At 42.9% G+C, this 72,089-nt stretch overlaps 1 protein-coding gene across 1 annotated transcript; it reads right to left on the minus strand.

The window, feature by feature from the left end:
* Positions 1-42,488: 42,488 nt before the first annotated feature.
* Positions 42,489-55,570, minus strand: LOC120848931. Its single transcript, XM_040221030.1, has 2 exons — positions 54,521-55,570; positions 42,489-43,055 (listed from the first exon to the last, which is right to left on the minus strand). Exons 1-2 carry the CDS (start codon positions 55,568-55,570, stop codon positions 42,489-42,491), a joined length of 1,617 nt encoding a protein of 538 aa, XP_040076964.1.
* Positions 55,571-72,089: the final 16,519 nt, after the last annotated feature.

The raw sequence follows: 72,089 nt of genomic DNA on the forward strand, positions 1-72,089 counted from the left end.
ACCGCAAAAATAAGCTACGCATTGCCGAACCCGCATTCTCCGCCCAAATGTAGCGGTAGTGGTTTGAACCACATACCAAAGTTTCAGAAGAACTAAAAATCTTATTAAAAACTTAAAAGTAACTTTCTAAAATTTGATTGGGAAAATGGCGGCCGACAGAAAATCACACGATTTTTCTAATGAGATAAGAGTTCGTTTTGAAACTTTGACATGTTCGGACTGGTAGTGTTGGGCGGAGAATGAGGGTTAGGTGATGCGTAGTTTATATTTGCGGTGAAAAAAAAACACATTATTTTTGTTTCTATATAGGTAAATCTCGAGAAGTTACGTGATTTTTTGAGACTCATGATGCCACTCCCGATAAGAACACCATTGGTTGTCGTATATGGTCACCTGATTGCACGTCATTAGGCCGCGGGATTACACTTGAGGTCATGCTTGTAACGTCACTTCCATGTCGCTTTTATACATCGGTCGTGTCTTTCGGCCTTTTTCTTACATGGCCAACCTTTTAACGTATTTAAAGTCCAAAACAATAAATACGGTATGTTTAGCCGCATGCGTAACTGCGTTCCACATATGAACCGTGATGAACCGTACCCGAAACTGAGATTTGGCAGCAGCGGCGATGGCAAACGCATCATCTAAACGACTTGTAAATTTTCTGCAGATCACGGGAGCATCGCCAGTGCGGGAGCAGTTTTCGCTGCATCGTCACATTCTCAAGCCTGCACGCCTTGCCCTATCATCCGCGGCCTGATCACCCACAGCGTCACTCCAGACAACGACAGTCCGGCTGATTTGTCCACCAGCGTCGACACCACCAGCGAGAGCCTACAAAAGCACGGGATCTTCTCTTCGGCGTTTTCACTTGGCAGCAGCGGCGGTGGCAAACGGCATCATCTAAACGACTTGTAAATTTTCTGCAGGTTAGTAACTGTACTTCTTTTTTTGTCTTGTAATTACTGTTGGTGCTGCTGCTGCTGCTGCTGCTGCTGCTGCTGCTGCTGCTGCCTTGCTTGCTTCTAACGGTATTGTTTACGTGTGTTTGCCTTTCTTCGGGTCTTGTCATGGCAAAAGATATGACAAAATTAATGACTGAACTGAAAGAAAAATTTAAAAAAAGAATGTAAGATAATGAGAGATACCTTAGAAAGGGATCTCCGCAATGAACTTGGAGACATTCATACAGAGCTGATGGGAATACACGATGGGATGAACTTTATCAATAAGGACTTTGAAGATTTCAAGGAAACGATTGAGTCTGTTATAGTCGAGAACGCCGCCCTCCAAAGGGCAAACACGAAACTCAGTGAAAAATACGATCAGGTGGCGAAATCATTAAAAGAAAATGAAGAAAGACTTTTCCAGTGTGAAAAATATTCGAGGCGCCACAACCTTGAGGTGAAGGGAATTCCAAAGACTGAGACAGAAAGCATCACGGATCTGATATTTCAAATCGGAAATCTAATTGGAGAGCAAATTACCTTGACCGACATCGAAACTTGCCACCGCGTTCCGACTAGGGAGGTGACGAAAAGTAACGTCATAGTCCAATTTCAAAGGCATCAAAAACGAGACGCTGTTCTCGATAAGGCAAAGAAAAGAAGGATTACATGTCGGGACCTAGGTCTTCCAGATGCCACGCCTGTTTACGTAAACGAGCATTTATGCCCCACCCTGAAAAGACTACTTAGAGTGGCAACGCCACGAAAGCGTGAGATGCAATGGCTATACGTTTGGGTGCGAAACGCCAAAATACTTGCTCGCAAGGCAAACAATGCCCCCATCGTTACAATTTCCGATTAAAGAGATCTTGATAAGATCTGCTAGCCGAAAGCTACTTTTATGAAAACTTCAATGTTTTGATTTTTTTATCCCGATATGGCTGGAAATCTTGGAATGGTGACAATAGAAGTCCTAAACCGATATTTAAAACAGCGGACTAATAAATCATTGAGCGTATTTCACCTAAATGTGCAATCCGCCAGATTAAGAGGCGAAGACCTCACGTTGCTTTTCGAGTCACTAGATACCATTTTTGATGTGGTCATGCTCACCGAAACGTGGTACAAAGATGATGATGCTTTTTTTTTGTTCTACCGGGTTACAGTCATTTTATCCTCAATTGAGGTTACGGTCGTGGTGGCGGTGTGTCATTTCAGACTAGTGTTTCTGGATTTGAGCTGCCCAGCGATTATTCTATTGTGACGCCGGACTATGAAGCGCTTTGTATAAAAAAAAAAGTGATATCTACTCAGTTTTATGCCGCCCACCTACTGGAAACATTGCGGCCTTTATTAGCTTCTTAGAAAATGTACTTTATTTTGTCAATGATGAAAGATGTCAGTTGTACCTCTGTGGCGATTTCAATATAAACATGTTAGAAGACTCTCGCCTCAAAGATTAATTGATTGTTTTAGTGACGTCTAATAGTTTTCGTAATGTGATTATACCCCCAACACGAATTACAAGCTCATCATCAACATTGATCGATCTTTTTGTGACCAACCATGATGAGAGAAATATCACTGCGGGTGTTCTTAGTTATGGGCTCAGTGATCACCTTCCCATATTCATGTTTGTTAACCAAGATATCCCACTAAAAGAGACTATAAGACCTCCGTTAACATTACAAGACATAAGTTCTAAAACGCATAACAAATTTAGAGAAAATATTATCACTATTGATTGGAGTCATGTGCTACGGTCTAACGATGTCAACGAATGTTATGACCGTTTCTTAAACGAGTTAAAACGTGCCTACTGCACAGCGTTTCCATGAAAAACAATTCATGTCAAGAAAAAGTCTCGAAAGCCCTGGAATAGTAGACAGCTTTTGAAACAAATTAAAAAAACAAATTTTCTGAATGATTCCTTTCTTAAAACTCGAGACGAAGTAAAGTTGCGTGAATTCAAAAATTTAGAAACTTTGTAAATACGCAGTTAAAACGTGTAAAACAACGTTATTTTTCTGCCAAATTTGATGAGTCTTGTTTTAGGCAGCCCAAAATTATGTGGAAGCGTTTGAATTTCTTAATGCGGAACCCGAACCAGGACGGTATTGAAAGCATGACCATTAATAATAGGGAAGTATCCGGTACCGAACTTAGCAATAAATTCAGTGACTACTTTATCAGTGTGTGAAACAGTACTTGTAACAGTACAGCCATAAGTAATTTTATCACCTGCAATGAAACCATTTTTTTAACTGCTACCGATGAAGGCGTAGTTTTCTCCACATTTATGAACATAAAAATAGCCGTAGTCATGACTGTGAGGATCTCCAAATCCAACCTGTGAAATCTGTCTTGGATTTGGTACTTCCGTGCTTAACTCATTTGTATATTCTTATATTATCATCCGGTATCTTCCTGAAGAGGATGCAGGTTGCTAAAGTTTCTGTTCTTTATAAAGGTGGGGATAGGAATGATCTGAGTAACTACCGTCCAATTTCCATCCTTCCTATATTTCCAAAGCCAATTGAAAAAATTATGCGCGCTCGATTTTTCAATTTTCTCGGCACATACTCCATGTTGTCGGAATCACAATTCGTTTTTAGGAAACATAGATCCACAGAAACAGCTTGACTAGTACAGAAAGAATTTTTATTAGAAAATTTTGAGAATAAACTTTTAACTTTGGGGGTTTTCATAGACCTTAGCAAAGCGTTCGATCGAATAAACCACCAGACTTTTCTTGACAAGTACGGTATACGTGGTATTCCCTTATCACTTTTTGCGTCCTACCTACAATATCGCCACCAATATGTTCAGATTGGAAACTCGTCATCCAACATGCAACGTATTTCTTCTGGGGTTCCCAGGGAAGCATACTGGGATTTTTTACGTCAATGATATTACAATGTAGAAACTTCCGCCAAACTGATTATGTATACATATGATACCAGCATCTTTTTTTCTGACTCAAGAGAAGACGTACTCACTTCTAAAGGAAACTATTTTTTACGCAAGTTAACACATTGGGTCACCATAAATTATCTGTCGATAAACCCGTCCAAAACAAAAGCAGTCCTTTTTAAATGTCCAGGATCACGGATCGCATTGTCCAGTGATTTGTACTTTGGTCCAAATATAGTAGAATGCGTTGACAGCGTAAAGACCTTCGACGTTGTATTCTCTGAACACATGTCGTGGAATCCCCATGTTACTTACATCCATAAAAAACTTTATAAAGTAGTAGGGATAATGAACAAATATAGAGATGTATTTCCAGTAACTATAAAAAATTAGTATATAATTTCCTTTTTCATTCAAATATTTGTTATTGCCGTCTGGTATGGGGTACAACAACAAAAAGTAACTTTGGCAGGTTAAGGTTAATGCAAAAAAAGCAACAAGGATAATTAAAAATGCCCCACGTGATCATAGTTCTCTTCCTTCATTTATAAAGCATAAAACACTTGAGGTATCTAACATGCTTTCTAATAGATTAACGGTCACATATAATCGTACCTTAAGAGAACATATTACAGTAATTTCGGACCTCGCTAAACTTGAAAATAATGTATCATTATATCCCTCACGTCATTGGCATCCATGGAGAATCCCATCACCTAGAACTAATTTTGGCTTCCAGAGGTTGAGTAACAGATTACGTCACTGTTGAACGCCTTATATTCCCAAGAAGTTGATTCACCTTCATTAAATGCCCATAGAGCTCAGGCTTTATTATATTGAGTGAAAATGTTTGTCATATGTTTGGTATATCTTCTACTTGAGTCTGTTATTGAAGCGCAACCTATTTTCAATGACACTTATTTTATACGATATCCTGTATAAGTTATCTTTATTGTGTTTTTCTTTCTTGTCTGGAGAGGAGTGTTGGTAAACTTTCGTTAAATGTCCGTAAAATTTAAACTTACCGGTAATAAATAAACAGATTGTTTGCCTTATGTTTGTTATATCTATCTATTTCAATGTGTATTGAGACGATACTTAATATATTGCTAAATGTCCTGTTACATCAATTATTTTCACTGTGTTTTTTTGTGTTTTTGATGATAGTGCCGCTCTGCCCTGTGTATGGGGGGGCAGGAACCCGTCGAGCTGCAAACTTGCAGCTTTTTTTCCTGGCCCCCCTTGTCACATGGGTGTAAAAGCGCTGTGACAAAAATAATCTGATTCTGATTCTGATTCTGATTAGTAAACAGAAGACAGCAGAAGTACCTACAGGTTTTTGAGGCGTCTATTTATGTCTCAGAAGTAACTGGAGTCTCGGAGATGTTTAGTAATGTTTAACATCAACGAGCTCGCTCGCTTTCTTGCATTTTGGTAATGGATATGATAGAGCAGTTCCTCGCCGTTCAGTTACACGCTGTGTGAGTTGAAGCATGCTCAAAACGTTAGACTTAAATAAGCGGCAAAGGCAGTAAAATATTTTCGAGAACCTCAAAAAACTCTTTATTCAGGTGCACATCTGCCAGTTACCTAGCTGTGTTTGGAGATTTATGTTTGTCCTTTGTCCCTCTTCTTCCCCTTCTCCAGGGAAATATTTTCATCATTCTTGTCCAGCTCGCTTGCACCTTTGCATTTAATTGCATTATAATTACAACCTTAACTAGCAAGCTTCACCCTTGTTGGTGTTAGACTGGTGGCAACTGATAAAACCCGTTTGCTCTACTGACGTCTAGCCCCTGGTTAGCTCAGTTGGTAGAGCGCTCCACCTGTAATGGAGAGGTCCCGGGTTCGATACCCGGACCAGGCTGATTTTTTCGGTCGCTCACCAGTCACCTAGCTGTGTTTGGAGATTTATGTTTGTCCTTTGTCCCTCTTGTTCCCCTTCTCCAGGGAAATATTTTCATCATTCTTGTCCAGCTTGCTTGCACCTTTGCATTTAATTGCATTGTAATTCTAACCTTAACTAGCAAGCTTCACCCTTGTTGGTGTTAGACTGGTGGCAACTGATAAAACCCGTTTGCTCTACTGACGTCTAACCCGTGGTTAGCTGAGTTGGTAGAGCGCTCCACCTGTAAGGGAGAGGTCCCGGGTTCGATACCCGGACCAGGCGGATTTTTTCGGTCGCTCACCAGTCACCTAGCTGTGTTTGGAGATTTATGTTTGTCCTTTGTCCCTCTTGTTCCCCTTCTCCAGGGAAATATTTTCATCATTCTTGTCCAGCTCGCTTGCACCTTTGCATTTAATTCCATTATAATTACTAGCCAGCCGCCTCAGTGGCTCCGAGGCGAGAGCGCCGGCCTACGGATCCCCAGATGGCGGGTTTGAATCCCGACCGAGGTGCCCGCAATATGACGGAGGGTTATTGCTGAGAAGGCGCCGTGTAACCGAGATTTCGCGTACACGTCAAAAGATCCCCAGGTGGTCGAAACTAATCCTCAGTCCTCCGCTGGGGCGTGCCAGATGCCCGTCGTAGGTTTGGCACGTAAAACCCCCAAATTGGACTTGGTATTACTGGCCACTTAATACCTTGACTCCACAATAAGTTTAACAGCCATAAATGAATTGTTTATCAAACTGTCGACAGACACAAATTTACGACACAGTACGAAATAACTTATTTTGTTTTAATGGGCATAAAGAAAATCAGCACTAACCTGTGCACAACGACAGAAAAACTCTAGTACCTAAAGTGGGAAGAAGGATTTGAGAAGCGCTTTTTTTTATTTCGGTCATAAATCTGTGAAGTGCTAAACTCATAATTAGAAAACACAAAATAAAAGCGGATATAATCGAGTTTTGTGGTTTTTGTTTTATTGTAGTTCAGAGTGTATTTAGATGGCAACAAAAACATCTTCAGAAACCGGAGAAAAAGAAAATACCAATTAATTTACGGAATTAATACTGTAAACTCGAAGGTCTCAACATTCCTAAACGAACATTACCGCCATTTTTTTTTAAATATCTAATACAGATATTATATTCTGTCCATCACTGTTGTTTCATATTTGATTTTATTTTTCTCGCTTGTTTGTTTAATACGTAAAAATGGAATATTTTAACAAGGGAGCAACATAATATAGGATCACGTACTGTTGGCTTAACGCCAACCACATGTTCCAAAACTGATCTTGCCTAAATATATACACTTTTTTTATTTGAAATTGTATTCGCCTGATAAAGTGCATTGCCCTTTTAGTTCTGTTGTTTGAAATCATTAAGCAAGATATTCATTTATTAAACAAGTTTTCAAACATCTGTATTTTTTAACTTGTTCGCCCAACGTTTTTATACTGGTGGAAAACGAAGTGGCCGAGGTTATTTAGCTTAGTTGTCGAAGGAGCTACGAGGTTCAGCAACGTTTCCTTTCTGAGTATTAGATCACCGCATAAGACATGCACCCTCTAAGGCCAATACTCTTTTGCAATTGGGGATGGTGTATACTTCAACTCAGTTTATTATCGCAGTAAATCTACATGCCTAAGGCAATCATATAACGCTGATATCGCTTTCGGTTCTGTTCAATTCGTTCTAAATACACGAAGCAACAACACAAATTAAGGTTTACAACGTAAGTGTTGGTTTCTATCCGTTACGTGTCAGTTGGGTTTCTTTTTCGGTAGGACGACAATACTGCAGAAGAGCAGGGAACGTCGCAAGAAAATGACGCCGAACCTAAAGAGGTGCGTGGTTGTCGCTAGACAAGGCACCAACATTGATCCTTAATGGTCATGAAGTCTGAGGCACTCACAACTGACAGGTCGTGCGACGCGTGGGAAAGGCGGACAAATTAAAACTGGCGCCGATCAATCACGATGTCATTTGCCTGTATTTGATGCTGTCATTGCCTGATACCTACCTGCTACAACGTATAAAGCAATATTTCCGACGAGTCGCACGACGGGCTGTAAGTACTGTCGTGCGAGCGTCTTCTTTTTCTTCGACGTGTACTCAAACGACGTGTACTCAAACCGCACCAGGTGTTTAGAGCGATATCAGCTATACAAAAAGTTTACACTCATAATTGTGGCTTTCTTTTATATGCCACTGTAAACAAAAGATAACAAAATTTATTTAATAAATAAAAATACACAACAATTTTAATCTGCAATCATAATAACCCGACAATATCTTTATTTTATTTTAGTTGATTTTGAGAAGGTACAAAAAGCGGCAAGGTCAATTTCGCCTTAAACCAACATTTCAAATTCACTCAGTGTAGGCCACTAAAAGAGTCAGCTCGCATTATATACTCGATAAGTTTTCCTCGAAATATGTAGTCAGGCTGAAATCTTAGAAGACACTCTTAGTCTGTTTCAATATTCCCAGCAATGTATAATTGTTGTAGACACTGAGCCGGTCGATCTTAGCTCGTTTCCGTATTTAATTATGACATGGCATGTAAATATTTTCACCATAATTTAGAGAGGGGACGCTAATTTTATCATGCCAAAAGAAGGTCGTTGAAAACAACTGAATTACTACGACATCTCCAGCAGGGAGTTTTTCTGCCGGAGCAATGAAAGGACGCCTCTTGCTAGCGAAATTCCAATCATCGAGGACGAGTGATTGGAGAGCTCTCTCAAAGGAAAAGTTGAAGCGTTGAGTGGACGCGCAATTTTCAGCCGTCCTCTAAACGAAAGCAGAAGACCACTTTATTTTTTCAGAAGTGCACTTGAACAAATTTCATACGGGAAACTTCAGACTAACTTCAAAAGAATCGCCGCCACAGGAACACGAACCCACCCCTCAAGCGGTTTGGTTGTTGCGCCATTATTTAAGGAGCCCTATCGTTTGGAAGGACTGTAACCTTCTGGGTTTGCTTCTCACAAATGTCACGATTACATCATCACAGTTATCTTCATCACTAATTAGCATCTAAAGTTGGCTAATTTTGACAGTCGCCTTTTCTTTGCGACACTATCACCAAAGGGCTGCGATTTAAGCCATGGCTTTATCGCCTGCTATATATCACAACTAAAGAATACCTCGTGTTTTTGTCAAATATGTTCACATTTTATTACTCAAAACCACACTTTGGGAGTAATCTGTTAGAAGTGAAGGATTACTTGTAATCCATTACTTTTTAAATAATTTTGCAATCGTCACGTTACTTTGCCGCAGTAATGTTTCATCTAATTTCGTCACAAAATAATGGTAACGAGTTACCTTAATTACTCACTACTTTTTAGAAACATGTACCTAATACAGAAACTGGTGCAATATGCATGAGTAAGCAGTTCAGCACCAAAAAGATAGCAAATTCAAGAAAACAAAAACCATCGTGAAGGCTCCCGAAAGAAAATCACGATTCATTTATGACTCGGGTCACTAGAATCACTAGAAAATCGTGCAAGGCATAAAATAATCTGAGAAAAGCAAAGATCAAGAAGACAACGCCGAGCAGGCTTTGTCTTCTTGATCTTCTAGTGAAGGTAGACGCTGCCAATGAGGATTCCCACCGCTAGCTTATTCTGCCGAATTCCGTGGATCATTTCAGGTAACCGTAAACTGGCGGGATGGCGAGTGTGAAGGCGCGTTTCGCTGCCTTGTCAGCTTAGAGAGGAACGGAGTACGCGTACATTATTTCTCTTAAATACAATATTTTATTTTGACAAGGACTACTAAATGCGGGTGAAAGAGAAATGGGAAGTTGTGTTGCCGAACATTTTTTGAAACATCAAAATTGTTTTTATTGTTTTCTTAATAAGTATATGGGAAAACGAACGTGAAAGTATTCCTTAACCTAACGAGTAAAGTAATTCGTTACTTTTCAGCGAAATTATTTTGTAACTGGGGCTCATTACATTCCAGGCTCAGTAATTTGTAATTGTAATCCGTTACATTTTTCAAGTAACGGACACGGGTCTACTCAAAGCCATAATTTATTCTATTGTATTTTTAAATATGGACTAGTGCAGGCGTTCCACGCATATAGCACACTAACCACTCTAAGGAGTATATTTTTGTGTTTACAGCTTCTATTGTACGTTTGTCTCATAAGTATTATAGTGCCCGTCCTAAATTTACTTTATGTGTTCTAATTTAGCTTTAGTAAGCAAAAATTGTTTTATGATTAATAAAATGTTCTCCCAGGTTAGAAGAAAGCAACAAATATATTGTGCACAAGTGATGTCCGTGGTAAAATACGAGAATATTCAGGAAAGATACTTTGAACAGAAGAAATCAAATTTGATAAAGAAAAAGATGACGCAATAAAATCGTTAAAGGGACCATGAAATGATTTTAAAATCGAGTTTCATCCACCGCACGTCGTAAAAGGTGTGAAAAGAAACACAAAAACACAAAAATAGGGAGCCAAAAAAATTATTTGCTATAGAAATTTTAAAAGAAAACTGGACTCTTTTGCGCCTTCCTTCCTTCGCCTGTTCACTACGATGCATCCGCGTAAATGGAGCACGTCAGCCAAGTCCAGGTCGCCTATTGGATAAGAGCCTACCTCACCAGCACCGCGATCGTAAACAATAAATAGCCGGCGAATGTTTCCTAAAAGTTTTGTTAAATAATATTCAGATCCACATTTTGTAGCATAATTAGAGATGTGTGGCGAAAATTGCCAAATTTGATAATGCTGAGAGCCAAGCGCCATCTATCGTGTGGTAAACGAAGCAACTACTGCGCGTGCGCAGTAGGGCAGGGCCGACAGTTACTTGTGTGGCGGCGACCGACGAACATTTATTTTCTTTGTTTTCCTTCCTCTCAAAACTCTGACTGACTGAACGTTTATTTTTCTACGTGTTCTTCCCGCTCGTACCGACTTCAAGCAGCAAGAAAACAGTACTTAAAACAGACCACGACGAACAAGAACGCTGGATCCACCGACTCCGACGAAGCGAGCTGCTCAGAATATAGGCCTAGCAGGCATTCCGACTCGGCGCTGCGTTGCTTCGTCGCAAGACCGTCTGCCTACGACCGGCTGGCGTGCTAAATGGAATATGCCCGCGCGACCCTTGTGGACCCTTCCCGTATTATAGTTTGATCACTGACCTCAATTCTAGATTAAGAGGTGAGGTCCATCTCTTCCCCTTGTTTTCCGAGGCAGTGTTGACGAACACTCGTCAAAAAGGGACTCTCGTCGATTCTATCTTCTTGTTTTGTGTGATACAGAGCTGAAATAAACGCCGTATGGATTACCTTCGTAACACGGTATGTACACTTTGTTATTGGTATGCCATTTTTATTCTGACAGACTGCACGTCACTGTCGAGCTATAACAGTTCGTGGGAGGTATACGTACAACCCCGGTCGAACCTTTCTTTGCCGAGTGTCGCGTCAGTATCGAGTTGCAATCGTAAAAGAACGGTCCCGAAGCGCTTACAAACAGCGCGAATACAGCACTTCCATCAAGCGCGCGCGTCCGCTCCGAGTGTAAACAGGTATTTACGTGGCTCTTGCTGACACTCGTAGTTCAAACGTATCTTTTTTAACGACGGCTCGGTCCTGCATCTCCGAGGCCGCGAAAAACGCCATCTACGTCGCTTTGCAAACGACTGACACGGGCCGGCCCTTCTGCCAACAATGACAGGGTGGTTGACGTCTGGAGTCTTCACCGGAAGACTCGCTGCACTTCCCAACAGGCATACCGGCGTATGGGACTAGTCCCATGCTGTCGCTGTAGCGCAACATATCTCATTGAATTTCGCTCAGCTGCGATGCGGCGATGAGAGGCGCCGATTCAGGAAATACGTCGGTGACATCAGCGCAGTAAAACGTACCGGCGCACCCCAACTCGTTGCCGCTAACACTCCCATTCTCCTACTGCCGAGAGAACTTGCGGTTCCGGAAACGACTTACGTCACGGCTTGTTTTGCGGTCAGTTGGAGAGAATGAAAAAGTCGATATTTCAATAATTTTTTGTGTAGAAGTTAATAAACCGAGACGAAAACGGATGCCTGTTCGGCATTCAGTGAACATTGACGGTTTAATGTAAAAGTTATCTGGAAAAAGTAAAAAGGTAATTTCATGGTCCCTTTAACATAAAGTATAAATTAAAGATATATGGATAATTGGTATTTCCGAGTAGTCTCAAAATGTTAGGAATAGTTGTACAGTTCGTATAAAATATGCATACTTTCCCTTAAGATAAATTCTTATGTTGTGATATTTTCTACTTCCTTGCAGAAACTCATTTAAAATCCCGATGTATGGCGCCTAAGGACACATGCCTAAACATATATACTTGTAAAGTTACGAGAAAATGACAAAGTTCTACAAAGTTTGTCATTTTTAATTTTCAACCTAAGTGTATATGACTACGCCGTCATATTTAACTTAAATTCACAGTGTTAATAGAGCATGGTCATTGAATTCTCGGGGTTTACGATGTTAGTAAAATGACGCAAAACGCCATAATTATCCGCGAAACGTTAATTGATAATAGGAGAAGATGGACCGAGTGAATGAACTGGCAGTTCAAATGCGAAATGGTGGGCGCGGTTTTTTTACTGTTGCGCGTATTTGAAAACTCTCGCCCTTATCCAGGCATCATAGCCTGCTTTGCATTTCAAATCATTGCAAGTCCCAAAACCGCTGGTAGACCCATTAAAAGGAAAGAAATGCGCAGCAAATTAAAAATAAGTCAGTTAACAAGCGTGGTCTCTATGGCCTGCTTTTACGGTAGATGTCACATTTTCATCTTTATATGTCAGTACCAGCCATAGAGTTCCATCAAATAGCCAACCTCGCTCTTTCAGACATATTTCGTTTTTGTAGTTAAAACGTCGCTAAACTTGTGCTTTAAAAATGTACAAAGGCAGGGGAAAACACACACAGACGGGCATTAAAGTTATTCAAGATCGCTGTTTTTTTACGTATCTTTTTGGTGGACAACTCAAAAACGTCAAATTTTATCGCGTTACTCCGTGAGCGCGAAAATTAACGTTTCTTTCTCGAGTCACGCTCTTAAAGCGGGAGCTTAAACAAAGAGATATCTTTGTGTTCTTTTAGAGTTCTTTCTGTATTTTCTGAGTTTTTGAGTTTAATGTCTTCGACGCTACAGTCCCTGATGACTCTTTTTCGTCGGGTTCCCCTGGGTGCTCTTACCAGAGGGCCAATGTACACTACGCGGCGGTGAAAATGACATTAAATAGGAAGTGCAATCACTCGTCCGTGTTTTTTGTTTTCTTTTTTTGTCATCAGTACTTTTTTTTATTTTTACTACCTTTCTCCTCACTCCAAATATCCTCAAAATATCAGAGGTAGAAAGTGGCCGCACTAATGTCGCCCCGCATAATCTACCCTTCACTAATTGAACGGTCAGCCTTATCCCTAAGCGTGCGTAATCCTCGCGGAATGTTCTGGAGAACTCGGAAAATCACAAATCGGAAATTCTAATAAATACCTAGAAGTAATTCGCCTTTTGACGTTGTCAGGTTTTACTCTCTTTGGTTTGCGTGAGTCAAGATGACTATCAAATCCCGGCGAAAGTTAGCGTCCCGCGGTTAGCCGATAAAACTTTCAGAGCCAGTCGCATGTCTGCGTTTCATAGGGCTGTCTTCATGCGGTGCATGGTCACAGGCATGGTCTCGACGCTCTTATTGAACAATGGAGGCCTTTGCTTACGCGTCTGCCATGTTATGCAGGTGCTCCATATAGATTGACCATTATTAACAACGAAGTTAGAGATTATAAAGAGGAAGGAACATCGTTGTTAATTGCTCGAAGTTGGGGGGCAAGGTAACTTAACAACTTGACGTGGGGTAGAAAATTGGTGCCCAAGTGCGTAATCCAAAATATAATATCATAAACTAGGTGATGGAAATAATTCACCTAACTGTTTACTCACAGAATATTGCTTCCGCTGCCTCGCGAATGAAATCAATTAATCACGATACAATGCCTCCAAGTGATAACCTTCGTAAACTGTCGATAAACAAATCTGAAGTATGTTTCGCACACTTTTGACTTTTTTATTGACAGCCAAGACGCTAAGCCTCTTTTAAGGGCGCCAGTTTAATATCTCTGGAGGATTGTTTTCCGGGTTATCTAATCTACTTCGATGCTGGTTACTTGCTTAACATAAGCGGAATAAGAAAAAAAATAAAAACATGTGTGTAGTTCGATTATTTGTTTCGGGCATTTTTGTTACTGGTGCTTCTTTATATGCGCGTCTTTAACGGAGAGGCAAAGGAAAAATTACAAGAGGGCTCTCAAGACTGCTTACGCCTAGGAAGGCCAAAGCATTTGTACACGCAGCGCATTCCTGCAAGCAGCGCGCCACGTCTTCCTTTTTCATACGGCACTCCAGCGGTGACATCACGCTCCACCACTGCGCAGGCGCCGCGATACACACCGTATTCACGACCTCTTCCCTTACGAAGCATCTGCGTTGCTGTGCTTTTCTTTGTGTTTTATTTCTAAGGCTCGTTCGTTTTGGCCTTGAACGGCGCGTAGGCGCAGCACCCCCGCCGGCATCTCGGCTTCCGTGACGAAGCATCAGCGTTGCTGTGATTTTCTTTGTGTTTTATTTTTGAGGTGCGTGCTTGATGACGTATTTTTGTGACCATTCTTTAGGGATAACGCCGCCGCTTTTTCGCGTAATGGGACAAGTGAGGTTTTCGTTTTAATATTATATACATTAGCTACAGAGTTTTAGAGCACCTGCATATATTCATACATGTGGACGTTTCTGCGCCTGTCATTTTCTGAAGAAAGACAACCGCCGGATGACGGCTCAAAATAACAATTATAGAATCAGTTTTCTGTGCCTTATGAAAATTCCTGTGGCAATGTTGACCCTATTGCCGACATTTTTTTTAAACATGTTTTGAGTATTTGAGGCCAACCTAAAAAGCAAATTGATAGCTAAATTGTAAATTGTCAAGCAGCTTGTAAGCTGTAACTTCTAGAGTGTTCTACTTCAAAGCATGGAAGTCTGTCAAAAATAAAATCAATCATCAAGCTGTTTTCTAAACTCTTTCAGCTGTAATTCGCCCCAAAACGGCTTTCCGGACGGTGTGGCGTTCTTACTTTCCCTGGTGTGTGTGCGTGTGTGTGTTTGTGTTGTTTTGGTTTTGTTTCGCTTTGTTTGCGAATATTCTGATAAGGCTTAAAAACTTGGAGGACGCTTAAGCTTCGCCTTTAAGAGTGGAAGGCGATAGCCAAACATATCAACTCGCGCTCGTTCCCAAGCTGTGCCTGCGTCTCTGCGTTACCCAGTGCAATAAAAAAAATCTCTGGGTGGCCCAGTCAGTAGCGGTCTGGTTCGCAACCGAAGGGTCGCGGGCCCGAATCCCGCCTATAATTCTTGATTTTTTTTAAATATAAATTAATTACTTCGAAAAATGAAATCATTCAAGACATGCGGCGACCTTTAATTCGCATTACATGTCATATTTTTAATCACTTTCTTCCACGCTTGACGTCACGTTACACGTGAGCATCGTATATTAATTGTAATTCCCCTGCGAGGTCACATGGCTGTGACGTCATTACCTTATCGACCAATCAGGATTTTCCCATCACAATGCCACCGACGCCGACGCCGGCTTTTCTGAGACACCAGCGGACCAGCTCCCTCACGCTATCGCGTTAATGTATAAGCGAAACTTCTATGTGTCTCGAGCTACAAAACTGGAGCATCCACGTCGCCAAATATTCTACTCCTCAACTAAATTTGCATCGGTAAAACCGACATACCTTTAAAGATGAAGCTGTATGGGGCCAACTTTAGGAGCCGCGTAAGCACGAAATGTGTTGGTCGATCAGTCCGTAGCTACTAAACGATCTTGAAAAAAAACGGCATTGGTGCCAGGGATTGAACCCCGGTCACCAGCTTGGAAGCCCTGTGCCCTGCTGACTGAGCTACCGACACCAGCACGCAGGAGCAACAGGAGCAGAAGCAGGTGGTCTGAGAAAGCGGGCTTAGCGGAGAGATGTGGAAAGGGTAAGAAAGGGAGGAGCAGAATCATGTGGCGTACAAAGAGCGTGCGGAACGAAGAGGAGCGAAAAGGGAAGGGTTGCGCACTTCCTCCCCTCTCTTGGTGACCCTGAAAATTCGAGGCAAAGTCTTTGTGTCCGGGTGGTGCTGGACGTCACAAGAGACAATGGTGTGACGTAATCTGTTTTTATGCAAAACCCTTCCCTAAGCACCACAAGAGCAGACAGTACCACACGCCCAAGCTACTGAAAGAGTAGGAGCCATCCTGCCCTGGGCACCACCCGAACTAAGAGCATTGCCCACCCTATGAAGCTACCGAATTTCAACGCGTTTGGCAAAATGACCATACATGCGCCAACTTTTTGTCATGCAATAACTAAAAAAGACGAGTAAAAAATAAATACAAAAAGCACTCTGTCGTGCAACGAGAACTCGCTTTCTTTGTGCCCCTTTTTTTGGTTCAGTTTTAACGTCTCCGAGCGCACAGCTCGCAGCGAGCCTTCTCGTCTCGTTCCAAGTTGCTGGCTCAGGTATGCACCCTAACTGCTAACGAGTTTGGTCCCGCATCTGCCTAACGCAACCTGCGGTCAATTAGGACCAACGAGGTCCGCTTCGCATGAGCCACCGCTCGATTCGCTCGCAACAGGAGATTGCACAGATTTTCGGGTCGTGTTTCTGTGGCAAACCGCACGCACTAGGTCGTTTTCTGGCGGGCAAGGGCAGGCGGGCGACGTGAAACGCGACACAAGGGAGGGTTAGAAATCCGCAAGGAGGAGTAATGAACACAGCATCGGAACGGGAGCATGTGCGTACGGAGCTAATTAGGGCTCATCTGCTTACAGGGCGCCAACGGTAAGAAAAATACACAAAGTGGGGGTCAATTTGGAACGGATGAAGACTGGCGTTTCTTTTATTCTGTCGTGACACGCTAAATTAGCGGTGCATGCACGTCGAGAAAGCTGCAAGTGCACGAACGGGAATAAGAGGATAATGAAGCGTGAAAAAAGAGCCTCTTAATTAGTAGGTTTGCTTCCTGTATTGATTTCCCTGGGTTAATAGGGCTGATGATTTTTTAAAGAGGTCGGCGTATTTCAGGTTCCTTCATGCTTTCCATGCTTTCCATTGGGTGAAATAAAGGAAGTAAGTTGATATAAGTATATTTATTTTCACCTACATCAGGTACTTCTAAGTGTTGTGGCTCTCATCAGCTGTAACAAAATCAAGAACGACGGATGCTGTCTAGCTTTTTCATGGCAGGCAAAATTAATAAACAAATAAATTATCGTTTTTTTCACAAATGTTTTATTTGCGAGTACAAGTGATTGAGTGGCTGTAAAAAATACACAGCGAGGTAGTGGGGCTTAGAGCGATAAATCGGAAGCTCGAAGTGGAACCCCCCCCCCCCCCCCCCTTTAACCACCGGTTGCCGTCTGGTCGTACACCAAGTCACTATTCGTCAGGTTACCTCACAAAACCCTTGACATCACGGATATGATGGCAGCGCCCACAGCTTGTTGATGCGAGTTTGTTCGGTAAGCGACTGTAGTGATGTCTAGCTGCTTTCCGACAATTTGGGAGTTCTTCATGCTCTCTGACGCAGGTATAACGTAAAAATATAAAGGAATGAGACTTTTTACGGGTTTTGCGCAAGATCGCGCTGGATATTAGCGCCTGTGACACAGCATCACTCGTATCGCGAAAGCGCTGCTCGGATTCCCAGATGTGTTCATGGATCGATATAACTTTTACCATGCTATTGTTGCATTTTCCTAGTTTTGAATGAACGTTGAAATGTATGAAGCTTGAAGTGAAAGGGATCCGTCGCGTGTAAAGGCTAGGGGAAGTTGCTTCAGCTTTAGGTTTTCGCTTAATCACTGCACCGTTTGCCGAACAAGCTCCTGCGATGTTTAACCTTTTGTACTAATCCGCTACGAACTGACAGACTTCAAGAGTTTACATAAACGTATTTTCACATCAGTAGCTTGCATTTGATCACAGTATAGGTGAAATGCTGGCGCTTGCTTAAGTGACGTGCACACGAAGTGTTACAAACAATTCGCACCAATCATTTGGGAAAAAGTTCATTACTAACGTCAATAAAACAGTGCATTTATCCCCTTGAACATTACAAGACAGTTAGCAACGTCTAGATTATTTAAAGAACTGCAGCCCCACGACTTAGAGGTTCAGAGTTAGCACCACACCTAATAACAACTAATTAAACGTAAGGCAGCTTAGAAATAAAATAAAAAAATGAACTTACTTACTTAAGATTTATTGCAGCCATAATCATTTTTGCCGACAGTTCATTGTACCAATCGCCCAATTATTTACTTCTTCTAATCATCCGATCAAAATAACTTCTATTTGTACTCGTTCCTTGCCTGAAGAGGCAGTCTTTCTTTCATAAGTATGTGCCGCCTATACTTCGTTTCACCTCAACTTGCCGAAGAAGAAAAGCGAACGCTGCACCCCTCTCAAACCAATCGGAGAGACGGAGTGAAGGTGTGTCACATCTCTACACAAGAGGAAAGCACTCCGATTATATGGTGTCACGAAGTCTCTCTACACGAAGCACGTGCAGTACTACTACTCGAAGCATGTGTGGTAGTTACCTCCCGTTCCGGTCTGTTTTCGTTCTTTGGCCTCATGATCGGGGTGTGGTCGCTGGTTTCCTTTGCTGTGGAATCTGGGAGTCCTGCCAGTTACGGCAATTCAACGGCGGCCAATCCTCACGTTTATGGTCTTTGTTATTTAATGCGGATTTTGCAAGAACGATATTTATTCGGACATTTTAGCTTAGAGTTGTCGAATACAAAAATTATATCTCAAGTGATTCACGTCCAACTCGTGTCGGGTATTGAGTCGTAGCGTGGTATTTTCAAAAATTAGAAAATTTTCAAGACCATCCAAAGTTCAGTTTGTACATTCAGTGGGAGAAACGACGATGTGTCCCATGATGAGGTTAACATCAGATGTGCATCCTGCGCGTGTATGTCATACGAGTCGCCAAACCGGGTACGGCGGTGGAAGAAGTGGGTGCGCGTCATCGTCAGTGATAATCCTGTGCTTGGCAATGGTGGTCTGGCGATCCCCTGAGTGCGTGGCGAAGCAGTCGTAGAACTCGTAGAGTAGCTCGCAGAGTTTTTGTTTCTGTTGCAATGACGTTCCGGTCTACGTCGAGCCCGGATGGCGCAGTCTTTTCAGATCAGGGTACGGGAGGTGCTTCTGCTCCTGTAAGTTCCTCGGTTATGTCGCTAAAGTCTTCAACGGGGGCTACAGCGGTGCCCTTGGCTATAGGTGATGTGGCTCGTTACGCAAGTTTATAAAGAGAGCCATAGTGCGGCCGTCTTGAAGCGTCAAACGCTCCTCAAAACGCCGATTCCTTTCCCTGGTAGCAGGGAGATCCTGCCCTCTACTAGCACTTATCTGTCCCCAAATGGCCTTGTTTGTCTCGGAAAGTAGAAGGACACTTGACCGAGGCGGCATGCTCACGCGAGTGGCAAGAACTCGAACAACAGCTGGCAATGTTTTTCTCCGGGCTTCCTGTGAGGCAACGAGCTTTTGGAGCGTCAGCTTCTTTTCACCGAGGTCGATAACTGGCACTGCATTCACACAAGAAGTCCGTTCGTAGGTAAATATCCCTCGAGCAATCCTGTGTCACTATGAACTTCACCGGACAGGTTTTACCGTGGATCTAGACGCGTACAGTGCACCTACGGATCTGCGTTACGATGTAGCCTGCGGTGGTTCTTATTTGTGACCTCGTCGTCACTTTCAGAAGGCGGTGAGAGAGCTTCCCATTCCGAATGGAATAATCTGCACCGGTGTCGATGAGCGAAGTTGCTTTGCGGCCGTTGATGACAACGCGGAGGCTGTTGGACACCTTTGCAGACGCGTCGTCGATAGAGTGGGAGCTCTACGGAGTTCTTGGAGGCTTTTGACTTCGTCCGCCTTCGGCAACGCCATTTTCGGGCATTGCCGCACTTAGTCTTCCCGACGAAATGTGTGTGTGTGCGTGGCGGGGGGGGGGGGGGGAGGAAACTGCTTTGAGGACAGCGGCGGAAGGGCGAGAGCGCGCATCAGGCTTGTACAAGATACTCACTAAAAGTATTTAAATTAAGTTACTGAGTACCACGAAATATAGTAACTGAGTAGAGTACTAAATACTCAAATGTGTAAATTAATTGAGTAAAGTAAAAAATACTCTAAAAAAGTAACTCGTTACTTTCAAGATATTCTCAAGTCACAATTTTGTCTGCAATTCATTGTCAAGCACAACCGAACTCAGAAAGCATTCTTCCTCCAAGCTACTATGGAATCTCCTGGAAATCTTTTAGCTAGACATTGGATGCCCCTCAGACTTCTAGGAGGTCCCATGTAACTACAAATAAAACAAAACAAAAAACGTTTTTCTTTTATACCCTTTGCTATGGCGAGGACATAGGCGAGGGCAGCGTGGGGCCCGTTCGCCTGTGGAGGGAGTTTCTACACAGAGGCTCGCCTCCGACGCTCCCCTTGTGTCGGGTGTTCATTTCCGCTCCCCCCGTCAGTGCACAGGCGGCGCCGTGCAGTCAGGGGTCGGGGAGTCCAGGCCTGGGGAGAGCGGGCGCCACTGTGGTGGGCGCCGGGCCCCGGCGGTCATTCGTGTCACCGAAGACAATCGCCGCGAGCGATGGGCCGCCGGATTGGAGCCGTGTAGTCGCGTCTTACGAGTCTTGTGTGCCAAGAGAGCCTAGTGGAACGAATGAGCGGTGTGTGCGACTGCTTGCGGATACAGAGGAATTTCGGAAGCTGGAAGGCTTTCTTTTATATGCTTTACCTCCAGAACATAGAAAAATAAACTCTGGTTTACTGTCGACTCTTACCAGACACTTGCAGAACCCACCCTCTCTCCGACACAAGGGCCCTCCCTTTGGCTTGTAGCTTTGTACACATCTTATGCTTTCACCCGCATGCCCTTCTGCTTCCGAATCTCTGTTGCTCTTGGGCTTGGCCACAAACAAATTGTAAGAAAATGTGCTTTGACGTGTTGCCCAGTTAGAAGACACGACACGCGTCCGCTCGGCTTGAGGCTGCGACACCTGCTTCTCCGCGTTACCTCTTTCAGCAGAAGAGCACGGAAGTGCACTGTATTACCCGGCACAAAACGTATCTGCAATTGGCAGGGCGCCTAGCCAAAATAACTGGAGCTCAGTATTTTCAAACCTTCCCGCCTCTAAAGAAAATAAAAAAGAGAAAGTAACTTAAAAGTAACTTTGAAATGAGTACAAGTTACTTGAAAAAAGTATCTAAGTTAGAGCACTAAATACTGACGTTCAAAGGTTTTTGCAAGATACCAAGTTACTCACAAAAGCATTTGAGGTACAGTAACTTGAGTAGAGTATTTAAGTTACGTACAATCTGACGCGCGTCCAGGCAATGGGTCCTGGAGCATCGGGTTAGTGTCGTCAGGGGACCGAGGCCGTCTAAGATACTCCTCAATGTCCCGTGGTTACTCCCCGAGACATGGTCAAGGGTTGTTTGGCGCGAACCTTCGAAGGCCCGCTCGTCGGTACGGCATCTCCAGTAGACGTCGTTAGCAGCACTACAGTAGAGAGTCTGTTTTATGAAGAGTGATAACCACGTGACCCTTGACATGGTCAATGGTCACATGATTTGTGGGCCGTGTTGGCAATTTGAGCGGCGTGGAGGCGACGAACGCGTTGGTCTCTGCCGGACCAAAACTCCGGTTTTTCGCTCTTAGCCATTCTACCTGGTTGAGAATGGCGTAAATAAGTTCATAATTTCTAGATATTTTCTCCTGTAAATTTAGACCTATTGCAACTGATAATATAAGGCGCATTAACTGCCTGTATTATAGGTGTATACGGTTGCGTTAAGCAGAATCAAAAATGGGATCCGTTAATATGGTTTGCATCCTTATGTGTTGTCCGAGCATTCAAACAAACTTTTATGAAATTTATTGACAAATCCGAGTTAATTGTCTGCTATAATGGTCGAGGCTTGCAAAGCATAAGAAATTTTGTTAGAATATACCCTGATTAATATAGGGAAGTATGTACAATAGATAGTTAGATTTATTTAAACAACAAGTTACAAAACTGTCCTAGCTGTTCGATGTCGGGGGCGGTTTTTATGATCTTAATCTCAACTCAAGGGAGGACGCGCCACACACCGGAAAGGAGGTGAACCAGAGGAGTGGGAAGTTACCGCCCATCCGAGTGTGCAGCAAAACGGGGCCCACTTCAAAAGGTGAACCAAATAAAAAGGTAATAAATGCACGTGGTTGGAGATGCAAATAAAACAAAATAGGTTGGGTCAACGTACAACCGCGATTTCCTGCTCGGTTGAAGGTACATCGGGTCCTTCTCTCCCTAGTGACGAGGGAAAAAAAGAGGAAGGAAAAATGCACAGTATATGAGAAGCCTCTACCTTTTTTCCGCGCTTTTGGAAATCTCCTCGGAGGAGAGAGGATAGCATTCTTGAGAAAACAGAGGCGAAGAAATGAAAGATCGAGGGAAAGGAGAAAAGATGAACTTACCTAGATGCCGTTCGTATAGAGACGAATTTGTGTCGACCTGCCTCGATCGGTTTTGATCTCTTCGGTCTGTTACACCTGTTTCGTCCCTTTAATTTGTGGAGTAACCTGTTATGGGATGCAAACGCGAACTCACGATGCATCCTGCGTCCATCGGCTTTCAGTTTCAGCGAAGTATCAAGGTTACTTAAAATTGTTTGCAGCAATATGCAGGGATAGAAAACCGAGTTACGAAGTGAGAGGTTCGGGATTCGATTCCTATAAGGAGCCTTGTGTTTTTCTTTTCGTAAGACGACCTGGCAGACGTTTACTCAGACTCTGTTAAGTTATCATGCTTAGGAGACAACATGAGATGCCCTGAACTTGTAAACTAGTTTTAACTCGTATTATGCTTGTAAAGCGGGTGAAAGTAGAAAACGCAAACAAATGCCCGCCGCAAAACGCTCGAACAGCCAATCTCTGCAATCTACGAAATCAGCTCGGCGAATGATGAGGCGGAACATCTGTTTAGACCTCAAAATTAAGTCGGCGCCGTGGCATTACGCAATGCAATCATGACGTTTTGCACTGCGTAATGTTTAGGTCTAAACGGGTGTTCCGCCTCATCATTCGCTGAGCTGATTTCGTAGATTGCAGAGATTGGCTCTTCAGTGTTTTGCGGGTAAGTAGACGCGCGGGCATTTTTTAGAGTGTGCGACAATGTTTAGCACAAACACGGTTGTCCCATTCGTTGTTGGTAGCCGAAGTTGCCTCTCCAAAACAATTATTGCAGCACTTATTTTTAGTAACCTTTTAGGTTTTTTGCATCAATTGCGATTTCTCGCGAGCACAAGCACTCGATAGTATAAATAAACGATACAAAAATGTCTTCAGAGCAACCTAAATTAAATTCCCATTGATGTAAACAGTCGCGTTCTGTAATGCTATGAATATCATTTAAGAATATTGTGACAAAATGTATAGTTAGAGTTTGAATAAGCTAAAATCAGGGTTAGACAGAGTGAGTTAGATTTTTTGTTTGTTAGTTATTTATATATTTATAACGTCATTATACATGCCAAACTTAAAAGGAAATTCGCGGTTACGTTTTTTGAGGCTTCACTTCTGAAAACCTAGCCTATAAACGTTTCACATTAAAAATTATTTGAATAGTACTATGTATACCTCTTTATAGCAGCTCACTCCACTCTCGTTTTTTCAAGTTATGAATCATTACGACAATTATATAACTTATAGAGTTTTCGCTTGATAACTAGAATAATAACATTGATTCGGTACTCTAGCTTTCATTGTAATATAGAACTACGTACTGTATAATCATAACCATATGTGCCATCAAGTAATTTAGATTCGTTAAACAGCTATTACAATATAAAATTAACCAGTTTCGCATGAATATCTTAGGGGAGTGCCCGTTTTCCCAACAAATGATCGGTATTATGTATTGTGGATATGTTTAAAACCAATGGAACTTGAAGGCACAGAGTTGATCTGAAAGTGTTATCCGCAGCGCAGAGCACCTACAAGACACTGTTGTTTCAGATACCTTTGAAGGCTCTCCTGATTGAAACAAACTCGGGGTGTCTCTGAGGAACAATAATTTATAGCAGCCTTTTCAGAACCCACTTGCGCCGAACGTGTCATCTATTGAAGAATTTAACCGAAGCAAAAACAAAAACACAGTGGTATCCGGTTCTCGAGAAGGAAGGTCCCGGAAACGAACGGACAGTGCTCCGGATGAGTTCCGTCCCTGGAATGAAAAATTCGAACCGACGACAAATGAAACAAAACGAAAATAACCGAGGAGCGTGAAGCTTGAAGTGTAGGAGCGTAAAGTGCGAGAACGAAGCTAAGCTTAGAAACTGCGATAGCTCGGATGTAAGAAACTTGATGGATACTTCGTGTTGGATGTTCGAAAATACAAAAATTCTCGCTCTGACAGACGAAGTTTATGGCTCCCCTTTTGTTCGCTGATGCCAGCACAACAACAGGATGGTGTATTGGAAAGGAAGTAAGCTCGTCAATGCCTTCGAGTGAATTCTCACTATAAATATTTTAAACAAAAACTGCGAAATCTTTCTTGCTAGGAGCCCTCTCGCCTGGTCGCTCTTTCTCTGGGTTGGAAGATTTCCTTTCAGAGGGTTCATGTTTTTACTCCGATATCATGAGGAGGTGTCACACTTGCCGCTGTTTGTCGACTAAGGAAAAAAAGAAACACAGTACTCGCTTCTCCCCGCACGAAAACATCTGAATCAATATCCAGAGTTCTGCATCGGTTGGTTTATCTTCATATTGGTTTTGAGTTCCTCATCATTCGAGTGTTTACGCCATCCATTCAATTAAATGTAATTCGAGCGTTGGAGAATCTTGTAAACCAAGTCTGTTGCTACGTAGAGCCGATATTGATATTACAGCATACTTGCTTTTTTTTAGGTTTACGTATGAACTTGTGCATTACGAAACCGTCCCTGCTCTGACTTCACGTGCTTTTACATATTTGATGAGAGCGTGCATGGCGACGCTGATGTAAATTCGTTTTGTCTGTCTTCTTGTATAAATTCCCAGTCTCACCTACATGCCTGAGAATATTGCTATACTTATAATTATAAAATTCAAAAATGGGGGCATGGGCTTCCTTAATAAGACACCAATTAATTCACTGGAATAAAGGTTAACGAACACGTTTTCCATCTGAAATGGCTTCTGCCGTCCACCCTAGAGGCTCCGGCATGGTGAAATAATGCAGATTTTTTGCGAGCTTTTTTGGCTTGCTATGTATTTCAGCTCTCCCACGGACTTTGATTGACGTTGAAGTGATATACTGGTTAACGTCCTAATAATATCACAATGCATCGCTCCAATTATGCATTCATTATTTCACAATGAAAAAAACGCCTATATCTAAATAGGCATATTAAAATTCAATACAGCACCGTACTCAAGAGAGGCAGTGTTCAATCACCAATCGATTGGAATTGATAAAGATTCAGGCCGCGTCGAAGAATTATTAATTTTGAATGGCATAATGCAGATAGCTAGTTAAAACTCAGGAAAGAGTGATACAAGCGTTGGTCAATTTAATGGTAAAATATAAGGTGGTATGCAAGACCACTACATTTGTATTTACAATCAAACTTGCGTTTGTGTTCATTCGCACATTTCAAACGATTATTTACGATAACCTTAATTGAGGGGGCGGGGGGCGTTTTCAAATATAATGTGTTTAGAGTTATATTGCTAAAAACTAAACTAAACACAAGTTTATATTGTCCTCCCATTTACATGATTCCGCCTGTATCCTCCTAACTTCTGAGGGGGCTGTTCAAAATCAATGAAGCACTAAAAAATCACATAACAATTGTACTTACATGAATAATGCTCCGGCAACACCAAACCTCTGGCCCGTATAAATACTACATATAAGAGCCTTTATATTATAACATTGTAATGAACATGACTGAGACGTATCGTACGCGCTATCCATACAATGTCTGCGTCCGTCATTCCCCATCCGCACTTTATCTAATTCGCCAATTTTTGTGTACTGTGTGATAAATCAGATCCCCCAGAAAGCTGCAGAGTATAGGTAATTGTAAATGACAATTGCTTTATTTGTGTGTCTGTGACTTTGACAAACGAAGTTGTGGCAAACATGAGAAGAACACAACATAAGTAGAAAAAAGAAAGAACTCATGCAGTTGCGGCTAAGTGTTTGGGTGCGTTTTACAAAGCGGTATAGTGCATACAAAACAAAGGTCTTCTGTTACTTTACCGTACTGATTTTTGCGAAGATTTGTTTTTTGGGTGCAATGCTTTAGCGTTGCACCCAAAAAATCCTTATCTTCTAGGTTTTTTTGCAAAATCCTTATCTTCTGAACATAAGCGTCTTAAGCGTAGCAATTGACTGTATGGTATACCTTTTTTGTTTTGTATTTGATACAAAAGCTAGAGCACTAGGAGAGGATTTTATTAACCGTGGATACCCCTTACCGCTAATAAATAATTCTATATCAAAAAGTCGAGCGATCTCTCGGAACGCGTGTTTAGTAGAGCGGCCGAAAAGAAATAATCATGAATTACGACTAATCTTACCTTACCAATCAAAACTTCCAAACATAAACAATATTCTTAGACGACACATGAATATTTTACACAGGGACACAGCTTTAAAGGCAGTTATCCCTCGACCCCCTGGTATAGCGTTCAAGAGACCACGTAATTTATTAGATTTATTTAAACAGCCCCGAAACTCCATCGGACGTAGCCAGGTCCCGATTGGTTGCACCAAGTGCAATCATAACCAATGTAGTTTATGTGGGGACATAATTATAGCTAACTCTATTCGTAGCACAGCGAATAACTTTAATTGAAAAATAAATGGTATCTTTGACTGTAATTCGGAAAATGTTATTTATTTAATTCAATGTAGAAAATGCCAAATTCAATACATAGGAGAAACTAAAACAAGCATAAGAAAACGCATGAATCTACATAAAAGTCATATACGTAAACACGTTGCCGGACCGGTTTCCCGTCACTTAAACTCCGCAGGACATAACGGACTTTCTGATTTAAATTTTAGTATACTCCAGGGGGGCTTTCGAACCACCAGAGATCGAAAAAATAAAGAATCTGAATTTATCTATAGATTTAATACTTTAGAACCGAAGGGCCTTAACAGTTCGAAAGTATCATTGCCGTCTTTTTTTATGAACATTTAATTGAGATCTTCTAATCGGTACCGCACTGTTGCTTTTTTTTTCTTCTCGCTTCATCGTTTAATGTGACACGAGCAAACGCGTAACATTCGGCCTCTCATTGGCTTCACATGACACCAGGTATAGTTGGGTCATACCCAACCACATGTCCCAAAAACTGGTTTTATGATAAGAATGGCAGTAATAATATTATATTTAATTATTTCCATAGTATTTATTGCATTGGTATCGGGATATATTAAACTTTTAAGCGAGAATTTAGTTGAGTAGGTACCCGCTAAACGGTAAGCATTTTTCCAATTAACTTCTTTTTTCCGGCCGTTTTTTCTTTGATTGAAAGAAAAGGAGAACGAAGTCTTCTCACTTGACTGACGAAGAGCCTACCAGGCCCGAAACGTTTCATCAATCTCACTTTTTTGGCAACCTCCTCGGCTAACTCCTTTAAGGGCTAATATTTTGTTCAGTATATATATATATATATATACGCGTTGTACAATTTTGACCACTCGACACGTGACCATCCCCAATCCTGAGGATTTTACGCAAAACTGAGCCCAGACTTGTATTGCGATAGCTGTAGAAATATGATAAACTATTTTTTTAATACTGTTAGTGCCAGAGATCAGGGTCTAGCTCCGATAAAAAACCCAAAATACAGCACCGCGGCTGACCGCATCTAGCGGACGCGTTGTGAAGCTGCCCAAGTTTTTGTCGTAAAAGCATATTTTGGGCTAAAAACAAACGAAACATAACTTATCTCGTCCGTAGCGTATTTAAAGATCAATAAACAATTACTTGTGCGTGGTACTTTGTTAACACCTAGACGTAAATCAATAAGGTCACGCGTCTAGTGGTCAAAATGTGCAACACGGCGGCGGACAATTGGGGGTCACTTTCAGCAGCCAGTTTATCGGCCTAGGGCCCTCGACCTCGTTGTACAGTCATAATCACAAAACACTTCGGCAATGACGTGTCTAATTGCTTCAAAACTACAAATTCAACCTAGAAACTAATTTGCACTCACAATCAACGTGTACATCGAATTGTTGGTGCCTGCAATGCACCGTGCATCCGGTTAACTCTTACTTTCAATGATACATCAAGATTTCCTCTCCAACTAGTATGGACATTTCCAAAAGGTACCATGAAAGAATATTTAGACAAAAACCTAAACGGTATAAATTCGTGACCGGGTGCAAGAAAAAACATTCGCAGAAACTGAAAATACAACACTCTTACAGCGTACATTTGCGCGCAGTTCCAGTAGCTATGGGCAACTTTCAGGGCGCCGAAAATACACAAGGACAAGATACAAGAAAAGAGACGTGAACAAGGCGCACTCGCAACTAGCGTTTATGAAAAAACCATTCTCTTATATACTCATGGAAAACAACACAGTCATACTACACAGTCATACTACGTCCGGTGTAGCCCCCTTCGTAGAAAAATGTGCTCTTTTGCCGATAGTGACAGAGACGTGTCACTAATGCAGTCCTTATTATCATGAACCAACTAGCCCAGATTGCCATTCTAATGCTATGGGCAAATATAGAAAGGGCTCAAGACGTCAGGATAGCAAGTATCTTTATCCGCATTTCGTCATAGAGTAACATTCACATCTGAAAAACAATTGTTTATTAGTGGTTTTATAAGCAATCGCGTGTTGTTGGACAATCTCGTCACAGGGCATGAATCAAAAAAGTGTGTGGCAAATTGCTGGGAAATGTTGTTGCGTGCGTAGAACGTCTTAGCATCACGCGACAATAGGTCAGTTGGCGTCAATTTCCCCACTGATGTTAACCTTGAAACTAAATTGGTCGGTGGGGCCCGTAAAGTTAATGTTTCCGCTAAATTTACAGGGGGAACTAATTGCCGTATAGGCCACGTCACATCAGTTGACTTAACCTCAATTCTCCCGTTAAATTTAGTTGGAAAATTGAATTGGTGTGTAGATTGCGGACATTAATTTTAACCCTCAATTTAGCGAGGAAATCGACGTCACAAGACCTGATTACCTGAGGCGTGACTTATACATCAATTCAGTTTTTCTGCTAAATTTAGCGGAGAAACTGAATAGGTATGTAGGTCTGTGACGTCCCATAATGCAACACTGCCCGCGTTACATTATGGGACGCCACAGGCCACGGCTTCCCGAAATGCGTCTTCACGAAATCCGGAGCAACTAGCCAAACAACGTTTTACACTAAAAACAACGGAAACATCAAAAACAAGCCTCAACAAACTCCTTACCATCTGACGAACAACAAAATCCCACACGTAAGAGCGGGCGAGGCCAAGCCTCAGCTATTGCGTAAAAACACCAAGAAAACCTCATGCCGCCAAGCACGTTGCAACCAGAACGAGCCTGCACTCGTGATGTTGGGAACGTGCAAGAATTAGGAGCTAGTAGTAAAAGAGAAGGGAGCATCGTAATTTCGGCTTCCGCTAATTGCTCTTCTGACAGATTAGATGCTCCCAAGGAAACAAGAAACACCACTGAAGGCCCGATATCTGCCGTAGATAATGGGCCGCTTCCGTTCATCATCCTTCACGTCGGGGCAGAGGCCCTTTCTTCGCGCCCGGTTCCGGCCCGCCGCCGAAAGACGGGACCTCGGCCAAAGGGCCCCCGCACACCGGGGGGTCGTCGGAGGGCCTGAATCGATGGGTCGACGACGCTTATCTGGACCGCCGCCACGGCCACCGCCGCCGTCTCGAAGACGAACGGCCGACGCCAAGGTGTCACGGCCGGGGCACCCGTACTCGCTAGCGACTAGAGCTAGTACCGTACCCCGCCGACTACTGCTGATTTCGAAACGTCACCATTAGTTTTGTCGAACGCTGACTCCACTACTCTCGCAGCGAGCTAACGAATAGAGTCGCGGGGGTTATGACATTCAGTTATATTTCCCGAACCATTAAAAAAGGACAAAAAAGAAGAAAAAAAGCGGTAAGAAAGCCACGTATATTTTTGAATATTTGTGTTCTTTTTTGAGTAAAGAGGAAATTGGCTAAGCGGTGATTCTGTTTTTTTTTTTTTTCTGTGCAAATCTAATTTAATTTATTTTTATTACCCTTAATTTGCGCTTTGCTTCTTGATACGATTCCGCATCTGACCAGGTAATATGCGTTGCCTGCATTTCTGAAAGCATCCGTGTTTGATACGGAAACAATGTTATCGGGCGATATGATTACTAGTGCAACTGAGGACCACGCAACACGTTACGGTGGAATGCAGAGTCGTAGCGCAGTCGGTTGCACTCAAAAGCAAACGTCTGGGCAGGCCGTAGTTGTAACCTAAAAACGTGGTGTGCGGTAGCGCTCGATATCATTTTACAAAATTGTACTCCACAAGTATAACACAAGCGTTGACGTGAGCACAGAGTTGTCCTTTGATGTCATGTTTATTTATGGTGCTTTTCATTAAGGATCATGGCTCAGTCAAATGTGTTTCTAGAGAGGTGTATCGAAACTAGACTGAGACGTTGCTTATTTTGTTTTACGGGTCGCTTGCAAATGTAGGTATATATCCATTCTCAATATTACGCAGTATTCGCAACTGAATATTTGGGAAACGTTCTCCACACGGGAGTTCTAGACTCTGCTATGCCTCCGTAAAGATGTTAATCATAGCTCTCGAGACTCATGGCGGCTAAGAATTACGTCTAGAAAATAGTAGAAAATTCCTGGCTCCGAAAAAACGCTTAGGCTGCGAAGGTGCCAACACTAAGCGGAAACGAAGGCGAGAGAGGTAAATGATGCGCAGGTTCATTAGGCAGGGTTCCTCCTCCGAGACGGTTTTATTATCCTGATGTCCGCTGCTGTGGAAGAACAGCGATTTCATGAAGAACGTTCAACTAAATTGTCTGTATTCTTCTTCTTTTTTTATTAGATACCCGACATTCCTCCTATGTTCAGCTTCTGGAAGAAATCGATTTTGCCATTTTGTTTTTTTTTGTTTCTTAAAGGCACTACTCTGCATAAGAACATTTTCAGTATTACCTTCTATTGTACGCTGAAGCAACTGTCGCTTATTCGTCCCCTTTTAGAAGGTGTCGGGGAAAGCACAGCTTATTAATTTTTTTAACTTTGTGCTATACCTGCTCGTCCTTGATAGCTTCTCAATAAAACCAAACTGCAGCCAAAACTAGGGCCGTGCGATTGATCGATTAACCTTGCAATTAATTTAATATTGATTTAATCGCGAACAAATTTTTTTAACTGGTTAATTGGTTGAACTGTGATGAACCAAAACGAAATATGAATAAAAAATATTATACGCTTTCTTTAGAAGACAAACTTGGACTGGAAAAAACAAACACAGATTTTAACCGAGTTTTGGAATAGAGAAGTGATTTTCGCCATAGATTTTATGTATCTGAAGTCAACAAGTTGGTTACCAGCGACCTTCTCGTTCCTCCCAAAGTCGGCGGGCGAGCACTGCGTCTCGTCGTTCAGAGGCGGCGGTCCGAAAGAAAGGCCTGCCGACTTAACTGGACATTTCACTGGATATTCATAGGTCAATTTGAGTCATTCTACCGATCGAGTTTCTCCTTCAAGCTACCGAGAACATAAAGAGGGCAGACGACGTCTGCATGGTTAGCTGGGTGTTGGTTGCCGCAGGGCCCGGCGAGGCCTTTTCTGGGCTCACGCCAAACGCTGTTCATGCCCTTAAAGAAAACCACGAGGCACACTCCGACGATTGCAGAGCCTACAATAGTCGAAACTTACCGCAGCAGCGGCGGAGCACTAGTCCGAGTAAATGAAAAGCACAAAATAAGCATTTTTTTGTTTTGTTTTATTTTACGCAGGAATTTGGGGTAAATAATTTTGTCTGTCTTTATATTTTCCTTTAACGAGTGACCTCACCTGCAGTTGGTTGGGTCCAGCACGCATAAGAAACGCCACCTTTTAACTAATAAGCTCCTTGGGAGGGAAGAGGAGCGGTGTATCCTTCGTCACTTTTACTTGCTTCAGTATTAGACACTTCACACACGTGGCGGAGTACACCAAAATGAAGGGTAAACTTTAGGTAAAATCTAAATGTAATGTAAGCTGCAGGGGCGACGTTTGCCACCCACAGCATGGCGAGAAGATTATATCTCACACGGTCACTAAACAGCAAGTTAGTGTCTCTTTTAGCACAGCAGTGTCTATTCTGAACATGCTAATGAGCTCTTTTCTACCAAAGGATATCAACGAACTTCTCTGCACCCATAAGTAAAAAAATAGCTGACTCTTTGGACTGTTCTTTACAACACATCAAAATTGAAATTGAGATTATACGCATTGCGTCGTTTATCACATGGTAAAAAAATATCACGAAATGGAAGAAGTGTAGATTTGACCTCCTTAGCATATTACGCATGGAAGTCAGCAAAACCTATGAATCGATTAATCAATCAATAATACTTCCAATTAATCGGGTAGAATTTTTTTAATCGACGCCTCGCCCTAGTCATAATTGAAGCATTAAACAATATGTGACACTTAATACTAAAAAAAAGTGTTTCCTGCTGATACGATATTTCTAAGTATAAAGAGTTGCTCTGCACCGAATTATCGCGATTGTGATGATTATAAATAGGGTCCCGTGTTTTTATATATTCGAAAAACTTTTAAAAACATTTACTGGTAAACTTTTCATGAATTCGAAGTTATTTGATAAACGCCGAATTTTGGAATCATAATGTTAAAAAAACAGTATTCTACGAATAAGTTTGATCAGAGCACAGGCTCATTGGTCCCAACGAAAAACCACTCCGTTTTATTTTTTATGTTTTACAACGTTGCCAATATAAGATTGGGTAGCACAATGAAAATAATTGCAGGGCCAGTCGGTTAAACATGATATATACAATAGCACAAGATGACAGGAACATAAACCGACAAAAGCCACTCCTCTGGTTTCCAATTTGTGCCTTAGTAGTTTTGCTTCTTAGTCAAAAGAAGAATGTGTTGTTATAACAGCGAAAGGTATACGATCCCGTAACTTTTATTAGAGGGGTCCGTGGGGGTGGGGGAAGAACAACTGCAACTTTTACTCCCTTCGCAACTTCCCTGGGTTCGTGCGACCGCGGGGCAGGCTGGTGAAAGGGCATCAGAAGAAAACCGAGCATTTTAGCTTCTATGTGTGTGAGTTTATAGATTTTGAAGTATCAACGTTCATTAAGCACCACCTGTTTGAAATATTTGTCGTACGAAAATATATATTAACAATGTCAACGGTGCTAACTCCAGAACCAGCTGAAGAAAAATTGTTTGATACTGGACGGTTTTTATGAATTGAAATCGAGAATTTGAAAATTTGGAAACCGCAAAAGAGAACTTTGAATTCCGGAAAATTGAGAATCTAACAAAAATAAAATGTGGTAAACTGCAATATGCTGGCCAAAAACAAACTCTAAAACATGCCCTAAAAGTTTCACAAACAAAAACCCGAAAACACACAGCCCTAATTATAAACTCACAATTCACGGTGTTGTAGACGAGTGTTACTTTTTAAATACGGCAAATCGTTTCTCTTTGTAAAATGCACTTAACAATACACAGAAATTGTAGTTTTCTTTATTTTTCTAAATATTATTTAGAAAGTCACTTGAAACTAACTCTTGCGGAAACTAAGAAACCTAGAAGCGGTGTAAGACTACCCTTTCTAGAAGAAACAAAATTGTTGACTACACTACCTTTGCAACACTTGGCGGAACCGAAGCGATTTTTGAATATTTGTTTTATTTCTTGAAAACACAAGTTTCTTTACAATTCTTATTTTAACCGCCTAAACTTAAAAGGGAAAATCATCTCATTGCAAGAATTACGCCAACCTCTTTAGAAATGTAATGGGAATCTGCGAGGCGCGATTACAGTACCAAATAGATTTTTTTTTATTTCAAAGTGTGCTTCCTTTATTACTGTAGAATTTTGATTCTACGTTTTATACATACAATAATGCTATTTGCAAAGGAGCAGATAAACAATTGTTTCTAAATTTGTTTTAAAAATAAAATCCTGAATCTCGAATTTCGATATGATTGAAATAGTGCATATATAGATATAGTAAATTAGTTTGTGTATGTATCAAATATAACCGCGTAATCTACGCAAACTACTCGTCAAGCTGCAGGCCTGCAGCTTTCTTTCCAGCATTCCTGTCACAAATGTAGTGTTTGTGGCAAAATAAACGAATTTGAATTTGAATACTGTTTTTCTGAGCACTAAAATTTAGAAGAAAAGTACAAAAAATATATTTTTTATTTCATCTTTCCTTTCTTTTTTTCATATCGTCCAAACCTTCACCATCCTTTCACCATTGAGAATACAAAGCTTTCGCTTATCTCATCGCCATCATCTCAAGGGATTTTAGGGCCAAGCCAGCATTCAAAAGGCATCTTAGCAGAAGACCTCCCCCCAGATAAGATGGCCGTCTTCGAAAAGCCCTGCACAAAGGGCCGCGTTCTCTAAGTACAGTATAAGTGCACCAGCAGGATGCCACAAGCCCCCATATCCCAAACGGCTGCGAGCCTGATAGCCCGGATCCCGAGGATTGCGCTTTGCTTCCTGGGAGTTGCCGCTGCTGTTGCCGTTGATGCCGCGAGTCTCTCGCCAGTCCCTGGTACCGTACACTGCTCTGGAAACGGGAAAGCATTAGCCGTAATCTGTTGCCGTCCGCGGCGTCAAACAGCAAAGAGAGCCTATCTGTTCTCTGTTCCCACTGATGAGGCTAAAAACAATTAAGGCGAAAATGCATTAGAGGCAACTTGTCGCTTCGCGGAAGAGGTGCGAGAGACACTAAGGCCGCCGCCGCGCTTTCCTTGCTCTTAGTGTAGTAAACGAAGCCGTGTGCACGTCTTTGGTAGCCCGAAATTAAGGAAGCTGATAAGCGTCGGCGTGGACGGTTTCCTTCCGCTCGTTGAGCTTCTAATCTACTCGGTCCCGAGTGAGTCCGCGCCCCTTTTTTTTTTTTTTGTTTGGGGGGCGGGAGGGGGGGGGGGGAGTAGGTGAGAGCATATTTTTCTTCCTGGACGGCTAGTCGTGGGCTTTGGGAACCCTAAAATATGTAAGGCAAAACGTCGCTGAAGTGCCCATATTTACGGAAAAAATAGGATATTAAAATTAACGATTAAAGACGTTTGCAAATCCTTTACTGCCAAATTAGAGCGCAGCTCTTGAGGAGGAGGAGGGGAGGGTACGGAGGAGGAGGCATACCTTTGTCGTGACCTTCACGAGTGACCGTGACGTCACGAGTGATGTCATTATGCGAAACGTCCCATGATGCACCACGTGAATCAGGAGTGCCCGCGCGTTGCATCATGGGACGTTTCCCATAATGCAGTGCGTGGGACCCTCGTGAAGCGCTCGTGACCTCGTAACGTCACTCATGACGTCACCTGAGATGTCATTATGCAAAACGTCCCATAATGCAACTCGCAGGTCACGAGTGAGACCCGCGCGTTGCGTTATGGGACGTTTCCCATAATTTACCGCGCGGTTATGCCGACGGCGACGGCGACGCCTCTCAAGCCGTAAACGAGCGCTTAAGAGCTGCGTTCTAAAAACAGAAAATAAAACTGCGACTCTTTTTACGCGCTCATTTCTCCTTCCCCTCTATAATTCTCCTCGAGTACTCCCCAGCGCGCACGGAAGCATAAGGTGCCGCTCGCTTTAAGGGGTGCGAGGAAGACGGGCAGCCACATGGTTCTATAGCTCCGTCAGGCTCAACGCTTATAGCCTGCGTTCGCCCATTCGCCTTGGCTTCGTCCAAAGCAACCAAAGTAACAGCAAAGACCGGGACACCAGAAAACACGTGACTCGTGACGGCTCCTCGAAAGTACTTCTTCTATTGCTTGGCATGTTGTGTAGGGCGACTGTGACTTTTTCGTTGCTGTCGCTTCCGTCGTTTTCAATGCAACCAACGCAGATGCATAAAAAAATTATCTACGGGCTGCGTCAAAATTAGTTGCTCAAGTTTTTTTTTTATTGTGTTTTGGTAAAACCGTTTTTGTTATTGAGAATTTGTGTGGTTCAATCTAATAACTGCTTACCGCATATATCCAACAATGCGATGCCGTTACAATGTAATATCGTCGAAGGAACCGCTACACGCTATTTTTGAAGAAGCTACTAATAACGGCTTACCGTTCGTCAGTTATATATTGAAACAAAAATATAACATGAGCAACTTCTGTAGAGCTATTATATGAGGTGAACATGATATACACCGAAGTTTCCTCCCAGTAGGTAGAGACTGACCGACGGGCCGAAAAAAAATCATAAGTTTATTTGTTTTTGTTTTTTGTTTTGGTTTTCTTTTTCGAAAATAAACTACGCATTGACGAACGCTCACAATCTGGCCAAATATAACGGCATCGTTTAAGAGAGGATACTATAATTTTAGAATTTACTGTTATCTCATTCCAAGTTATAAGCGATTTTGAAAATTCATAATGAGGAATTAAGAGACTTTTCCCACCGATGACATCCATCTTTATATACTCGCGAACTTAGTTGGCCGTTATTTCCTCATCTGAAATTTTCAAAAATTGAGTATAAATTCTATATCACATAGCGGCAAGTTCTTCAACTTCAAGATATGGTGCGAACTTCTTGAGTTACAGACTGACCTTCCGGTTATGCAAAGATTATTTCTTCGGTTAGGAGAACATGGTTTTCGTTTTTTTTTTTTAAAATCCCCTTTATATATGTCATATAATGATCTATTAATATAAAAATCAAACATTACTTGTATAGTTTTTAAGCAGGCTACTGTAGGACAACTGAGTCCATGGTGCTTCCGCTGGCAACACTGTCGTCATTTTTTTCATTACAAAAACCAGTGTGCAAGAATCTATAATTATAATGCAATTAAATTCAAAGGTGCAAGCGAGCTGGACAAGAATGACGAAAATTATCCCTAGGTGTGTAGCGGAGAAACAGGCTTGCATTCTAAACTCCCTGAACCTTATTGTTGTTTGTCATAATAATAATAATAATTTCTTTATTTTTACAATAAAAAGTTGAAAGGTGATTAGAGAAAAAAGCTGTAAAAGTAGCTTAACTGGCCGTTAGCCACCTCAAACTAGCAGTCGCAAAGCAAGCACCAGAGGATTTATACATTAAAATTTTTACAAAAATAACATGAGAAAAAAAATCATCACACAAAAGAAACAGCGTTTTGCAAAGCAATAACACATTGAATCACCCCCCCCCCCTCCCTCCGTAGAACATACAGTGTATTCTAACTGATCTCAACACAATCAGCGCTCACTGTTGATATAAGCTTTGAAATAAAATATTCCCATAGAATACTCAGCGATGTACTGCTGATATCTATATCTAGCCTAGTCAGCTGATTGAGGGTAGTTGGTAAAGTATATGCCATAGTTTGCTTGCCGTAATTAGTTTTTGAAAGCGGTACTTCCCAGGGTTCCTTACTTCGTGTTGTATATGTACATACTTTTGTTTTAGGTTCGCTAGGTTTTCGAGGTGACGCTGGGGTAGATTTTTTTCTATGATATATTTTGCACATAGACAATATTTGTTTCAATCAGACAAATTTATTTCACCAAGTTGACCAAAAAGAGCACTAATTGAATATTCAATGTCAACATTACAAATATTTCTTAGTATTTCTTTTTGTAATATAAATATTTTCTTGTTGGTACACTTTTTGGTGCCCCAAATGGGATGACCATAATTTAAATGTGAAGAGAATAATGAATTATATAAAATTAACTTTGATTTGAGTGTTAAGATGTGTTTATGGCGATATACGATACGGACTATACTAGATAATTTAGATATAACTGGTATGGTCCTCCCATGAGAGGTCTTCTTAAAGAACGACGCCTAAGGATTTAAACTTGACAACAATATCAATTTGAGTAAAATTTAAACAAAAAAAATGTCCTTAGTAATATTGACACGCCTATTGTTTGGTCGAAACAGAGCTGCCTTCGTTTTATTCGCGTTTATTCTTGAAGAATTATAATTACTCCAAATAACAAGCGTTTTTCAGTATTTCATTCGCATCATCTATAAGATCCGAAGCGTTATCACAGCTCAAAAACTAGGCTTGCGTCATCAGCACAAAAACAAAGTATATTGATAGACTTATATTTAATATGTCATTTATATAAATGTTCGACAAAAAATGCACAGGAATACTTCCTTGATGAACGCCAGATTTAATCGGTTTGGTTTCAAATAAATAACCATTTATATTAACATACTGCCTACGGGAGGATATATATGATAGTAAGAGTTGGCACACTTGCTCACTAAATATATATATGTCTGTTTTTTTAAATATTAAATTATGGTCAAGATAGCCGAATGCTTTGGTAAAGTCAATAAATAAACCAAACGTGAGTTCTCTTTTTTCAAATTTTTAAGAATATATTCTTTTTGCGGAAGCAGTGCGAGTTCTGTTGATCGTTGCTGGCGAAACCAAAATTGCGATGAACTTAAAATGTTGTGGCTATCAGCAAGGCTCTCAACCAACAATGTATAATTTTTCTATGCCTTTAGAAACACAGAGAGTATTGAAATAGGTCGGTAATTACCCAAGTCGTTTTTATTACTTTTCTAATATAAAACCGTTACTTTAGGCAGCTGGAATTGTTTAGGAAACACGCTGTCAAGCAAACATACATTAAAGATGTTCGTCAATGCAGGAGAAATAAGATAAATTACATATTTTACTGGTTTAATCTGTAAGCCATCGGAATCACAACTTTTACTATTTTTATAGCACCAAAGACAGGTATTACTTCCGAACTAGTAACAAACGAAAGAAACAAATATTGGTCATGTCGAAAACTGATGTACTTCCAAGCATCTGACTCAGTATTTTTTCGCTAGATTTACAAACGCTTTTCCGGACACCTCCAGACCATTGAAGTTTAACCTTCCTACTTGCTTCTCGGTACATGAACGACCTAAGACAGAGTTTAACTTTTTCCAAACAACGTTGACTTTGTTACTACAGGATAAAAAATAAGTTACAGCAATAAGATTATTATGCATGCCGCACTTCTCTATTCAGTTGGTTTCGATAACATTTAAAATAAACTTTTTCATTTTTTTTTTTTTGTTTTTTTTTTACAAATTTTTGATATCGCGCATTTTTGTGAGCAATTTTTTAATGATCTCGGGTTTGCGACTCTTTCTAGGTTTGAACATTTTATACAAAAAACAACTCTCATAAAGGTTTTTTTTTTGTTTACTCAAACATAAGTTATATGCATTATCTGCATTCTCTTCTTAGTGGACATTGTTCCAATCTAAAAAAAGATAGTTTCTCCCTGAAATTGTTCAAGTTAATAGCGGTTGTATCCTGGAACTGCGCCCCTAACCGATTTTTCTATTTTATTTGCGATTTTTTTTTGTAGTTTTTTTTAATTATAGACGAAAATGTACCCAAATGATCGCTTTTATCCGTTATTAGTAACCACATTTTGTATCTGACTTTTCGTAGCTTGTAATCGAAAGATCCATTAGTGTCGATGATTCGATCAGTGGTAATTCTCGTTGGAACCGTTACAAAATTCACAAATCCACATGTTTGGATCAGTGCTTCGAATTGCATTTTATTTGCTGTCTCAAGTAACATGCTAATATTAAAGCCGCCTTCCAGAATTATGTTATATTTATTTTTAGTCGAAAACTCTAAAAAAGATTCTAAATAAGCAAAAACAAGACGAAACATTTCCACTTGGCGTACGATAACACACTGCTATAATACTCTGCCCCTTCAGTAACGACATCTCGCAGTCTTTATCAATGCAACAGTAATCGGTACGCATTTTCCAGGAAATGACTGGCTTCATCATGACTGCTACTCCCCCTCTTTGGCTTTCTGTGCGGTTTAAAAAGTAACAGTCATATATTGGTAATTTTATAACGTCACTAAAATCAGTGTACCACGTCTCCGGAAGCAACATTGCATCACACGAAAAACTGAACTGACATAAAAGTACTTCCAGCTCATCTGCTTTATTTCGCGCTGATCGTGCGGTTATGTGGAAGCATTTGAGGGAGTTTGTGTACTTATCTCCCAAGGAAGATTTTACATTGGACGGAAGGAAATAATAATCACTTGACAGCGATTTCTGCATCAAGTGAACCTGTCGTGTTAGCCATTGCATACAAGAGCATATCTTAAAAGTCGGCAGATGTAAATATCTGAAGCATCAAACTAGTTTCTGCAAGTCATCCATAGAGTTGATTACGTGTACTTGCTCGCGATCCCTCTTGCGCACAAGGATGTTAAATTCCTATGCCAGACGCGCTGGTAGTCCATAGGTTTAGCCCACTTTTTTGCCTTCGAAAAAAAGTGCCCTCTCCTGTTTTGTGAAGTTCTCCTGGATGTAAGTGTCCTCTATCTGTTTCTTCAGATTTGTCCGTTTGCTTAGGCATTCATCTCTGGTTGTCTGCTGAGAAAAACTTATAATAGTACACGAAATTGTTTCTGGTCGGGACGGTAGTCTATGAATGCTGGCCACTTCGTTTAGATCCAAGTCTGGCACTTCCAGTTTCTTTGAAACCGCATTTATTTTTGCTAACAGATTCTCGTCGTAAGCTTTGGCACTCCATGAATCTCGAAATTTTACTTTCGGCTTCGCCAATCAAGTGCGTTGATTTCCTGCTTAAGTTGTTTCATTTATACGCAGGTGTTGATTCTTTCCAGGGTTTCTACTCATTTTTTAGTTGCTTCAACTTCTTTTTTTGTTCACCGATATCTTTTAGTACTTCGTCCTGCTTATCCGACATTTCCTGCATGGAATTCTGTATGCCACTCACAGTCTCCTTAAGGCTCATAAGGCTGTCTATTTTGGCATTTATGACGGCAAACATCACAGCTATATAGGGTTTCGTTTCCTATTTGGCGCTCTGACTACCTCCCAGAGATTTCACAGTTTTGCCTGTTGGGCGACGCCACGACTTGCGTAACGCACTGCCCTTGACCTGAAAGTTGCTTCAGGGTCATTCCAAGTCAAACGTCTTAGACGTTGCGCTCGACTACCTTCGAATTCTAAAAAAAAAAAAAAAAATTCATAGCCTTTTGCGTAATGTCCATAGCCATGCCCAGAAATATTTCTGACGAAATTTTTTTTTGATTACGTCAGCGCTGTTTTAACTTTTTAAAACAGCGTAAAACCAGGCATCACTGAATAATTTATGAAAAATCAGCGTTTTAATAAAACACCCAACAATACTTTTTTATTAAATTTGCACGGCTTTCGACTTACAATCTGGTTGAGCTTGGGAAGTTTTCTTTAATAAAAATATTAAAAAAAATTATTTTAGCATTTTTGTTATTTTATTAAAAAATATATAATTGCTCTCGGACTTAATAGGACTTTTTACCGGCTGCCCTGCAGGTACGTAACCTATAAAAAGGTTCTAAAACCACTCAATTAAATATTTTGCACTAAACAAAAATCCTGAAGTTGCAAAAAAAAGGGCGCTTTGACGCTTAAACAGCCGCTTATTTCATCCTGAGGTGGTCCAAGTAAAAATAACAAAATGTGGTGGATTTGGAAGAAAAATCGATAGTCTTTTGATTCTGAAAGTTTAGTTAGAGTAATTATTGTTTAAAGCGAGAAAATTTTTGAAGTTGAACTCTCGCACCACAACCGGCGTCGCTTCTTAACGCCTCTTTGCCGCACAGAACGGCACCTGCGACGAAAGCTGACACGATTAGGTCCAAAGAAAGAACAATTTTCTGCCGCTTCCTTTTGTCCGTCTTTCCCGCTGCAAGGAAAGAAACGGCGGGTATCATGTAATAACCGGAGGTGCCGCCAGCGCATAGCAATAGCAGGCCCTTTGTGCCCTTTGTACCAGAGTGCGGCTCGAAGCGCGATGCCTAATCGACGGGCGGCATAAGCTGACGTGGGCTACACCTAAAAGAGAAACGCGATAATATTGCCGCGAAATCTAGGTGTCACGCATACTGCGACGAAAAGCGGAACTATTCAGCGACGCAAGAATTTGTCGTTTCAAAGCCGATTTAAACACAAAGGACGCGCAAGCTTCCAACGCCGCGCATTCGTTAACACCACATCGCCTCGTCGTTTGAGATTGCCCGTTCACTGGGCTTTTGTGTTGCTGTTTTAAATAGTGTTCTGACGTCGACAAGAGAGTGTGATTGCAATGTGTACGAAAGAAACAGCTAGCTTACTAGTGGATGCTCTGACCTGGCAGCGCTAGGCATTTGCTGATATCAAGACAGTGGAAGACCACTGTCTTGATATCAGATATAGGAGGACACCACCGCGGCAAAAGGGATTGATTGATTGAAAACACGTTTATTGACCTTATATTGCGCGGAGCGCGCTGCGGAGGTCAGTTAGAAGGAGGATAAGGGATTAGGAAGCGGGGGCCAAAGAAGAGGAGAGGAGGAGGAGCGCAACACTTCATGGCTTCAAGGCCTTCGTCGACGAGGGAGGGGGAGGCCGTATCCTCTTGGCTGTAGCCGAAAGGAGCCGGTCCCCCACTGGAGGCGCAGTTGGGTCTTTTATGAAGGTGAGTAGTGCCTCCCAGAGCTCCAGAGCATGCTTGGAGGATATGGTGGTGTCTGGACATGCCCAGGCGTTCAGGGATGCGGGTACTGGGGCGTTTGTGATGAGGTCCAAAGCGTGTTGTCGTGGAATATTATACAAAGGGCAAGACCACATGAGATGGACCAGTTCTGCCTTAGAATTGCAGTTCTTGCAGATGCCAGAGGCTGTGGAAGGTCCCGCGCCGTCGTTCCCGCGAAACCGCTGTAAGAGATGTGGTGTCAGTAGAGTCCCTGTCTGAATTTGCCGAATCATGACGGCTTCCCTACGAGAGAAATGTTGGGAGGGAATCTTAGGGATGGATAGCGGGTTAGCGGCCATGGAGAGGTAGGTGGCTCGCTGGGCTTTGGTAGAGCGCAAGTCGTGCCAAGGGTTGGCAATTTCCTGTGAGGGGTTGCCTAGAGATGAGGAAGAGGAGGGTCCCTTCCCTATTGGAAAAACGTGCAAGAAACAAACCTGCTGCTTGTACAGTTCTGGTATGACACCAACATAATTTCTTTGTGTTATGAATGCAGCTAGTTTGGTTTGGCGTTCTGCATAACTGGAGATACCGGCACCGCTATGGCTCTGGGTCTGTCTATACTGGCAGCCACTTTGCTTGCCGATATGATTCGGTGTGGCTGGTATGATTGTGCGTCCGATGACGTAGGTGACTGCCGTCTTTCCAACAAAGCGCTTATACCACAGGACCACCGGTATAACCAAATCATACATGCAGAAAGACGACCGCCATCTTCCAACAAAAACGTCCGTCGTTCACCACCGCTATTATTACATACACCATACATGTCGAAAAAGAACATAAGCCACGTTTACACGAATGCGACTTAGTCGCATTGAATCCAGTTGCCGCATTCAATATGCGGTCATGTAAACGGCATAATGCGCAAAGCGCATCGCATTTTGGAACGGGGAGGATTATCGGAAGGCGCTCGCTGCGGGAGCGAGTGAACAGCTGAGAACATGGCGGCGGCCAACCTCGTCGGCGGCGCGGAGAGCGGTCCCGCAATTCTTTTCCCGAGAACGCAAGCTTTTATTGCGATCATAAGTAAGCGGAATATAGCGGAGCTGCTCGGTGAGGGCGGCCCCGTCCAAACCTTTGCGAAGTACGACTTGCGCGTCCGAAGGGGTCACAAAGGCTTCAGTGCAAGCGCGAATGACACCGAGAGCTCCGAGCACTGTAGAGCACTGCATGGTAGTGCAGGACGAGCAGCTCCTACCTCGGTGCAGTTCCTGACTCCGCAAGAGCCTCTCGGACTCGGGGTCCGGTTGGTCCGGTCGCGATCGGCGAGGTGTAGCGCGGCGAAACGCGGAGGCTTTCTCAAAGCGTGCACACACACGTCGCCTCTCGTTCAGAGTGAACCGGCGGCCCGGCCTGGAGTCCTAAACGCCTTTCGTCTCCCAACTTCTTCCACAGCACCGAAGACAGCGGGCACGATCTTTACGTTCACTGAATGCGTCGAAAGGCCTCCACGTGCGATGCACCGGAAAACGTGGTGCGGCTGGTGCCGGAACGGAACTGCATAACTTCGAGCTTTGAGTCAACGTGCACGGCAACAAACCGATCGTGACACCAAGCCGCGGATACCGCATCGCCGGTCGACAGCGGCAAACGGCCCGTTGCTCGTATCGTGGGCCGTGACTCGTACTCGGCCAACTTGGCGTCTTTTCGTGGCCCCTCGCGTCGTCGCAACCAGCCACAAACCCGACAAACCCACCAGCCCGAAACCGTAGCGACCGTAGCCTGCGTTGGAGAAAAGCGAAACCGAAACTTAAAGCTTCCGCCGAGTGGCTTCCGCTGCCGCGGCTTTTCTAACTTCGCGGCTCCCACTTCCGGTCGTCGCGGAGATGGCGAAGATAAAGCGGTGTGGGGGGGTCGTTGGCTCGTTTACGGTTACGGGACAGATGTTTTGCGGTCCGTTTCTACTGCGTCTCTGGCTCTCAACTGGACGGCGCCTCTCATAGTTCAACCAGGCGTGGTCAGCCTGCGTCAGGCCGGCTCGACTCGTCCGATCGCCGGACCGCAGGCGACTTCCAAGTACGGCCGTTAGGCCTAGGATCCGAAGGCCTAGGATCCGTGAAGCGGTAAGCGAATCTCGTCCCGTTTTCGTTCTACCTTTAAATTACGTTAGGTGCGCTACAGTATAAGCATGCGTGCCAAGTGTTCGTGACAATTTTGAACTAGAATAATTGTGCTTCATTGCGGTCATTTGCCGAAAATGTAAATCGAGCAATGAACGAGGAGCCATGCTTGAAAACGGTGTATGTACGATGTTAACTTCTACCTGGGCGGCTAAAATAAAAAAAGACTGGTTACGGTTGGATCCGAGGCTGGTCCCAATGCAATGGTAAGCACTTAGAGCGCCTTTCTGAACGGCATGTTAGCAATATAGCGGTCAACGAGACGAGCGACGGCGAGAAGCTACGAGAGACGGCGCCGAGCGCCGAAGATTTCTCACTCTCGCTGCTTGCGCCGCTCGGTTCTTGGGCTTCTAGAAAACGTCGCTCAATGCCTCGGTCGCTCGCACCAATCGCTTTCATACTGTGTGTCTCGTCGCGCGGCTGACTGCCGTGTTTATTCAATGAGTAAAGCTATACGCACTCCGGAGTGCGCTTCGCGCGGAAATGGCTATACGCACTCCTCCAAGAGATCATGCCGCTCGGGCCACCCTTTTCGAACGGCGCGTGAATCACTGGGGCGCTCGTTAACACAGCCCCCCGCCTGCGTTCACGCCGCTTCGCGGCGACAGTATCGGCTGCTAATTACAAAGCGTAACCAGTACACGCCGCTTCGCGGCGTCCAGCCGGCAATCCAAGCCCCGCTCTCCCCGATCGCACCTCCGGAAAGGGAGTCCGATACCATTTAGTTCTGCGAAATTTCTCGACAACATTCGATTTTTTTTTTTTTTTACTGTTCATCGCAAAAAAGGAAATGTCGTAGATATCGCCAAATGCCTCGACAAAACAAAATGTTTAAGAAAAAAAAAAAAAAAAAAGTAGGCCCACCGCGGATTGAACCCGCGTCCACTTGAGTATGAAGCGGACACCCTAACCCCTATGCCATGGCAGCGCTTAGGAGACTCGTTGTGTCCACTCTTTTTATACGAGAAAAGCGGAGTGCGTATAGCCATTTCCGTCCAAAGCGCACTCCGGAGTGCGTATAGCTTTACTCTTATTCAATATAAATCGACCTTTTTTTTTTTTTTTTTTTTCGGAAATTGTGATTAAAGAATTTTGACACCTACATTCGCGACCAAATTTTGCGACCCTACCGGAGGCATGAAGCTATCGAGTCACCGAGCCGGCGTTGCCGTAGAGCCGCGCCGCTTCTTGTTTCAAAAAGCTTTTGGTTGCCGAAATGGCTCGCCGCCCGCGGTGGCCGGTCGGGCGTCGGATTTCGACATCGCACCTCTAGCGTTCCCCTTGCTGGGCAACGGGTAAGGAGAGGAACGCGATGCGCCATGCACTTTACCCTCCATCCTCGCAAACGCGCACACAAAAAAAAAAAAAAAAAAAAATGTTATTTTTGTTAGTTGCTTGAGGCGGCTCGGCTCGCGTGTTGCTCATGGCGACACGGCGGCTTTGCTTGCGTCTTTGTAGTTTGTCTTCCGTCGCTTCGCACCTTCTTTCGTTTCTTGTGGTTGACTCCAAGTATAGCTACTTTTGTGACTCCGTTTAACCAAAAGCTCTGCCGAAACAAACTTGCCGCCTTATAGGTAGTGCAAAAGAACCTCGTGTGCCTAACCTGGAGAAGGGCATTTTTTTTCATAGGTCAATTTTTCCTTAAACCAATACCTTCAGCCTCCTTGAAATGTTAACATTATGTGACACACGGAAGAACAGTAAACTTTTTAATGTTGGTGAACCTTTGATTTTCGCGGCCTTTAATTTTGCAGAATTCAGTGGCTGCGATTATGTCCTCTGTGACCGATTCGAGAAGAAATAGGGGCCACGAAGTAAGGGGGTTTTACTGTACATCGGAGGAAAGAGGAAGTCACTTATGTTTGTATGCAGGAGTAAAACCAACAACAACAATTATGGTGTCAACACTTTGTAAGCCTATCTGTGTCTATTGAATGATACCAATTTTGTTTTAGTTCGTTAAACATTGTTGCCTGTACATTGTGGGATGTCGTCTTCAACACAAGCAGTGGTTTTCTTCTCAAGCAGGCAGCATGGACGCGTGCCGCAGCACAACATAGTTCATTTGCAGGTGGTACCGCAGGTTGAAGGATGGTTGGCACAATATGGGGGAATCACAATTCAATGTTCTACCTCGGGCGTAGACAAGATTTGCTTATTCTAAATCATTTTGTCTAAAAATCTGGGATTTGCGATGAATGTACCCGCATGGTTGGAAGGGCCAGACAAGCCTTGAGAGCGCTTCATTTTCTAGCGTCTCAGTCCTGAACCCACTCACGCACCACATGTGTAGATGTTCCGATAGGTGGGAGCACTTATTTGGAAAATGGTGAATGGCAACTGTTATCTTTATCAGACTTCTGTATTATGGTCAAAGTTGGACTGCATATTTGCAATACTTTTTCTCACTTAAAAATATGTCATACTAAAATATGTAGAATAGCCGATGACAAAAAAGAGAATGGCTGGGCGTTCTCCAGCACGTGCTTGTGCTTTTCACCCCACTTTGGACAGATGTGCTTGCTCCAGGCTCATGAGGCGCTGAAACGTCATCGAAGGTAGCAGACGGGCTGGTGGTGGAACGACGGAGACTTCTCCCTGCCTTTCTCATGCTGTCAGTGAGCGTGTACCTCTATACTCTAACTTAGCTTAACCTGCACAGAGCTGAGGAGAATAGGCTTGGCGAGTGCCCTTACTGCATATGCATTTGTACAGCTGAGGCACTTTCTGAATCAAGAACATTGTGAATCTTACCTTCAAAAACACATCATTTTGGGGGTGCAAAAGGAGTTGTAAGGCATATCTTTGTTTGTATTGTCCTATTACGCATCGCAGGCACGTAGCCAGGGGGAAGCTTATGAGGCCGGCCACCCCCCCCCCCCCCCGATATCTTCCATTTTGCATGGGTCCTCCTCTCCCCCCTCCCCCTCATACAGCGTTTTGTTATGAGGGGCCCCCCCCCCTGAAACAAAATCCTGGCTACGTGCCTGACGCATCGACTCCAACTTAATGCGGAGTCGACCCACCCTGTTGATAAATTTAATGCCTGCCAGGTAATTTGTTTTGCATTCAGTTAATATATCAGTATTCAGTTAGGTATCCCAAGTCATTAGTCGTTGAGATGCAGTCTCTCTGCAAGTCAGTCATGTTTAACATTCATAAAACTGCTCGTCAAATAATGGCACTGTCCAGGACATGTACTCGGCTCGAGCGATCGCTGTGCACAAGCTGGTCGTGTGGTTACAGGCAGCAAACATCCCGGTTGGAACGTCCTACCTCGCAATGTAGCTGAAGACTAGGTCAGGGCCCCACTCACAAACGTCTATACTTTGCATCTCTTTAAGCTGGACCACTTTTGACACTACAAGCCATTGCAGCAAAAACAGTGTGAGACATGATTATAAGCTCGACGTACCATGGCATCCAACTAGAAGGTCACATGGCTTGCAGCTTCTGCCGTGGTTTACTTTAAACTGAGATAGTTTGGAATAATGCTCCCGGTTTTTAGTGTTGCCCAGCACGGTTAACAATTTGGTGATATAGTGCTGCATTGAAAAATCTGCATTCGTGACTGTATCACCTTATGAATGCATACTAGCTATTAAACTCTCCATTCTGCAGAGAAATGAAATGCACTTTGCTTCCAAGTGCAGCTACTTCTGAAACTTCATGGTATGAAGCACCTTATGGCTGCAAGCTCTGACCGATCTTGTTCTCTGGTCTGCGCAGGCCCATTGCAGGGAGTCACTCCGAGAGCCTCACCAGAGGTTCCTGCCCGTGGTCGTTCTAAATTTTTTTGTTGTAGGTATGCATCCTTTCTGTCTTTCCCTTAATTGTATTCGGGCGTTTTCTTTTCATTGTAGCAGATTTGCCTCAAAATTGGTTCAGCACAAAAATGGATGCTGTACAACTGTATCCCGCATATTTTGTTCAAGATAACTTTTCTTTGCGAAAGTTAGATTTTTTTTCTGAAGGTTAGTCTTTTTTTTGTTTTTATTCACAAATTTATTTGAGTTTCCATGGGCAACACTAAAACGTTATGCCAAGGGCAAGGACAAGTTCACTGCTCTAACTTGTTTTCAACTGATAGCAAGAAATTTTGTTAATGTCGTGAAACCTCTTTCCAGCACTTGCTTTGCAGCATGGAAACAAATTATACATGGGACATACTCTTCTTTAGACTGCTTGTTCATTCTGCAGGTCTGCCTTCTATAGATGTCGTGCTACTGGAGAGCAGGCGAATTCGATTGTTGGTTTTGCCATTGCTTTTTTTTTAGCCGTTGTCTATTTTGACTAGTTAGCTGAAAATAATGATCTAGTACCCTTTAGTCAGTAAAATAGATAGTGTGTGCCGCTGTTAGTGTCAAGCAGAGATGCACGCTTTTTAGGCATTTTGCGCAGAGTGGTACCCATTTTTATTGGTTAGCCTCTTGGTGCGCCAACTAAACTCTTTCTATCCAGACACCTGCCCTTTGCTTTTATTTGGCAGGCTCTGGCAATAAAATAATATAGTGTTATTCCTCGGTGGCTTAAAAACCTAAAGAAAGAAGTTTCTCCATGTTTAAACGTAAACTTGTATAAAGGCAAAAATGAATTAAGCCAGTAGCAGACGACACATAGCCTCAGCAGTGCTCCGCGCCAACAGCGTTGCGTCAAAATAGCGGTCGTCTCCTTTTTTCTGCCTTCTCTCTCTTTCCTTCGACGCTCTCCTCCCTTTCCTCCTCTCCGGCACCTTTGTCACCACACCCACTGGCTAAACTCTCCCACTATACGGCTCTGCATTGCAGTAGTAGGTTTTTTTTATAGTCTTTAGAGTTAAATGTGAATATTTGACAGAAATCTCCCAGGTTGGGGTGAAAGAGGGTTAAATGAATGCATTTGATCATTCGCCTTAATTCGGTACCCATCATTTCAAGGCCTGTGTGGCCTTGTCCTTGGGTGTGTCTATGACTGTGGCTGTGAAGGAGCAGTTTTTTAATAGGTACAAGTACAAAGTATAAAAACAAAAGGATCTATGTTCTGATCATGAAAGAATATGCTAGCCATTCTAACGTAGCTCTGCCAAGTACTTGATTGTGATTTGTTTTTATTTCCAGCTACTTGGTTGCCTCAAGATCTGGAGATCCTAGTGGCCACAAGCTTGGACTCAATCTTCTTCTGTGGTCCGGCCAGGACCATGGGGGAGGTAATCCCAGCAACAAGAGCGTCACAGTATCTCACTGCCTGTGACTTCCAATTAGCATCACGACAAGGGAGTCCTCATGCCACCAAGTGTTAGGTATGCTACTCGAAATAAGCATTCTTACCTATTCTTGAAGTGAAACAGCAAAAGCACTACTAAGCCTAAAATGCAAAAAACATTCAAATCTCGGGTTGGTTTGAGTTCCAATTACAAAAAGGCGTCTGCAGACATGATTCACATGTGAACTTAAAGCCCACGGATGTAGGTTCGACAGAGTCACAGAAATAACTTCCCGCAGATGGCTTCGCTAGTGCCATACCCAAACAAATTCTTAAAATAATCATTGTGTTACGTTGGTGTCATTAATCTTATGTACCTACCCCACCCAGCAGTCGGGAGATGTGAAATATAAAAAAAAATGGGAACTTGCACATTGTCAGCTCTGCAAAGATAATATATTGAACCAAGCATAGCACGTTCAACTTAAGAAAGCAATTCAGTGCAGGCCTAGTTTTAAGCTTCACATATTTGTTATTGCCCTTCATAATGAAGTAAAAACTGCTTAAGTTGTGGCCCACTACAGGCTTTCTATTAGTGTTAAAAAGTGTTATGGCAGTTTAAACAGCTCGCTCCAAATATTTTCTTGAAATGCATAGGTTTATTATTATGTGGATGTTTGCAGACAGTCATGGTGAGACCAATCTTTAGTGCCAAGTGTTCCACTTATTGAGAGTTGGTTGAGTCTGTAAATATTGTAGGTCGCAAATTAAATTTTTATGGTATGCAATGGGCACAATCATCCGTAATGACTAGCTCTACCTAGGGGAACTTTATACGTTTACTACGTCAAGATGGTTTCACAAAACTAAGTATTTAGTTTATTGAACTCCTGCACTAACCTTATCTCTAGAAACTGTTTATATTCTTTTTGCGATGCTGAGTTAGGATTCTGGAAGTAGTTTTTCTAGAACTACGCTAGACATTTCGAGTTCATAATTTTTCTCGCAAAGAATTCAAGAGAGCCAAACCCTGTAATATACGGATGGAACTCGCAGAATGATACGACTGGCAGTTTGAAACATTCGGCACTGTAACAGTAACAATGACATGTCACTTGCCTATGTAATGCTCATTGTCGCAGATCAAACTGCTTTTTCCGTCTGCACTCATTTTCAGTGGACTCATTCAGCGAACTCGCACCCGAGACTGCAGCGCTGGGTTCTGCGAAGTAATTTGCATGAATATAGATGCAACAGGTTTCTTTGAGTGTGCGTCTAACACGTATTCTTCATATTGAATCTGCTACTGTATTCATGACCATGTCCTTAATTGTATCCACATTCCAGCTTATTTTTATTTTGACATTTGAGTTTTCTTCAGTACTTTTCTCAACATCTGTGCTTGTCGAGCCGTACTCAAGACCATTAATCTTGTCTTTCACTATTCCATTAATATATAAAACTGTTGATGCCGAGTGAGAATTCAAGGTCCCGAATCTGTCGTGCGAGTTAAATAAGAACCAATAAAAAGCTCTACAAAGGAAATTTTGTTAAAGGAGGCTGTATAAGCATTAAAATAGCACATGCCATGCTAAAAAAAAAATACAAATTCTTGTTAGGTATGCAAGGATGACACTGCTGTTTCTGATGTGTCACAAAAAAAATCAGTGCCATACAGTGTCCTTATGGAAGTACAAACTGTCGAATTCAAAGCCCAGAAGTTTTATTCAAGAATGTTCCTCAATACAAATGTATTTAGAGATCTGAGCCACTGACTCATACATGACTGTGGCGAACATTCATTTTCATGTGCATTATAGTTTACAAGGTCTAGTCTGCATTGATTTATTGCATTCATGCTGAAACTGGGAGGGGTTCTCTGGGTATGAATAAAGATATAAACATTTCTTGAAATCAAAACATTTGAGACCGGACAAAAGGAAGGATCTGAGAACGGTATCTTAGATTCTATTCTCTTTTTCTTATCTCTAATTTTCACCTTATTTCACCTGATGCATTTAGTTTTTTTAGCGCAGCTCTTAGCACCCGTTTCCGCGTTTCGCGGCGTTGCCCTCGGCGTAACCGCCCAACTAAACTTGGCAGGAAATTGAATTAATGTTGCGGTCATGTGACGTTAATATTTCCGCTAAGTCTAGCTGAGAAACTGAATTTTTTATGGATGACATGACACGGTCATGCAACGTCATTTTCCCCTCTACTTTTAGCGGGAAAACTACATTTGTGTTGAGGTCATGTGACATCAATTTCCGCACTAAATTTAGTGGGAAACTTAACCCGCTAAATTTAATGGGGAAATTTTCCCGCTAAATTCAGGGAAATGTCCCGCTAAATGGGAGGGAGCAGAAGAGGAGGAGGGGAGGGGGAGGAGGGGCATACACTCCCATCCTCCTCTTCAAGATCTGTGCTCTAATTTCATGTTACAGAGAATTGTAAACGTCTCATATTTCATCTCATGTTTATTCAACTTTTGTATTGCAGGTGCGCTTGCAGCACAAATCTGGGTTGTGCTGATCCTCTACGCACAAGTTAGGAACTCCTGAGTGGCAAGAGTGGGAGTTTGGTCTGACAGCTCAAGGGACACCATTGTTCAGTATTGAATTTTTAATTATCTTCTTTTGAGCAAAGTTAAGCTTTGTTGCTTGCAGGTCTTCTAAAAATAAATACCTACAACCAAATTTACCACGTCACAACATTTTGCCTATGCTCTTAGTGTTCCTGGTGAGCCTCGGATAAGAGCTTACTGGTGTGCAAACATCAAGCTTCTTTGAAACCACTCACTGATGTACACTCGCTGACATCCAGCATTCCAATGAAACACTGGATGTCCACAGGTCTTTCTTGAACAATGCAAGCGGGAAAGGAACCATACAATCGTATCGTATTGGGGGACATTCTAGAGAGTGTTTTTTTTTGTATGTTTTACAGATTTGTTTTAAAAAAGCCGTAAAAGCTACATTTACGCGGTCTGTGCACGTGAGTTATATGGCCAGGGCGGCATAGTATAAAAGGCTAATTTGTAATGATCAGTCAGCTTATTACAGAGATGTGCCAGTCTTCTTTCAGAAAACTAGATTGAGGTTCATTCTAGCATAGTTTTATCTCGCGAATCTGAATATCCCGTTTGTTTTCCGCAAAGATATAACTAAACGTGAGAAAACAAAAAAACATCCTACCGATAGTGACATCGTAAGAAGACCTTTCGGCCGCCAAGCGCGTGGCTTAAGGGCCGCTCGTCCAATCTCAAGTTTTCTAGGTATATTCTCCCGCATTGGCACCAGTTGTGACACATTTTTCTGCCCTTTTAAAAAACAGCACGTGCGTGCATAGCTTTGATAGGTGCTGAAGATGCATGAGCAAAGATTTCGAAAGCCACTTTTATGACGTCGCTCTCCAGGGAAGTGCTTTCACAGCGCTTTAAAAATGACTCTATGCAGCCTCGATTCATAAAATTACCAAATAATTTTGATATTTGAGATTCTGGAGGTCATATGAAGAAGATAAAAGTGTTTTCTCAAATACAAAACCGCTTCAGCCTCTCTCTAAGTATAGTATGTTCCTGAAATTTTTAATCAGTGAAAATAGACCCATGGTTCCAATTAGAAACTTGCTAAGCATCATCAAAACACACTAAATCAACTTTCTTTGTAAAGATATAAAACAAGAGCAGCATTTTATGGCGTTCTAAAAAAATGGTCAATTTGGACGCGTTTCCAGACTTTGGTTTCTTACCAGAGCGCATCTTTGCACCTGCGGTCCTGCTGCCCGGTGGCCGCAGTGCGAAGCCGCCCCCTCGCCTCCCTCGTAGGATGGAGGGAAGCAAGGCGCACGTGCGTTGCGTGTCTAAGGGGGAACAGGACCTTGGGCGCAGTGATGAGCTCTGATAAGAAACTGAAACCTAGAAATTCGTCCAAATAAAGCGTTTTTACAGAACGCGTAAAAGGCTACCCCTGCATTATATCCTTCTAAAAAGAGTTGATTTTGTGGTTTTCAATGACTCAGCAAGTTTCTAATTGAAAGCATATTTTCATTTTCACTAATTAAAAAGTTTATTAACAATTGTGAACATAGAAATTAACAATTAACAAATTTTATTTAATTATCTGACTGATTGTTACGATTAGGTCCCTATACTACGTACGCCTGGCCGTATAACTCGCCTGCACAAACCGCATTAATTTAGCTTTCACGACCTTTCTAAACATATATGTAAAGCTTAAAACTAAATCGCCCTGTACAACAGTGAAAAGGCGAAACCAGCATGTTGGAGCCATATGGCTCCACCGTGCTGGTATCGCCTTTTCGCTGGTATAGGTTGTCCCATATTACGTTATGCATGTATAGTTCCATATGGTTCCGCTATATTCCACTACGCTGGTATAGGATGTCCCATAATACGACACGCTTGTATGGTTCCGCCTACCTGTATCGTTCCGCTTTAATCCACTATACTCCATCTGCCAATTCGCTTGTATAGAATGTCCCATATTACGGTTACGCTTGTATGAGCCTTTTCCGTCATCTTTCCATCATCGAAATTTTCCAACAGGGTTGGCCAGCGCGGAGAGGAGGTGTGCGCGCGCTAGTCTGTGGGCTTTCTCATTACCGGGTATGCCACAGTGGGCAGGGACCCATCGTATGATGAATTGATGGCCGGACGCTCTCAGAGATGAGACGGCCACCTTGAGCTCGTGTAAGGTAGGTCCGGTATATTTGGTGTCCGAGCATATGTGGTGTGCCGCTTGCGAGTCAGTATAAATGATGTGCGTGACTGGTGCGTCTTCCTTTGCCGTAAGAAGTGCGTCGCGCGCATAGTCCGTGATGGCTTGAAGCTCAGCTTGGGTGCTGAGCGGGGGCGTAGCCGTTGTGTGCAGGTATCGTGCCTGTGCTTCTGTGTTACAATTGTACCACGCCGTAGCGTAGACAGCGCATTTGTGATCAGCTGGCAGGGATGTATCGACGTAGATCACGTGGGTGCAATCGTCAAGCGAGCGAAAGTACTTTAAGTGCCGTCTCTTGAGAGAGAGGCGCCTGCCGGTGCTCTGTATCCGCTGAGGTAGAGGAGTCCCGTCGGTGAGGACAATGTGTTCCCACGGCGGGGTCTGTTGTGGGAGTTCGGGCAGATCGTGCACGGCGTAGCCTAGTTTTTCAAGGATAGACCGGCCGGCTGGTGTTGTGCGAAGCCGTGCCTCCTGGATGTTGTAGTGCGCGTATACGAGTTCGCTGAGATCATTAATGCCCCCGCAACTCTTGAGCGCGTCTAGGCGTGTGTACCTGGGAAGGCCAGTAATCAGTCTTCTGGCCTCGTTGATAAGTCTTTCTAGAGCTAGCATCTGAGTCCGATTGACTGGATGATAGGGAAGACCATACAGGAGCCGTGAGACGACAAATGCCTGCACGAATTGCCTCATCTCGCGTTCGCGGACACCACGGGTGCGTGTTGAGATTCGTCGAAGGACGTGTAGGATCTTTTTTACTGATCCAGTCGTTTTCTGGAACCATGTGTTGGCTGTGCAATTTTCGTCCAGGTACATGCCCAGGATGCGAATGGTAGATTTCCTGGTGATGGGTTGGTCTCCGATAGAGAGGTTGTACATGTTCTTCTCGGCTCTCTTGGAGGGAGTACTACGGCCGCCGTGTATGACTAAGTATTCAGTCTTCTCTGGGGATGTGCTGAGGCCAATTTCGGTTGCAAAACTGTAGATAATGTTTAGGGCATTTTGGAGTATGTCTTCCTGCTAGCCGATGGACCCGTCTGTTGCCCAAAGCGTGATGTCATCGGCATATATTGTATGACCTAGTCCAGGCACTGCATCAAGTCGGTGTGGGAGGGTGTGCATCGCCAAGTTGAAGAGAGTCGGTGAGATAACTGACCCCTGCGGTACCCCTGCTTTGTTGGCTCGCGTGGCACTAGTGGCTTGGTCTACCTGCACTTGAAAACAGCGACCTTCCAAAAACGCGGCAATGAAGTTATATAGTCGTCCTTTTAGGCCGGCAGTTCTGGTTTGGGACATGATTGTGTTGTGCGGGACCCCGTCAAATGCCTTTTTAATGTCAACCCCAACGACAGCTCTCGGTTGTGTAGAGTGCGGGTCGAGGACTGCCTCCTTAAGTTGAAGAAGCGCGTCCTGTGTGGACAACCCCGCTCTGAACCCTATTTGCGTTGGGGCGAGAATGACATTATTTTCCAAGTACCATGTAAAGCGCGTATTGACCATCCTCTCCATCGTTTTACATAGGCAGGATGTCAGCGATATAGGTCGGAGGTTGGCCAGGTTATGTGGCGGTTTCCCCGGTTTGGGAATTGGTTTCACCAGAGAGAAACGCCATGTGGGTGGAAGCTTTCCTTCTTCCCAGATCCTGTTGATTTCCTCCAACAGAGCTTGTTTGTAGGTATCTGGGAGGTTTCTCAGTTGTGTCGTGGTGACTTGATCTGCCCCAGGTGCACTGTGTGTGTTGGCAGTGTTAAGAGCGTGATTAAGCTCAAAAAGGGTGAATGGTTGATTGTAGGATTCAAAGTCCTCCACGGGGTCGTCCCTTTCATAGGTGGTAGCGATGGGTTGAGAAGTGCTGGGAAAGAATTCAGAAGCGGCGCGTTCGGCTAGCTCCTGTCGGGTTATCGCTTCTTTAAGGGCCACCCGTCTGGCCCCATTGTAGGTCTTGGTTTGTCCAAGAAGGGACCGTAGTATACTCCAAACTCGGGGTGTAGACGTATTCCCGTTAAAGCCTTCACATAGGGTCATCCATCTCTCAGATGCAAGGGCGGTGGTGTAGTCCTCTATTGTCTGTTGCGTGATCCTCAACTTGCGTTTGATAGAGCGTCTGCGCCCAGATTTGCGGTACTTGGCCAATAGACGCAACCTGCGATTCCAGAGCGTTAGAAGGCGTTTGTCTGGGTCCGGATGATCATAGGGGACTTGTATTCGACGGGTGGCTTGTTGCTTGGCGTCTAATATTTGACCAGTTAGGTGTGCGATATAGCCGCTGGGAGATGTCTCCTCCAGCAGCTTTCGGTATTTGTCCCAGTGCGTCAAAAACGATGGTGTCGTGGCTGTGCGTGCACCTACCGCGCATCCCAGAGTGCGACGGATTTTTATCTTGATCACTATAGGGAAATGATCGCTTCCCATTAGGTCTTCGTGAAGGTGCCAGGTGACGCTGCGCGGGTGTGATGCCCAAGTCAGATCAGGGGTCGTGTCCGCCTGGCGAATAGATTGTCCACTCCGTGTGGGGTCATCGGGGGTGTTGATCAAACTAAGGTGGTAGTTTTGGGTATCAGCCATTACTTTTCGCCCCCTAGGACTGCATTTGTCGTAACCCCATGCTGTGTGCCTTGCGTTGAAGTCTCCACATAGGATTACCTGATCGCGAGGATAGAGCCTATGGAAATGCTGTATAAAACCGAGGTCAATAAGAGGCTTGTGCCCTTTGTTGCGGTTGTACTCCGGGCGTGCGTACAAGGAAAACATTAAAACGGTGTGATCAGTCGTCAATTTGACCCTACACCCTACCGTAGTGGTGGCGCTAGTATTCCAGGGTTCGGTATCCAGTTGGACGTGGTCGAGCGTTCTTAATACGTATAGAGCCACGGATGTGGTCTGCCCGGGATCGTTATAAGACGGGTACCCTTCGTAACCCGGGAGTTTGAGTACTGGGCCATTTACTTCTTGAAGTGCAAGTATGGATGGTCCTTGTGTGGTGCCGTTACAATGAAATTGTGCTACTAGGTCGGCCTTTTCTTTTCGAAGTGTTCGACAATTCCATTGCACGACTGTAGCCCAGGGTGGGTGCCCGGTGGCGAGTGCGCTATTGGAGCCTCAAGGCACACCTCAAGGCAGAATTGACGGCTCTTTAAACGGCAAAACGCAATTTTACACAAATTTAGCTGTTTTTTTTCTGCAAGATATTTAGTTGTACGGCCTGAAACCTTTCTTAGGTAAAGTATACCTAGAAGGCTGTCAACAAGAATATTTACAGTAGCATGCAACAAAGCGATAGTTTGTAACAAAACTGAAAATATGCTGAAATGCTCATATATTCCTTATTTTTTAAAACTGCTTCGAGCATACCAAATTCTATGACCATGATCCTTATTACATAGCAATCCAAATACCGTATGGTTTTAGGCAAAACTATTCCACTGTTCCGTAAAAAAATCTTACTTTTCATCAATTATTAAATGACTCCTAGTTCCACTCCCTTTTTACGAGTTCAAACCACCATTACTCAATGAAATTTGTTTTTCGTCAAAAAATGTTCGAGAAGCACCACAAACATTACGGAGAAGAGCCATTAATTTTATTTTAGGAATCGGAGGTGGCCCTGGGACCTTTGGCATGGCATGGAAAAGTCCAAGTTGCTTGATGCCGCCCGCCGCCAATCTCAAGCAACGAGGCGATGTGGTGTTAACGAATACGCTCCGTTGGAAGCTTACGCCTCGTTTGTGTTTAAATCGGTCTTTGAAACGACATATTCTTCCGTCGCTGAATAGTTCCGCTTTTCACCGCAGTATGCGTGACAATTAGATTTAGCGGCGATATTATCGCGTTTCCCCTTTAGCAGAAGTCCACGTCAGCTGATACCGCTCATATTAGGCACCGCGTTTCGAGCCACCCTCTGGTACAAAGGGCACAGCAGGCTTGCTAATGCTACGCGCTGGCGGCACCTCCGATTATTACAAAATACCCGCCGTTTCTTCCCTTGCAGCAGGAAAGACGGACAAGGGGAAGCGGCAGAAAACGCCGTTCTTTCTTTGGACCTAATCGTGTCAGCTACCGTCGCGGGTGCTGTACGGCGAAGAGGCGTTAAGAAGCGACGCCGGGTTGTGGTTCGAGAGTTCAACTTCAAAAATTGTTTTCTCGCTTTAAACAAATCTTACTTTGATTAAAATTTCAGTATCAAAAGAAAATCTAATATTCTTCCAAACCCTTTATTCTTTGTATTTTTACTTGAACCACCTCAGGGTGAAATAAACGGCTGTTTAAGCGTCCAAACGCACTTTTTTGTAGCATCAGATTTTTTGCTTACTGCAAGATATTCACTTGAGAGGGTTTAAACTTTTGTGTATAGTATATAGCTGCAGGGCAGCCGGTAAAACGTTCTACGAAGTCCTTTTTGATGAAATAACAAAAATGTAAAAATTTTCACAACCGCCTCGGTGGCTCCGACGCGAGAGCGCCGGCCTATGGGATCCCCAGGTGGCGGGGTTCGAATCCCGACCGAGGTGCCCGCAATAGGGAGTTTTCGTAGACCGCGCTGCCCCCTCCGCTAAGCTTTCCGCTACGAAGAAGTTGCTACTGCGCCTGCGCGCCGATAGCCTTGGCTGTGGAGTTCCCGCTATAGTAGCGGGTTGCGGAGGGCCTTGCGGGATGGCGAAAACGATCTACGAAAACTCCCTAATATGACAGAGGCTTATTGCGGAGAAGGCGCCGTGTAACCGAGCTTTCGTTTGCACGTCAAAAGATCCCCAGGTGGTCCAAATTAATCCTCAGTCCTCCGCTGGAGCGTGCCAGATGCCCGTCGCAGGTTTAACACGTAAAACCCCAAAATTTTGATTTTTGTTTTTTTTTAATTTTTAAAAATTTAAGTATTTTTTTTCAAGAAAGATTTAAATTACACAAAACAAGCCCCACCGTAAGTCGAGAGACGCGCAAATTTAAGCAAAAAATATTGTTCGGTGTTTTAAAAAGATGATTATTTCATCAATTCTTGAGTGATGCCTAGTTTCACGTTGTTTTCAAAAATTAAAACCGCGCTCACATCATCAAAAAGTTTCTTTCGTCAAAAAAATTTCAGGGCATGGCTACGGACATGCGGCGAAATGCCATGAATGTTTTTTTTTAAGAAATCGGAGGTGGTCGTGCGCAATGTCTGGGACGTTTGACAAGGAATTACCCTTCAGTGATACCAGAGCAAAGACTTAAATGATACACATATTCACATTCGAGGCACGTCAACCCTGAATCACTATTTGGCCCTTCTTCGTTGCACCTTGGACAAATATTTTCCATAGTTCAGGGTTCAAAACAACACAGTATCAGGAAATGCAGCAGCAGCAGCGGCAGCAGCGTTTTGCGCCACCTGCTGTGTGCTGTCCATGGAAGGAGCGGTTCCTTTTAACTTCGGCCGTTAAATATGACGTAATCTTGTTGATGCGACGTGGACCAACCAGGGCTTCTCAACTTGCGTCTTTGCGGCAATGAACGGTCATAGTTCCACATGTGATTGACCTTCGCTCAATCTGTCGTAAAGTAATCGGCATGCCTCATGCTGATCAAAGAGTGAAGCCCTGCACTTCCAATGACGTCACTTTTTCATTGTTGCCAGTAGAGACTTTCAGTTTGAAAAACACGGTGAGGACCAAAATTGTGAATTCAATAACTTCGTGAAAAAAAATTATTTTGACCTAATATTTAGGATACTATTTTGGCGATGTTGTTTGGCGAGTTTAGCAAAATTTCAAGCAAATCGGGGACCATGAAGAAATCGGCGGAGTTCCCCTTTAAGTCTCAAATTCTGAACAATGAAGGGTGTTTGTTATGTTCGCAATCGTCAAAAAAAAAACGTACAGAGCGAGCGTTGCGAGAATGTGTATTGTAATGTTAACAACTTACCCCCAAGCTTTACATGCTCATATTTGTTATATTCAAGAGTGAAGAACAATGTCGTCTGTCAAGTAGCTTCAAAGGCAACACTCGTTGCTTTAAGTGTGCATTATCTTCATTAACAAACGCACCCGAGCACAATATATAGTTTAGAATACACTGTAAAAAAAAAGAACAATTACAAAAATATTTTTGATGCAAATTCAATTCTGAAGCTGGAGCAGATGTTGTCATGTGCTCTTTGGCCGAAAGTGCTAAATGAAACCTTCTATTTGAAGTATCACAAAAAAAATCTAAAAGCCTAGCGATACGATTTATTTATTTCAGGTGAGTCTTCGTTCTCACCTGAGAGAAATGCGATCTACTTGCTTTAAGAGATTTTCATGCAACCAAGGACTAAATTAAATATGAGAATTTGACCCTGTGAACTTCGTCCTCAAAGTTATGTTCATATTGAAGGGCACAATTTTGGGAGCATAATTTCTATTCGATTTACGTTTGTCTTTTCGAGATATAATTACCGTTGTTATATAACAAGAACTTAATTTTGTAACATTATTTTGCTCCGGATGATGCAGTTATATGCAGACATATTGCAGGTACAAGGCAAAACTGTTTCCTCGGAAACAGTTTTGCCGAATGCGCTGAAGGATTTTATTTTATGTGTGTTTTGAGATCTCAGGTCTGTTGTTTGTTCTAAACAATCTTCAGAAACCGCTAATTACGAATTTTCTAGAGCAATAAACGTCTAAAGCTGACTTGCTATTAGCCAGTTACAGTCCCTTTCATCTGTCAATATAAGAAAAGTTAGTCTGCCTGACGACTCTGATATGTCCTCTCGTGCTCACCTAATCCAATAACTCCTGGCCCCCATCAAAACAAAACGCAGTCCTCAAGTACCGAGTTTTTCATCAACGAGAAATATGCTACCTTTTACGTCGGTACCTGCAAAATGTCTTGGTTATCATATCATGTCCAAGCAAGCAAACACGATCCTTCTATTCTTAATTAATGGAATATTTTGTTCATAAAGGGTCAATTATACTGGAAACAATTTGAAACGTCACAGCATGCGCTCGTTGGCATCGGACTTTTGACGTGCACAACATAAGTAACGGATAAAACAAAGATTTATTTTCTAATTTTGTTTCTACAGTTTGACTTGGAGACATCACGGTAACCGTTACCGTGATGTCTCCAAGTCACAAGTCCAAGGCACACCATCACATTCCACATTTCCAGGAATCTTGATTGAATCATTCTTTATACAAATAAATAAAAGAAAAAAGGGAAATTTGTAAGTCCGGGATAGCTGCGACTAAAACTGTACTACGTGTTCACGTAAATGTGACCCTGTGTAACTACTGGTAGACTCATAAGCAGGGTAGAGCGTGATCACATATGTACGAGATAACCATCAATCTATTGTAATATTTTGAACTGCCTGCTTTTCTTTCTTATAAAAAATATGGAGTAAAACAATGCTAGGGCAAACACTGAAAGGGATGAGGGGCTCATCTTATGTCTTCGCCTATTTCTATATTTCTGTGTTTCTTTCTGTCCCAAATTGTATCGTAACCCCAAAAGAACTCTCCGCTGTGCTGCTGTTTATTCTTTTCTGAAAAATGTGCTGCTCTTTAAGCTGATTTCTTTAAATATTGCGTAGCCAAATGGAAAATTTACCCACAAGTGTCCAAAATAAAATGCATTTTAAGAACCCCTCAAATCTTTGATCTTTTGGTGTCCTACCATGGCCCCATATTCAACAAACTCTATCGTAAGCGAACATTTTTTGTTTTAGAATGTCTTTTTGTGAATAAAAAATAACAGTCCACAAAGATAAGAATGGCTCTCGGGTTTGGAAACTCGCCAAAATATGCGTCCCGATTGGGGTCACAGTCTTGGACGTTGGTATATCACACAATGATGTTTCCCTCTAAAAGGAACGGGCAGGCAATACTGTTCGTTGCTTTCGACACCAGCTGTCGCAACCTAAAAAAAAATGTTATTTGCATTTTTTAGAAGGAGCAACGTATTCCTAATGTTTCCTGGGGCATCCGTCAGTAACAGATCGAAATATATGGCGAACACTATATTATGAATATGTTTGTATCCTCCCTTTTAGAGCTTATTATTTATACGCAGTTTTAAAATATTAGAAACAGGTCTTGCATGATCTTGCATGATTAGTGTACGTCGCATCCATGGTTCCACTGTCACCTTTAACAACTCATTTCTTCCCCTTGCCATAAAAGAGTGGAATAATCTACCGGACCATGTAGTGCTCATCAGTGACCCCGACCTCTTCAGACATGCTGTATCGTCTATATTTAATATGTAATCAGTGCGATGCTCCTACCTATGGCCAGTGCTCCGCCACATCTTGTTTCTATGTTTTGTTTTTGTTTTTATTGTATAAAATTTCTACTTGTGTGCTTCTTTGTATTGCCCCCCCCCCCCTTATGTAATGCCCCTGGCGGGGCCTTTAAGGGATAATAAATGAAATGAAATTAAATGAAATTCGGTACTAGAACCTAATTTTGGTAAAATTTGTCGAGCATTTATTCGAGGTGGCATGTTTAGACTCCGAGAGGTCCGATTTTATTATGTCTAAAACACGCACGAGCGGTGTTGTGACCTACATGCGTCGTAAGAATCAGTTAGCAGTTTTCACGACATAGAAACAGGTCTGTAGTGGTTTTGAAACGTGTTAGCTACGAAAGAGGTAGAATTGTACAGAATTTTATATCTCGGAGTTGATTACTTAACCTCAAATATTCTTTTGAAAGCGCATTCAAGCGCGTTCCTTTTTAAACGGCACTTCTGTGCAAGATTAAGAAAAGTAGACTTAACCTCGAAGTACTTATAACCTGGTAAATTTCATTTTTATGTTTCCCTTGTGAAAACAATTACAAAAATATACGTCATCGATGCCATGAAAGAAGGTTTGACTATTGCCGAAATAATTTTATACAACACTACATGGCGAGTTTTCCGCGAAAAAAAAAAAAGCAGTTCACTTTTGAGGCAAACACATATGGGAGTGTGGGTACAACTTTTTAATTCGATCTCGTTGGCTCGAGTTTGTTGAGATATAACAACAAAATACTTCGAGTAAAAATTCACAAACAAGAACTGTGCGGATTCAACCTCTCAAAGTTTCCTTTCCAGTCCTATCGACATGCAGAATACATCGACCAGATGCAGCGTTATTGTTGACATTATGAGGTTGTACAGTATGTATTTCAAACGTGTGGCACCTGCATGATTCCGGCAAGGATATTTCTTTTTTCTTCTAGTAAGCGGTACCTTAGGATGAAAATTCGCAGCTCCGATGGAACATTTTGTGGCGTTGGTTATACACATACATAAGTATGATAAAATTTGTTTTCACAGGATTTCACTAGGTATTGAAAAGGTTCATGCATTCACGCATTAGGCCAATTAAAGTGTATTCATTTACGTTTAAAACTGAAATCGTATTTCCCTAGGACAAGCTGAGTTCAATGTATCAATAAGTTGGCCATTTAGTAAACAACGATGGGAATATTCGAGAACCTTGGTAGGCTTCTGAACTGCGTTACAGCTTCGGGAGCGCCTATAACGAAAAGCAATCCAAGCTGCTTTTTCTCTGCGCGTGCTTCTGCAGGTCACCAGGCCGGAATATTTACACACAAAAGAAAACCAGCTCACGCTCGTTGCTTTTAACAGTATCTTTAAAGGTTCTTAAGCTTTAAATTCCATCTAAAAACAAATAATGCTTTCTATTAGAAATGTCTTCGCGAAATGACCGTTGCCCAAGCCATGACGAACGGCATTTGATGACAGCGTGGCTTCTCTGTTTCAAGCTACTGCGGTGCGGTGCCCTTCTTTTCTCGAAGCGGAAATAACAAAACAAAAAGAGAAATGTCAGAGGGTTGCGTTATACTTGTGCCTTTGCAGCGGTCGGCAGAGCCCAAAAATAAAGCTTACAAAATCCTTCTTAGCGGGTCGCTCCTCGAAAAGCACCACGATTCTGATATTATTGATTTTAGTTGTGTTGTTTTTGTTTGCGCTACTGTTACACTTTTATATTTTTGGACCTACAAGGAAGGGAAGCATGTCAACACAATCGAACCAACTTGTGTTCAGTATATCATAGTTCCTTTCGGTGGGACGCGAACAAGGAAACCGTGCACGTTCTTGTTTTCATGTAGGATTCAACGTCAGAAAGGCAAAGGCCAATAACTAATCATTTTTTTATTTTGTTGTTTAAATTATTCGATATTAATTTCAATTAACGTATATATTGCTTAATCAGTTGTACGTGATCACAATCGCATCTACGGTCTAAGCCGAAGCTCCAACAAAAGTAAGCCTGGTTTTTCTTTATGATTGTCATGTGTTTAGATTTCTAGAACTTTGCGAAATACCCAACTATAGTAAACTCGCTTTCTCGCAGTACTCTTCAGGGCAACATTTGACTTTCGCAATTGTCAGTTGTTCTCATTTCGTCGCAATGTACGGAATGTGGAAACAGAATTTAAGCTGTCTTGCTCAAGCAAATATTGCAGCGCTGTATACATTGTTTGAAGTTTCTGTTCACAAAGAATTAAAATAATTTTTAAGGCAAGTTTCGTTTACAATTAACAACAAGAATCGCGTTTACGTTTCCTCATGGTAATTATTTAACAGCAGCGTGTTGAATGTTACGTAGCTGTAATGACAATGGCAATTACGAAGCATAATTTCCTTCTCACTAGTAATTATATCATCTCCTCCGTAGATTGTAACACATTACCCACCTGTTATTTATATTAAAAATGCCTGGTCGATATTTTGAGAAAACAACAAGTTATCTAGAAAATATTCCCAAGAGTTTAATCAAACAAAGTGTGGACGAAAACACAAAGCGAGTGTATTAGTTTATTTCTTCTTATTTTATCTTAAAGGTAAACTGGAGAAGTAATCGAATTTAAAATTCTGCGAGCGTTTGGAAGTAGGCATCTTACAGGAACTAATTTGTGTCACGTATTACTTTATTCTTATTGAGAGGGGGAAAAAAAGAGAAGCGCGAGGATATCGGGATCGCGGGTGTGATGGAATTGGAAGCCGAGCAACGGGCGACTGCAGGGGTGCGCACACCGGCTCCACTCCGGCGTCAACGCACCTGGCCTAAAGCTCCGCTCCGGCGTCAAGAAACCCGGGACGAACATACCCGGCTCTGCCTTGGCATCTCGGGCCCGGCTCGAACATACCGGCCTCCGCTCACCGTGACACGGCATCCAGCCCATCAAGTACGATCAATGTCACCAGCAAGCATCGGACCACCGACGCAAGACACGGCCCGCTGGTGACTTATACATGCGCAGGACGAACGTATATTGAGTGTCCAATTCTTTTGTCTTTTGCTCTTCGATGATTCTTTTTCCTTTCTCTCGTTCCTCTCGTCGTTTATTTTTGTTCGTATTAAGTATATGCTCATATCTGCGTCTCAGCCTCCAGATCTCTTTCTCATCATCCCGGACGATGCTTGGCAATGGTTCACTCGCGGGAGCGACCACCGGGTTAGTTTCTGATTGGATTACTAGGTTCCAGTTGTCGAGAGACATGATATTAATTGTTTAAGAGCAATACTTAAGGTAATAAAACAAAATACAGTAGCTTGCATTAACAGCGGAACCTAGAGATAATTATCAGTGCCTCACTACCGCAATCTTTATATACGTTCCGCGTATCCAGTGTTTTCGTAAAACACTCGTCCAGTCAATTTCTGCGCTCCATGAAGGACACTGGGCGTTTAGCATTAAAAGAAAACAAAACAAAACAAGACGTCTCAACCTCAAAATGAAGTCTGCTGTAGGGTACTCAGCATGAAGTCAAATGTGAAACCTCATGTTTATTACCACGGACAAGACTTCATGTTTCGGTGAAAATGTTTATCCGGCCTCTGTAAAAACACTTTATGAGTGTGTGTCGTTTTTTTGCTTAGCTGCAGTCCGGGGTTGTGTTATGTCTCGTGATTTGTCGTTTTACAATGATAGCTGTTATGGGCTCTTCCCACTACTGAAAATTACGCCCGTTGTCGTTGCAGTGGCAGTACTAGTTGTTGATGTTATTGGAGTAATATAATAGGTCGTACGGCGTCCGTCACGATATTAGCAACTGTTCGCAAAAACATCGTTTACTGCTCTTGGGGATCGTACCTGGGTCCGTTGCGTATACAGCAGGCGCGTTACCACAGGGCCGGCGTAAATAATCCCTGGAGAAGAATAACAAGAGGAACAAAGGACAAACACAAATCTTCAAACACAACTAGGTGACTAGTACGCGACCGAAAAAAATCCGCCTGGTCTGGGTATCGGTAGAGCGCTCCAAAAGAAATGGGAAGGTTCCGGGTTCAATACCCGGACCAGGCGGATTTTTTCGGTCGCGAACCAGTCACCTAGCTGTGTTTGGAGATTCGTGTTTGTCTTTTGTCCCTCTTGTTCCGCTGTTCCAAGAATTATTTTCGTCATTCTTGTCTAACTCGCTTGCACCTCGCATTTAATTACATTATAGTTACACAGAGCTACGCCCCAGTACTAGCGATACGATTTATTACTGTTTCTTATGGAACAAAAGTAAGTATGAGCCTCGAGTAGTGCACGCTAGACGGCCCCAGTTGCTGTGACGGGGCGATAGAAAATTCTTCGTCGTTTTAATGAATTCCAAATTTAATCGGTGTTAATTGTAGAAATTAAAAGGGGGCTTCGATCAAATGGCGCAAGCCGTCACCTGATTAAAAGAAGTTAGCTGTAGCCTTCCATCCAATCCCACGTAAAAGAAAGGCCTGCGTCATCATTAGTTATCGTTGGTGAATCCCTGAGCTGCACTCCAAGCGGCAAACGCGCTTAAACTCGATGAGAGTATGCCGCAAAGCGGCAGACGGGGATGTCATGGCGTCGTCGCGTGCTCTAGCGTCGCGCTTGTGTGAAACGCTGAAAGACGCGCTGTGGGCGACGCTGACGCGTCCTGCCCTTTGTCGCAAAGGGAACTATGAAGTGCATGCTCTTGAGAACGGAGCCAATTGAGCCAGCGACTTCGTCTTGGCGTTTCACAGCTATACCTGTGCTTGTACTGTAGATTAACACAGGACTGCTCTTTTTTATTTCTACGCCCGGTTGCGGTGCATGGTTTCTAGAAACCTCTGCGGAAAAGTACACGCACGGCAGATTTTTTCTGGAGTCGGGATGCAGAGGGCACTAAGTGCTTTTGAGCTACGCAGAAACAACACCCCATGTTGACATCTTGTTTTCATTCCGAAATTTGCTAATATACTTAAAGGGGCCATGAAACGAATTTTGGGTTGGGATGAATGATATTACATTGGGACTTTACTAATCGCATATCGTTTAGTTGGCCAAAAGAAAGGGGCTAGAAAGTCAAAAGCCAGCTTTTTGGTGCGAACATTGGAAAATATAGCGGACTATTTTGTACCTTCTTGCCTTCGAGAGCTCTCCGCCTTTTCACTATGATACATCCGCGGTTCCAAAAGCGCGTCACCGGCGCCAAACTGACGTCAGCAGAGCCCAGCTCACGCATTGGACACGAGAACTGCGTCACTTGGACGTATGCGCTCGTCAACAATCAATCCGTCGGCGAATATTTGGATACGCGTTCGTGGCCAATGAGTGCCCTGACGGAACTTATTGTCACTGGGGAATGACAAGTTCTATGGTGGGGCATAAAAAGAACGGTGGAAGCTAGGAGTCATCGCACCGGTGCCGAAGGAATGTCACGACCACGTGATTTCACAATTCGCATTTGAGTTGAGGATTAAAGCTATGGAGGAAGAAGTGGGAAAATCGTTTCATAACCCTTCTAATACCTCCATGTGAATGAGGAGGAATGTATGTCGAAGTGCTCGTAGCTGCACTCGACCGTATGCCAAGATGTTTGTACTACGAATTAATGAACCAGCTTCGATACAATGCGTGCGCCATTAAATAACTTTAGGCAGGATCCACCCCTATAAGAGAACAATTAAGGGCCGAATGCTGCGAAGTAGCAAAACCTAAATTTCGAGGCCAGGTTTGTCGAGTTGTTCAAGAGATGCAGTGTCGTTCTGGCGTTAAGTAAATTTCCTCCGCATTAAATCGATCCTCTGGTGATGTGACGTCCATCACAATGGTGCCCGTAGTTTTGTCGAGCGTTGGTCAGTCACGTGTTATATAAAAGCGTCTCTTTGGCAATCCCCCCCCCCCCCCTTCGCCATGCCCCTGCCGTTAAATCGGCGGGTCTTTGCTGGGAAATCAAATAAACCGCGTTTCGCACATAAAACAAACACCATTAGAAAAGAATTACGTTGCCCAGTTTTGTTCCGTCCCGCATGGTGCAAGATTTACGACACCCTTACTTTAAAAACTTCTACGAGAAAAAGAAAAAAGAGATCTTCATAAAATAACACTACCGCTTTTAGCTTTCAGACTGTGTACAGCCGGCATTCGGGACAATGTCTGCTGCGAAGAACGGCCCCATTCAAATAATTTGCTCAAGCGATTTATGTTTGCTTTGTGATCCCGCCTCCTCTTCCGCCCAACGTTGACGCATTTTGCGCGCAGACGGATTCATGGAGGGTGCATGGTCTTTCGCTAATGCATCCCCACAAATCTTTACGTTCGCTTATTAGAAGTGTACTCCCACTTTCGCTGAAATGCTGACTGTTGTCGGCCCTTAGCTCGGAACTGTCCTTTCCGCAGTCAGTCGTCTAGTTTTTTGCCCTTCACTATCAGCCTTTGTAAGAAGAGTACTTTACATTAGGTATACTTTATATTTACTTAGGCTAATCATCTGTATCCATTGGTATCCTGAAAATATATGTAATCTACAGATGGATTTCACGTGATGTAATTACGCAGTACTGGTAACCGTTTCTATTCGCGGATGACACCGTATTAGTTTTACCACATGAAAAGTATGATGAAGCAATTCCTGTTTTTCAGAGAGACATTGATATGATAATTAGATGGTTTGCTGCGAATTTTATTTTTGTGAAGGGGGGGGGGGGGGGTTGCAAAGAAGAAACTGATGTGTTTTCGAAATCCACACGAACAAACTGTAATATCTCCAAATATTTGCTTGCACTCGGTGCAGTGTCTGGATTGTAGCTGTAAACCTTTAACATACGTCAGTTCAGTTAAATATTTAGGCGTCTTTGTTTACGAACACATGCCGTGGAATCCGCAGGTTGGATCTGTTGTAAAAAAACTACGAGTCATATCTGCGTATTTGTATAAACTCAAAAGTATGTGCAGCTGGAAGATAAGATTACTTGTGCTTAAACTTTTGTTGGAAGCTGCATTACGGTACGGTATTACACTGTACGGGCATTGTTCAGAATACAAAACAAGAGCGATAGATAGGATACTGAAACACAAGGTAAACAGCATATCATATGGAACTTCCTACCAAGTATTGGAAACTCAAGAGAAAGCTGAAGAGCTGGGCATCCTGTTCTTTAAAAGCTTTTTACATACGTAGCAATCACAAATAATTATTTCAGTAATTCCTACAAAACTGCCGTAAATAAATATAGAGATTTGAGACGTACTGAAAGATACGTCATTCCGAAAATATACACACTGTATGGAAAGAAAAATAGAAATCATTACATTCCATCCTTATTTAACGAACTCCCAGAGTCCCTTATGAATATAGAATCCACTAGGGTACTAAAAAGGAAACTAAGGAATTGGTTTCAAGCATCTGAGCTGTAGATATCGTAGCCTGACCGTTGGAGATATTTCGACTTTTATTTCATGGTTGCGTAAGTAGACTTGGCTATAAGCACCTATATTTCATGCTCTAAAGTGTTCCTTTTCGTAATTATTTGTGTTGCTAATTTTGCGTTCCTTTCATTTTTTTTTCTGCTGCGGAGTGTTTTCTTTTTGTTTTCTTTTTTTTTTGTGTAAGAACATGTATTTTATTTGGTCGCCTGGCCCCACATACAAGCAGAAGGCTTCTTTTGACAGCCAGCTCTTTATTTTGTATGACTTGATTTGAAAATAAAAATTGAATTGAATTGAATTTTTGGCTTGCTTGTTAAGTTCAGTTTTCATCATGTTATAGCAACGCGGTCAAGAGAATGCTCGCCAGAAAACACCAACATCCCAAACTTACCCACGGCACTAGTTTTGTTTTTAAAGAGCGCAACTCTTAGGCGCCCGTTTCCGGCTTGAGCGGCGTCGGCGTCACCGTCGGTGTCGGCGTAACCACGCGGTGCATTATAGGAAATGTCCCATAATGCACCGCGCGAGCCCCCCCCCCCCCCACCCCGAGGTCATGTGACCCCCATCCCCAAGGTCACGTGACCCCCCCCCTCCCCGAGGTTACGTTACCCCCCCCCCCCCCCCCCCGGAGGAAATTGAAGAATGAGGGGAAAAGGAGCAGAAGGAGGAGGAGGAGGGGTACACCCTGCCCTTAGTACCCTTACCTCCTCCTCCTCCTCAAGAGCTGCGCTCTAATTCGGCGTTACGGGGAGTTGTAAACGGCTTTAACTTTTTTTCTTTTTTAAGCAGCAGCAGAAAATGGTACGGTTTTTTTTATGAAGTATTCGCTTTTAAGCCTTACTGACTGCATATGTTTGTCAAACTTTATGATTTCACCCGATAATGTTCGTTCGATTAAGAGCGAGGAAGAACCAAGCGAATAATGCTGCAGATTCGGCATTAAGTTTAGAGCCACGAATGATGCATCCAATGAAAAAGAAAGTAACAACTTTCTAGTCTCGTTTGGCTGATCTCGGCGAACGCTTGTACCTTCAACATGACAAAACTGGTGCGTTTGCAACTAAATGACGTCAAACCTTTTTATTGTAAAGTCATAACTTCAAAATATTGCTATCCAGCAACAACATTTTCGCTAAAAAATAAAAAGGCACCGAATAGAAAAAAACAAAAACAAAAAAACTTACCTTCAGCAAACACGTGGGTCAAAACCGAGATCCAAAGAGCCAGAATCAGCGCCAGCCGCGTATTCCAAGGTTCAACGTTTGACAACACTCCGCTCCTCGCCTCGATGCCGGCACGGCACACCGGAGACACGACGGTGCACATCACTTCCCAATAAACAAACTCCACCCGCGCCTACCTCGTCTCCGATTCAACAAACACGACAAAATCAGCGACAAAAACTACGACTTCCCACCAGTTCAGCGCAAACTCTGAGACCCTGAACTCCGAGACGAGCTGAGCTCGGGGTGTTCTCTGTGCTCCTGCGGGGAGCCGCGGACGACGAGTGCGCGCAGCGAGTTTGCTCCAGTTGGGGGGAAAGAGCGCGGCGTCGCCGCAGCGCGTCGGGCGGCAAGCTGGGCGAGTTCGAACCCGGGGTCCGCTGTTGCCAGCGTAGCGCGCTCTGTATCGACGTCGCCGACAGCATCTGCAGTCTGGACCCGTGGCCGCAATCCGCGGCGAGAGGAGGCGACTCGGGTGAAAGGGGTTCTGCCAGGCCGAGGCACGTGGTGCCTTATGGCGGAGGCGACGTCGCCTCGCGT

This window comes from Ixodes scapularis, unplaced genomic scaffold, assembly GCF_016920785.2.
Source record: "Ixodes scapularis isolate PalLabHiFi unplaced genomic scaffold, ASM1692078v2 PGA_scaffold0__279_contigs__length_252992795, whole genome shotgun sequence".
Classification (NCBI taxonomy): domain Eukaryota; kingdom Metazoa; phylum Arthropoda; class Arachnida; order Ixodida; family Ixodidae; genus Ixodes; species Ixodes scapularis.

Coding starts and splice junctions, on each gene's coding strand:
- LOC120848931 (XM_040221030.1), bottom strand. CDS start 55,570: ATGTACAACCTCTCTATCGGAGACCAACCCATCACCAGGAAATCTACC. Junction 43,056..54,520: donor TCTCCGCGCTGGCCAACCCT/GTTGGAAAATTT, acceptor CCAATAGGGAAG/GGACCCTCCTCTTCCTCATC.